This window comes from Mus musculus, chromosome 12 (genome assembly GCF_000001635.26).
Source record: "Mus musculus strain C57BL/6J chromosome 12, GRCm38.p6 C57BL/6J".
NCBI classification, from domain to species: domain Eukaryota; kingdom Metazoa; phylum Chordata; class Mammalia; order Rodentia; family Muridae; genus Mus; species Mus musculus.
Window position 1 is genome coordinate 68,614,281 of NC_000078.6, and position 72,089 is coordinate 68,686,369.

The 72,089-nt window shown below is 40.2% G+C and overlaps 1 long non-coding RNA gene and 1 pseudogene across 1 annotated transcript; one reads left to right on the forward strand and one right to left on the reverse strand.

The window, feature by feature from the left end:
* Window positions 1-9,081: 9,081 nt before the first annotated feature.
* Window positions 9,082-13,397, reverse strand: Gm51981 (annotated as a pseudogene).
* Window positions 13,398-36,553: 23,156 nt separating this feature from the next.
* Gm31307 lies at window positions 36,554-48,353 on the forward strand. The gene is made up of 3 exons (XR_381636.1): window positions 36,554-36,592; window positions 47,931-48,075; window positions 48,179-48,353. It is a non-coding gene; the product is annotated as a predicted gene, 31307 (long non-coding RNA).
* Window positions 48,354-72,089: the final 23,736 nt, after the last annotated feature.

The window sequence follows — 72,089 nt, forward strand, 5'->3', positions numbered from 1 at the left end:
AACCTATGATATTATAAACCCCATATTTTTTCATATAAAAGGGTTTAATTAGGCATTTTATGTAGGGGATTTTATTCCTCTCAGAAGCTACAGTTGACAAATAAAAATCCCAATATCAGCTATGAGAAACCTTTAACATTTGGTGAGAAGTGTTCTGGAGTCCCAAGAATACAGGCTATCAGCATTGCTTTTGATTACCACCAGAACATGGTAATAAGATTCTATTGCTGAAGAAACCACACACATTGGTCACAGAACACAGATAAAGAAAGTTGTAACTAGCCAGGAAGTATCCTGCTTGATGGTTAGCTTTCATAGTGCCAGAAAGTGCTAGGCAGATTGTTCATGTGGAAGGAAGGAAGGAAGGAAGGAAGGAAGGAAGGAAGGAAGGAAGGAGGGAGGGAGGGAGGGAGGGAGGGAGGGAGGGAGGGAGGGAGGGAGGGAGGAAGGAAGGAAGGAAGGCCATCAAGAGTTTTACCTATCTCTGAATCCCATGAACTGCAATAACAACTATAATCACAAGATATTCTCATGTATATAATAGTGGCACAATAGTCTTGAGAGTAACCAATTATTTTTGGATTGGACATAAGGAGGTAGTATGTTTGGTACTGTAAATCTGATGAACAATCTATGTTTAGGTAGCTTACAGGCTCCAGAAGTAAACCTACTACAATTATTCTGTTTAATAGGCATAGTATCAAACTGCCCTATAAATTCTTAGATAACACAGAAATGCACAACTTATCAAAAGGCAGAGAATGAATATCAGTAGAGGCTTCATCCACAAAATGGATATCTATATCACACCAACTCCACAAAGCCCAGGGACCACTGTGGAAGAAGGAGCAGAAAGATTGTAAGAGCCAGAGGTCAGGGAGGACCATAACAAGATGGAACCTTCTAGACATGATGAGACTCATGAACTCACAGTATCTATGGGTGCCTGCACATGATGAAGCCAGTCAAGATTCTAGCCTGTTGTGAGAAAGCATACATGAGCCTCTGCCACTTACCAAGGATTTGTGGATAGTTGATGGTTTCTGGAGGAGGAAGGGACAATTTTCTTTAAAAGTATGGTATCTAATAGAATGACCACACTCCAGTGAATGGCACCATATCCAGAAGTATATGAACATCATAAATTGGAGTCAATGAATTATAACAACTTTTAAAGGGACATAAAGAAGAGAGTAGTGGATATGAGAGGAGTCATGGGGAGAAATGGGAAGTAGATATAATAAAAATGCATTACACTTATACAATTGAATATAATTCACCTAAGAAAAATGAAATTATTAATTTGCAAGTAAATGGGTAGATGTAGAAACAATCGAATGAAATATCCCAGACACAAATAGACAAATATTGTATGTTTTTTTCTAATGTATAGATATTATTTTATTTTTTAAGCTTAAACTATATGTATTTCAATCCAAATAACCACAATTTTATAGCTAGAAAAGGAGATGGTCTTCCAAGGAAGAGAAGTAAAATACAGTGTTATAAAAAATAAAGGGAAAACTAGAATATGGGGATTAAATGGGGAGTGGAATGTGAATGCAGGGTAAAGGAGAGAATATAAGAGAGACACATAACACAAAAGGTCCTTCAGAAATCCATATGGAAACCTATTATTATAGAATCTTCCTAAAATATATACAAATAGATAGATAGATAGATAGATAGATAGATAGATAGATAGATAGATAGTAGATACATACATAAATACATACATACATACATAGTTGCATAGATACATAGAGGAAGAAAGAAAGAAAGAAAGAAAGAAAGAAAGAAAGAAAGAAAGAAAGAAAGAAAGAAAGAAAGAAAGCAAAGAAGAAGAGGGAGGGAGGGATGGATGGACAGAGGGAAAGAAATCTGATAGATATGTAGAAAGATAGATGATATATATAAATATAGATGGTAGGGAGATAGATAGATAGATAGATAGATAGATAGATAGATAGATAGATAGATAGATAGATACATAGATAGATACATAGATAGATACATAGATAGATACATAGATAGATACATAGATAGATAGATAGATAGATAGATAGATAGATAGATAGATAGATAGATAGATAGATGATAGACAGATTTAAAAGGAAAACAATTAAGAGAGGAAAGAACCAACAATAATTCAACCAACCACAAAACCTCACTTAATCCATAGGAATTAGTAAATTCCTCTTAATAATAAACACAATTTGCCTTGACTATTTAAGAGATGCACCGTGACTTACTGGATTGAAACCAAGATGTACATCTGTCTCAGTAGATCTTAATGGCAACACTATAGGAAGACCAACAATGTCAACTAACCTGATCTCCTGGGAGCTTCTAGAAACTTAGATACCAATCAAAGAGCATACCTGGGCTGATCCGAAGTCCCCGGCAAATATGTACCAGAGCCTGCCTTGTCTGGTCTCAGTAGGCAGGATGCGCCTAATTCTGTAGAGACTTGATGCCCCCAGGTTGGGGGATACCCTCGGTGGGAACCCTCTCTGAGGTGAAAGGGGGGGACCAGGATGTGGGGAAAACATTTGGGGTGTAAGTAAATAAATAGTTAGTACAAACAACTGGATAGGAATTTTAATTAGCAAGTGGTGTTAGTTATCTGTAGTTACTGCTTTATGATTTCCAGTATAATCTAGTTTTCCTTTGTGTATTACATTGACTTTTTCCTCTTTCTATTGCTCAGTTTGAATATCCTGGTCAATTTGAATATTCTTGTTCTGATTTTTAAGAAAGAAAAGGCAAGGAAAACTACGCTCTAAGTCATTGTTTTCTTTTTTTTTCCATTTTTTATTAGGTATGTAGCTCATTTACATTTCCAATGCTATACCAAAAGTCCCCCATAGCCACCCACCCCCACTCCCCTACCCACCCACTCCCCCTTTTTGGCCCTGGCGTTCCCCTGTACTGGGGCATATAAAGTTTTCGTGTCCAATGGGCCTCTCTTTCCATTGATGGCCGACTAGACCATCTTTTGATACATATGCAGCTAGAGTCAAGAGCTCCGGGGTACTGGTTAGTTCATAATGTTGTTCCACCTATAGGTTTGCAGATCCCTTTAGCTCCTTGGCTACTTTCTCTAGCTCCTCCATTGGGAGCCCTGTGATCTATCCATTAGCTGACTGTGAGCATCCACTTCTGTGTTTGCTAGGCCCCGGCATAGTCTCACAAGAGACAGCTACATCTGAGTCCTTTCGATAAAATCTTGCTAGTGTATGCAATGGTGTCAGCGTTTGGATGCTGATTATGGGGTGGATCTCCACGAAGCACACTTCACTAACAGAGGCGCCCACAGACTGAGAGTTGGCGGATGGACCCTGCATTGGCAGTCTTGACTTGTCAGTCCTAGCTGCTTTCGAGGTGGAGGCACAGCTGAGTGCAATCACTGAAGTTATGGACATTCCCCGCCCCCTTCACTTGTTTAGTCCCTCTGTTCCCTTCCACATCTAGGCTTTTTGGTGGCACACACAAGTCCCATGCGATGTACTTGAAAGTCTGTTCTCTTCGCTGCCTCACAGTCTAGCTCTAGATGCCTGCTCCACTAAAATATTCCACAGAAGCGCTTAATCCCACGCCTTCAGCTTTTTGGAGTTCGAGTATATGAGCTGAATGAAGTGACACGTTCACTTGTGACATTTTACACGTGCACATAACACACTTAGATCACACTCCATCTCTCTTTCCCTCTCTCATCTCCCTGCCTTGTCCACATGTGCATCCCCAGAAGTCTTTCTTTAACTATCTTCAGCATTTTCCTCTTTTTCTTCTAGGCATGCATGCATCCATCGAGTGTCAGTATGATAGACATGATTTTTACTGTCCCTGATGCACTCTAAACATAGGTCATTTTCTTCTAATTTTAAGAAAAGATATCCTTTTGTGTCATAGGACTTTGATACTGGTATATAGGATACTTCATAGGACTTGAGGATATGACAATTTTCAGAGACAATATTGCATTCTTGGCATTTTTGATGGGAGAAATCACTTTGATGTTTCAGTAGTTACAAAATGCAAAGCTACAGTGCTTGCAGGCCTAACTGACAAATGCTATCTAGATTTGACTTTGAACTCTGACCAAACAACATGAAGAAAATTTGAAAACAAGCACAGAGAATGTCTTTCCTTGGTGCTGCATCCGTATGATTTTGGCAGATCTCATACTCACTGCAAGAAACAGGGAATGACATCAGCTAGGTACACTGAAAGCCTTTCTCTCCAAAGATTCATGACTCAGCTTTTCACTGCTAGATTTGAGGTGATGAACACTTCCTTCGAAAACTGTGACTTTTCTCTACTGCTGTATTTAATTAAATTCCAAAATGCTGGAGTAGTGCAACCTTTAAGACTGCAAATTTAAACTCATAAAAGTCAGATAATGGAAAACTGAAGGTTGGGATAGCAATGTTAACTCATGCATTACATAAAGGTTGCATTTTGCATAACTAATTAGGCAATTTAAGCAAGGGTGATGCCAATGAGGTATTTTCCTTCCCTCACCCCAATCCTGTGACTATTTTTAACTAGCCTTTCTATATGCATCATTTAGTAAGAGCCAAAAATACTTTTAGCATAATTTAGTGTTCGTATTTCTTTCTATGACGCTGTATTAGCTCTGGGACTTTCTGTATTTCCTGGGTTGGCACTAAGGTAACCACTTTCTGTTTTCTCTGAAAAGAATGTTTTCTCTGAAAAGAATGATTTTGATAGAGGCAAGACTATTGTGTAGACCAAGTACAAGATTAAGTAGGCAAGACCTACTACAGTAAGACAATTGTGAAATTTCTATATTAACTTTATTGACAGGTTTTCCAAGAGAAAAGCTTTGGGAACTTCAGTAGTGAACTCTCAGTTGTGGTGAAATAGACGGGATGAGGGTGTTAGTGCCTGTCTTAGTTCCTTTTCTTGTTGCTGTGATAAAGTACTTTAAATAAGCAACTTAGTGGAGGAAAGATGTGTTTTAGCTCGTGGCTTGGGGGAACACAGGACATGGAGAAATCATGGTAATGATGTGGTTCTGCTTTGGTAATGAAACTTGATTACATCTGGATAAATCAGGAAAGCAAGAAGACCAGAAGCAGGATCAGGCTATAAATCTCAAGACTCATCCTGCAGAGACCTATTTCCTCCAGACAAGTTCCACTCTCATTACTTACAGGCATATTAACCTGTAACCTGTAGTCCACATGTATTCCTGGATAGCTATGCATGTTACCCGCCACATTGGTAGATGACAAGGTCATGTCACAATATCAAAAAGTTGGACACTCCTGAAGGTTTTACCACCCCCTTAAATATTAGCATCAACTGGAGACAAAATACCCAAGCACATGAGTCTATGTGGGATATTTTTTATCCAAACTACAATAGAGCCGGTTGACCCAGGTTGGGTCCTACTCTGTTGCTTAATAGTTATATTGATTGAAGTAACTTAACTAACTTACATGATTTTCTTGGATCATCTATAAAATTGAAATAATAAACTTTATCCTGTAAAATGATTATGAGGGTCAAAGACACTAAATGGTAGTAAACTGTTATTTTAATTATTTAGTAGGGAATAGAGTTATAATGATAATTCTGAATATATAAAATATTTCCATCTTTCTATCCAAGTACGATGTACTGCCAAATTAGTTTGACACGCTGTTTGATGTGGCATACATTTTGCAGCTTGTTGGCTGCATATTTTCTTCCTGGTTTTCTCTGTGCTATCAGTGACCTTTTAAAAGATTCACTTCTTTGCTTACAATGATTTTAGCATCTTTGTCATAAATCTTCAAATCCAGCTTGATTTTTTTTTGCTTGGATCCTAACCTACAAGTCTCTGCCTTGTATGTGCAGAGGCACATACTATTTCTGATTGATATGTTCTTACCCACATTGTCCTAATATTATATAATTCCATTTATTCCTAAATGATCAACTCCATTAATGGGTATTACTATTATTTGATGAACTACAAAGTAATAGTAAAGAAAATGTATACATGTGTGGTGTTATTCTGCCATGAGAAAACTCATAGTAGAAATTGGAATTTCTATTTTATAATTCTATGGTTATATTTTCTAATTTAACACCAAAGTGAAATTTTTCTCTTAGTTCTCGAAGAGAATGGACAAGGTCATTCCAATCAGTCGACAGCAATCTCACATGGGGCAGAATTATATATGCATGTGCATATGTTTGTATTCTTTGCTTTTTAGTAGCACATGTCTATAACTATGTGATGGCAGCTGTAATCTCTGCATCTGTCTTGAGGGCAGAGATAGCCATGTAAGAGTCACTTAACTACTAACAGGACTTGACATAGGCAGTGGATGTGCTTGCAGAGTACTCACAGATGTTAGTGTTCCCATGTAGATAGTGATTCTTCATTTATAGATTATAATACAGAAATGCTCTGGGCAAAGTTTTCTGCATTAGGTCACATGGTGGGCCAGGTCTCTATCTAGGGTCTATTCCCACTAAGGAGAGGGTTTTTTGGTGGGACTGTGAGCTGATAAAAAAAAATCAGTCAAAATGTCAATTTTCAAAAACTAATAGTACTAATTTAAATGAAGGACTATAAAATAATCCATGCCAATTCTTCATTTACTCGGGCATGGACCAGTCGGATAAGAAAATATCTCTTAATAAGCAGAGACTTTAGTGCTAAGATTGTGAAAGACTAAAAGTGGATGATTCTAAAAAAGGATGATGGGTGGAGATGAGGATGATGGCTTGTAGGAAATCTTCCCTTAAAACAAATCTTGCATGAGCCCATTATGTAATGTGGTTTTCAGGGTTCACTTCCGCTGAGTACTGCAATAACTCATTTGTACCATCACACTTCTTCTTGTTATAAGGAATGGAGTGAGTGCTGTCTTAAAGACAGAAAGTGAGTTTCCTTTATAACATATGGAAGGGTACTCATGATAAGTGGTTTTAATTTTTAAGAGAAGGCATTATAAATTTTAGATGAAGAGCTAGTGGTGATCCTGAAAAATTGGGAGTCTATTTTCTCAAGGGTAAAACGGGGCTTTGGACCTTAACGGTTTTTAGAACAAGTATAAAATACTTCAAGATGTGTAATTTCAATTACATTAACATTTGGCTTTTTAGAGTTTTTTCAATAGGATTTTATGTTTTGTTCTTTGTTTTTTTTTTTACAAAAAGTTTTGCGTTTTGGGAAGCTGAATGCTGAAAACACACTCATCCCTCAGCAGGGTGTGTGGTGAAGATGTGTGGGTGTTTTATGCTAACGTCCAACACAAGCTAACTGTGGGCAACAGGATTAGAGGTAGCTCCATGGTGGTTGAGAAACTGGAGCTGGATTGTAGTGAGTCAGGGACTCGCTGGTGACTGAATGATATCATGATACAAGCTACATTTGGAATACTCTGCACATTTGATGTGGCTGCGTGTTTGTTATTAGACGCGTTCTCACGACCGGCCAGGAAGAACACCACAGACCAGAATCTTCTGCGGCAAAGCTTTATTTCTTACATCTTCAGGAGCAAGAGTGTAAGAAGCAAGAGAGCAAGAAGCAAGAGAGCAAGAAGCAAGAGAGCAAGAAGCAAGAGAGCAAGAAGCAAGAGAGCAAGAAGCAAGAGAGCAAGAAGCAAGAGAGAGAGAAAACGAAACCCCGTCCCTCTTAAGGAGCATTCTCCTTCGCCTCGGACGTGTCACTCCCTGATTGGCTGCAGCCCATCGGCCGAGTTGACGTCACGGGGAAGGCAGAGCACAAGTAGTCATAAGATACCCTTGGCACATGCGCAGATTATTTGTTTACCACTTAGAACACAGCTGTCAGCGCCATCTTGTAACGGCGAATGTGGGCGCGGCTCCCAACATCTCCCCCTATCCTTTTAATAAGAGCAAATAGGCCACCCATATTAATGAGAGTGGAGATAGAGGTCAAATCCCCAGTGTGTAGGTAAAGGAGCCATGTACAGGATTAGCTCTTAGGCTCACAGGCTTTTACCCAGAGCAACCCTGACCTGCTCCCGTGTCGTTTTGCCTGGGGGAAGGGAACTAGGACACTGAACCTTCATGAAAGATGACATGTCTCCCTAGAATAGGCTCATATATGCCGCAGAGCCTTTCCATTGCAGTGCTTAGCCGTGCAACTCTCTCGGGCTGCTGAAGCACACTCACTCTATCCCGTGCAATGAGTCTAGCCTCATGGGATATAAGAGCTGAGTGGCCAGCGACCTATTGCCTAAGCATAGATATATCAGGGGAAGCTCCATGTTCTAGTCCTGCAAGCGCCTGGGCAATAACCACCTTGTCTCTCCTAGTTTGGGCCTTAAGCTTACAGACCAATCAAAGAAGCAACACTAATCCACAGCAAAGTGTATCTCCAAATAATATTAATCCCACCCATTTTTTAAAGAAAGAAAATGCTGAGGAGATCCAATTGGGTAATCCTTTGGTCAGGGACAGGTCCAAGCGCGTGGAGTTGACCTGAAGTCTCAATTCCCGAAGGATCTGTTCAAATTCAGCCATCCAATTCTGTAACATATACTGAAAAAGACTTTTTGACAATTTAGCTGCCCTAGTAAATTTAACATACTGAATGGAAATAACACACAATCCCGGAAACTTTTGTTCACATCCCTGCTGAGTTATTTGTCATAATACATCTAGTTGTATCTGGACAAGATCTATGAGTTGATTAACCAGCATGAGACCTCTCTGTATCTTGACATTAGCTGAGGCCTGTTCATCTATGACTGTAGTCACTGAGGCTGACAAAGTGTTAATGGTGTCAGTCATCTGGACCTGTCCAGACAGAGCCAAGGCTGTCTGAATCAAGGCCAAACCCAGTTCCCAGTTAGTGGTAAAAAAGCAGGAGAATACTTGAGCATTATACATCACCGTCATTGGGAGTGGAAATGTCGACATTATCCCCCAACGCTGCTCTCTTTTTATTATTGACGCCCTGGACATCACCAAGACGAGGGACATTAGTATTCCCTTGGTCAGTCTGGATTTTTCGGGTGAGTCTTTCTGGTATCCAAAATGGGTTGTCTTCATTCTGTGGGAAAACACAGATAGCTCCCCTGGATCTTATCAAGATAGGATCCGGGCCATACCATTTATTATCAAGGACATTTTTCCATTTAACCATCTCATTGGGCCTATCTGGCTCTGAACAATGACGTTCAGCCGCAGTATGGCCATGAACATCAATATTTAAAAAATTGAGTGTAAAGAGTGCCATAGACACCGACACTCTTGGTGCTCGGGGTACAGTCTCCTCAAAAGTTCCCCTCTTCTGTTTTATAAGATAGGCTTTGAGGGTGCGATGCGCACGCTCAACAATACCCTGTCCTTGAGGGTTGTATGGAAGTCCAGTCAGGTGGGTCACATCCATCTGACGGCAGAACTGTTGGAATTTTTGAGACGTATAAGCTGGTCCATTATCAGTCTTAAGGAGTCTGGGTTTCCCCCAAGCACTCCATGCCTCAAGACAATGTTGAATCACATGTGAGGCTTTTTCTCCGGTTAACGGAGAGGCAAACATGATGCCAGAACATGTGTCAATGGACACATGGAGATATTGAAGTTTTCCAAAGGAAGAAACATGTGTAACATCCATTTGCCAGACCTGTAGAGGTCGAATACCGCGTGGGTTAATTCCCACATGAGGAACTGGCAAGAACTCACAGCAGCTTTGACATTGAGTAACAATGTCACGGGCTTCTTTTCTTGTCAAGGAGAAAAGACTGCGTAATGTTTCAGCCGTCACATGAAAATTGTTATGAAAATTTCTTGCAGCCTCTACCGGGGATGATAGGGCAGCAGCCACCACTTTAGTGGCCTTATCTGCCAAATCATTTCCCAGAGCCATGGGGCCAGGTAGGCCTGAATGGGCTCTAACATGAGTAATATAAACAGGAGATCTTCTAGATAACAAAACTAATTGTATCTGCTGAAAAATATTGGCAACTCTACTGGAAGGCTTAATCACTCCAGCCACTTCTAAAAGATTTACTGCATTAACCACATAACAGGAATCTGACACAATATTAAGGGGTTCTAAAAAGGTTTTTAAAACTTCTAAGACCACTAAACATTCTACCACTTGAGGTGAATTTTCATTATATTGTTTGGATACCACTTTACCATTAGCCACATAGGCACCTATGCCAGTTTTTGATCCATCAGTATATACCACAATCCCATTTTTAAGTGGGTTTCTTACTGTTATTTGTGGAAACACAACAGATTGATTTTGGGCAAACTGTAAGATTGGATGTTTTGGATAATGGTTATCTATTTTTCCTGAAAAGGAGGTAACTAAAACTGCCCAATCATTAGATGCGGCTGCCAAGGTTTGAACCTGTGCAGCGGTATAAGGTACAATTAAAAGATATGGACTTTGCCCAAAGTGGGTGATTGCTGCTTTTAGACCTTTAAGGGCAAGCTGTGCAATTGCATCAGGATACCAATCTATTATTTTAGCTGGGGATACGTTTGGATGGATCCACAACAATGGCCCATTCTGCCACAAAACTGCAGTTGGCAATTGTGCTGTCTTAAAGACACACAAACTGAAAGGCTGCGAATCCTCAATACGTTGTAATTGTGCATTCTGTAAGGCATTTTCCACTTTTTGTAAGGCCTGGTTAGCAGCTAGAGTAAGAGTCCTAGGGGAGGAGATATGAGGATCTCCTTCTAAAATACTAAACAAAGGCCTTAACTCAGCAGAAGGAATCTTTAAAAAAGGTCTGAGCCAATTAATATCTCCCAACAGCTTTTGAAAATCATTTAAGGTATGGAGGTGATCTCTTCTTATCTCTACCTTTTGGGGCACAATCTTATCTGGGGACACCACAGAGCCCAAGAATTGTCCTGTATCAGAAATTTGGACCTTTTCTGTGGCTATCTGTAAACCCCACTGACTTAAAGTTTTAAGTAGAAAAGGATATGCCTTTTGTAGCATGGTAAGGTCTTTATGGCACAGGAGGATGTCATCCATGTAAAGGAGCAAAATTAAAGAGGGGAATTGTTTCCTCACTGGCAAAAGAGCTTCTTGCACATAAAGTTGGCACATAGTAGGACTATTGGACATTCCCTGTGGTAAGACCTTCCATTGATACCTCTTATCAGGTTCCATGTGATTAATAGAGGGGATGGTAAAGGCAAATCTGGGCCTATCCCTTGGACACAAAGGTATAGAAAAGAAACAATCTTTAATATCTATAATAATTAAATTCCAGCCACGTGGTAAGGCGGAAAGTACAGGGAGACCCCTCTGTACTGGGCCAAATAAGTTCATTTGCTCATTAATGGCTCTGAGGTCATGGAGCAGTCTCCACTTTCCTGACTTTTTCTTAATTACAAAAATTGGAGTATTCCAAGGTGAGGTAGAGGGTTCAATATGGCCTAGTTTTAATTGTTCCTCTACCAGTTGAATCACAGCTTCTAGTTTTTCAGAGGATAGGTGCCATTGAGGAACCCACACTGGGTCCCCTGTTTTCCATGGTATGGGTCGTGCTGCCCCAATGGCCGCTAAGGAAAACCCAGACCCTGTCTGTCTTGGTTTCCATTAGGTGAGATGGGCTCTATCCTTCCCTGTTCTTGATGTCCTAACCCTTTTCCTTCTTTATAACCCATCTTTGCCATGATATTTTTTGCTTTAGTTGAATACCCTCCCGATGGGGCGTTTTCATTGGACAAAATAAGGCCCAAATGCTGCATAATATCCCTTCCCCAGAGGTTAACCGGGAGTGGGAGCACATAAGGTATGAATTTCCCTTGCTGTCCTTCAGAGGATTCCCACGTCAAGGCAACGGAGCTTATAGTGGGACATGATTGATAACCTAGGCCCTGTAATGAATGAGATGACTCTGTGGTGGGCCATGCTTTGGGCCACCAATGTGTAGAGATTATACTTTTATCTGCTCCGGTATCAAGGATGCCTTCAAACTCTTTTCCATTAATCTTAAGGCGGAGCTTAGGTCTATCATTTAAAGATACAACCAAATAGGCAGAATCATTTCCTGAGGAGCCCATTTTCTTTATCTCAGGTCCTGCAGATTTCTCCCTGGTATTATCAGGGAGGAGCAGCAGCTGAGCTATCCTATCTCCTTTACTAATAGAAAAAACGCCTTTAGGGCTTGAGCACAGGACCTGTATTTCAGGGGAATGTTGACAATCCATAACTCCAGGGTGGACTACTAAGCCCTGCAAGGTGAGTGAACCCCGGCCGAGAATAAGGCCCATGGTTCCCGGGGGCAAGGATGGTATAGGCTCCACTGGCACCGGCTGAATACTCATTTGAGGCATTAATAGGAAGTCGGAGGCGGCACGCAGGTCCACCCTTGTGGGTCTTCCTGGGTCGCCTCTCTGACTGCTTCCTGGGTCCTGACAAACCGGTTCCCATATCTTTGAGGGCCCTGGGACCGAGGGCCCGATGACCCGTTTTTTGGCACATCAGTTGATTGACTATCAGGTGGGGGAAGGACTCTGCCCTTTATATCCCTCACAGAGCGACACTGGTCAGCTCTATGATAACCCTTGCCACACTTAGAGCAAAGAGTGAGAGTCCCTCCCTGTTTATCTGGAGCTCTGCAATCTTTCTTAAAATGCCCAGGCTTTCCGCAATTAAAACATGTCCTCTGATCATTTCTGCTCATGGAGCGGTTCTGAGATTGGAGGATGGCGGCCGCTAAGCCTGCATTGGTGAGAGGTCCCCCAAGCTCTCGACAGACCCTGAGCCAGTCTTGTAAGCCTTTGTTCTTTCTTGGGGCTATGGCCGCTCGGCACTCCTTTGTGGCTTGCTCATAGATTAGCTGTTCTATCAGAGGCGCAGCTTGCTCTGACTCTCCAAAAATACGCTCTGCTGCCTCTGTCATTCTGGCCACAAAATCTGAGAAGGATTCCTGAGGTCCCTGGATTATCTTTGTTAACTGACCAGTGGTTTCACCTGCTCGAGAGAGCGCCTTCCAGGCCCTAATAGCCGTGGAAGAAATCTGGGCATAAGCTCCCCAATGGTAGTTTGTCTGATCAGCAGAATAAGCTCCCTGACCTGTTAACAAGTCAAAAGTCCAATCTCTCTGCTCTGGAGTCAAAGCAGCTGCGTTTGCTCGGGCCTGCGCTTGTGCAGCTTCGTGCCAAAGCGCTCTCCATTCCATATATTTGCCCATACTAGGGAGAGCGGCTTTTACAACCGTTTGCCAGTCAGCAGGAGTTAGTGCCATGCTGGCGAGCCTGTCTAACTGCACCAAGGTAAAATTAGCATTGGTTCCGTATTTACGGACCGACTCGGCAATTTCTTTAATTTGTAAGTATTCTACCGGAGCGTGGACACGCCCACCCTCGGCTCCTTCAAAGACCGGAAATGCCTGTTGTATTTTCCTTTGTTCCTCTCTGGGAATGAATGAGTCTGCGCACTGCCTCTCTGCGCATTGCCTCTCTGCGCATCTCTCTGCGCATTGCTGACGCACTACGCAGGGCGGGGACTCCGCATAGGGCGGACCTTGAAGCCGACTGCCCTGAGGCCAATCAGCAAACTGGCCTTCGCCAGCCGCTTTTGGCTTTTTTCTTGACCAATTAGCTGGCTGGTAATGGGCTGCTTCTTCCTCCCAGTCTGTTTCCTCAGAGGAGAATTCTTCATCTGCTTCAGAACTACTAAGAGCTGGCTTCCTGAGCTCATCTAGTGACGAGTATCTCCTAGAGACCTCCGCTAATTGATCTTTCTTCTTTTCCCTTTTTCCTCTTTTTCTTCTAATCTCTCTCCAGGTATTCCTACCTAACCTTAACTTTTCCTCGGGTTCAAGACCCTTGGAAAGGCCTGTATACTTATTTTGTGTACCATATTTTCTCTTTGCTCCTACTCTCTCTCCCCGCTTTACTTCTGATAGCTTGTCCTGAATTTCCTCTAGAATTTTCAGCCCTATCTTAATCACTTGATAACATGTGAAAAGGAACAAAAGGGCTCCTAACACCAGAAAAAATTCAAGGCCAAACATATTCCACTTTACTTCTGATAGACTGTCTTGAATTTCCTTAGAAAGTTCAAGATCAGACTTACCTCGTAAAGCTGTACTCACTGGTACTCTCGTTCCCCAGCTGAAAAGTTCTGAATTCATACAGTTGAATCCTTCTTAACAGTCTGCTTTACGGGAACCTTTATTACCGCGACCCACAGTTCTGGTTCTGGAATGAGGGATCTTCCTTGCGCCAGTCCCGAGTTTTTTTTTTCGTCCCGGAATTCGGCACCAATTGTTATTAGACGCGTTCTCACGACCGGCCAGGAAGAACACCACAGACCAGAATCTTCTGCGGCAAAGCTTTATTTCTTACATCTTCAGGAGCAAGAGTGTAAGAAGCAAGAGAGCAAGAAGCAAGAGAGCAAGAAGCAAGAGAGCAAGAAGCAAGAGAGCAAGAAGCAAGAGAGCAAGAAGCAAGAGAGCAAGAAGCAAGAGAGAGAGAAAACGAAACCCCGTCCCTCTTAAGGAGCATTCTCCTTCGCCTCGGACGTGTCACTCCCTGATTGGCTGCAGCCCATCGGCCGAGTTGACGTCACGGGGAAGGCAGAGCACAAGTAGTCATAAGATACCCTTGGCACATGCGCAGATTATTTGTTTACCACTTAGAACACAGCTGTCAGCGCCATCTTGTAACGGCGAATGTGGGCGCGGCTCCCAACACGTGTTCAACCTGCTGAACAATGAGAAGTGCGGGTCCAGAATTGAATGACACTGCAGACCAGTTTTATCTTATAAGTCTACCTGAAAATCCTCCCTTCCTCTAACAGGCTCTCTGACTTGCCAAGAGTTCCAGAAATGTTGACAGGGAGAAGGAAAAGGTAAGACTGGTTTTGGATAAGTTCAGTACATACTTGTGATTCTTAAATGTTTCAAAATTCATAGAGAATATGCATCCATATTTAAGAAAACAGTCACATGGCTTCATAGACAAAATGGAATCTCCTATGCAATTCATTATCTATTATATTTCTGTCTAAGGGAAAGTCCTTGAATAGTGAAGATTCTATTACTGAATCAGTTTTACTCCCAGCACTACTGTTTGTTTTTAAATCAAGGTCCCCTGTTTGATTCTGCAGTGCAGGAACTGTAGGTATAGAAGGCCATTTCCCCTGGTTGAAAGGAAAGTAAGTAGTAGGATAGACACAGATAACTGACAAAGAAAAAGAGGTAATTCAACAGGGACAATGCCTATCTTAACATATTTTTCCTATGGAAGGATTAAAGTTTATATGTGGAGAACAGGATCACCAGGAGCTGTGTGGTTTTGAAGAAGGAGGTAAATGTTTGGAAAGGGTGATATAAGGAATAAAAGAGAAACTCAGTAAACACGGGGCTGAGGTTGCCAGCTACAATAGACTGTTAGTTTGGGAGTACACTCCTCAATTTCCAATTTTAACCAGCCTCACTTAGCATCTGAGATATGGGATAGGAGAAAGCAAATCCTATCCACACTATGGTTTGCATAAAGAATTCAATGGAAACAGACTGACATTAAGGATGTTAGTAACTAAACAGATAGCATTCTCTACTACAGGTCTTTTCTGCTCAAAAGAGATTCTTGTGGTTTCTCATGCTTTCTTAACCAAATTAAGTGAAATGCCCATGCTGTTCTTCTAGGGGGTAAGGATATACAAAATTTCCAAACATAGATGAATAGTAATATGGACCACCAAAGTGCTCATGGACTCTTTCCTTGGTCCTCATTTTTTTGTGATGAAATATACAAACTCTGGGACACAAGAATTAAAAGCACTTAGTGAATTCCAGATCTCTCCCCATGTATGGTCTCATGATTTGCCAGGCATATTATCATTTATCATACTGTCATTGAGAAAAGAATCTTCTCGTAAGGTGATAACAGGCAGAAGACAATGGCCTTCCATTGATTCCACAAGAAAGAGCTGCCCTAAACAGAACAGTAGATGGCCTCCTAAATGTAGACCACAGACATCACTTTTTCATGTTGAGTGACTGTAATTAAAGACACAATGACTATGAACAACTATCTCCCCAAAGGTTAGAATATATATATATATGTATATATCTTTATTCTATCTTTAAGATAGAACTGTCCAAATAAGGCATCCCTCACAGTCACCTACTTATAGCAAGTGTCCTCAGTGCTCCTGCAACTTTCATCTTTGTCATGTTGCTGGTAATGGTTCCCAAAACAAGAAACGGGAAATAAAAAAACTAAACAGAGGTTTTAAGCATTTTGTCACTTTGGCTCCTCAAGTCAGAGAGGAGAACAAAGGAGTCTCTGTACAAGCAAATATGATGATCTCTAATGACCAACATCACCTCGTGCTCTGGTGGGCACTAGGACACAGAACATCTAAAACTCAGGTTCATGACTCATGCTCTAACTCACAGCAATTATTGTAAATATTCATAAATATTTAAATATTCAGTTACAAAAAACAAAACAAAGCAAAACAAACCCTACTACTGTAAAAACAAAGCAACTAGGGAATCAGACTTTATGGAAATGAAGTCTCAATTATTCTCCCAGACAAGCAATTCATGATATGAAGTTTTTATAAAGAAATGCAAAGCACATGAAACTCAAGAAGAAAGAAGACAAAAGTGTGGATACTTCAATTCTTCTTAGAGGGGGGAACAAAATATCCATGGAAGAAGCTACAGAGACAAAGTTTGGAGCAGAGACTGAAGGAATAGCCTTCCAGAGACTACCCCACCTGAGGATCTATCCCATAAACAACCACCAAACCCAGACACTATGACAGATGCCAACAAAAGCTTGCTGATAGAACCCTGATATAGCTATATCTTGTGAGGCTCTGCCAGTGCCTGACAAATACAGAAGTGGATGCTCACAGTCACCCATTAGTCAGAGCACAGAGTCCCCAATAAAGGAGCTAGAGAAAGTACCCAAGGAGCTGAAGGGGTCTGCAGTCCTATAGAAGGAACAACGATATACCCCCAGAGCTCCTTGGGACTAAACCATCAATCAAAGAAAACTCATGGTGGAACTCGTGTCTCTAGCTGCATATGTAGCAGAGGATGGCCTAGTCGGCCATCAATGGGAGGAAAGGCCCTTGGTCTTTCGAAGATTCTATGTCCCAGTATAGGGGAATGCCAGGGCCAAGAATCAGGAGTGGGTGGGTTGGGGAGCAGGAGGGGGGAATAGGGGATTTTTGGAGAGGAAACGAGAAAAGGGGATAGCATTTGAAATGCAAATAAATATCTAATAAAAATAAAAATAAAACATACAGAATGTGGGGAAAAAAAGAAGACACAGCAGAAAAGAATATCTGAAAGGCAAGAGTAGGAGCTGTAACTGCACCTTGTTTTACTGTTCTTCTTGCCTCCATGCTGGTTACCATCTTGAAGGGTATCCATTCTCCATGCAATTCTGTCAGGGAAGAAGTGCGGTCATGCTGTCACAGCACAGGAGAACCCACATTGTGACAGGAGGCAGAGATTTGGTGCATGTGAGAGGTCTAAGAGGAAGATCACAACAGATTTCTCTTCTGTGTCACCCAGGTGATCATGGCTTCGTCTTCCTCTGTTTCCAGTTGTCACCACATTAATCCAACTCCAAATAAGTATCTACTGACTTCATACTGGCCGAGAAAGCATGTCACCTCATGCCTGACTAAAATCCCTTTCCTTTGTTCCCTTAGATATTTATTCAGGAACAAGCAAGGCAGGAGGCAGTAGATAAATTATTCCTCTTTGAAGTCAGAAATCAGAATGTGAGACAGAAATTCATTTTCAAGTGATTTATTGAAGAAGTATTCTCAAGAGGAAAAAAAAAACCTGAAGCAAGCAGGTTAGAATGAGAGAAGGAACAAGCAAGATTTACCTCAGTAGGAAACTAGCTTCAGCCAAACCCCATGGGATAGTCTGCAGCATGAAAGAGGAAAAGATGGTCTTTTGAAGCTGCTGTCAGGCACTTGCTGGTTGTAGATTTCCCATGTGCCTGGGGACTTGACTTTGTACTGTAGAGACTCCAGCAATTCTCCAGAGAAGGCTGTGATACCTTACTATGGGCAACCAAGGCAGATGGGAACAGACTTGCCTACCCAGAAACAAAATCTACTGGGCCTCCAAGAATATCCTATATCTGCTCTGATAAAGGAACTTGACAGAGACCCCCCCACTCCCACTGTTAGGAGTCCCACAGAACATCAAGCTACACAACCATACGGTATACGCAGAGGGCCTAGCCATACCCATACCAGGTCTGCGTTTGTCACTCCAGTTTCTGTAAGCTCCTATGAACCCTGCTTAGTTGATTTCTGTAAGCCATGTACTTGGGTTGTCCTCAGCCCCTCTGGCTCCTGCAATCCTTCCTTCCTCTTTTCTGCTGGGTTTCACCTGATTCTGGGGATTTCCTCCCCTGGTTCCACCTGGTGTCTGGCTGTGGGTCACTAGGTTAGCACATCCAGATGTGAGATGAGGACTTGTGCCTCATGGTATCTTCTTAGGCCATGTCCTGTGGATACCTCTGGGAAACCTAGGTAGGTTGGTTGGTTGGTTGGTTGGTTGGTTGCTTTGTTTGTTTGTTTGTTTGTTTAAGGGAAGCAGGAGGAGGATCTTACAGGGATCTTTAGGAGCAGGGAAGTCAGGATGTAAGAGAGAAGAAAAGTTAAAAAGAAAAAAAAAAAGAAAGAAACTCGGCAGGCTGTGAGTAGGAATGTTTTCGGGACAGCCAGCTCCAAAGCAACCTTTCTACCAGCTGTTCTTCCTCTACCATGCCTCCCCTACCCTTTACTCTTGATTCTTAGGAGTGCAGCCCTTTAATACGTAAGAGGAAATTCACCCACTCTCCTGTGTTCTGTGTTCTGTGGGACTGAAATCAAGAATAGCCTATAAGGAAGAGTGAAGAGGTAGATGACCTGAGGGAACGTGTACCAGCTTGTGGTGCTGTGGGATCACCAAAGAGTGTGTGTTCCACGGGGTGCTTAGTGAAGGTGGCCTTGCACAATACTTACAAAGTATTTTGCTAAAAATTGTGTTACCACGGGGAATAGGCAGCTTACGTCACAGTCTTGTCTGTCACATGGCTGCTGTGTGTTTGCTGGATGCTGCACAGCCCTTTGGAATGTTCTTAATTATTGCCATGTGAACAACATTCATGTTAGCAGAGAGAAATGAAACCTTTCTTAAGCCCTGTTAGACTTGCTTCTAAAACAGAATGTCACATTGGTTGTTACATGTTCCTTCACATCTAGGGCACATTCAATAAACAGCCAGTTATCAAAGTGCCTTAATCCCAATCAATATAAAAAGAAGTCACTTACCCAGGGCAGGAAGTGGGGTTGTTGTGTCTGTCAATACTATAACCATTAATTATATTTGTATTAACAAATTATTTTATGTCCTCAGGCTCAAAACAATTCCCACAGAAGCAGCCCAGATACAACTGTGGCTTCACCGCACTGCTCTAAGAACAGGCCAGAGGTAGCTGCCAGTATGGTACCTTTCAGACACAGGTGCAGTAAGAACCATCAGCCAAAGAGAGCCAAGCTGCAGAGATGCTTCTAGGAGTTGGATCCACTCTGGTGGGAGAGTGGGTCACAGCAGCCCTGGCTGGAGAGAGACATGGGTACAAATGCCTCAGAGGACATGGAAGCTGAGAATTCCTAAGAGCATTTTGGAGGGACCGCAGTGAGAGTGTACTCAAGACACTGCCCCAGTGAGGCAAAACACAGAACATGAAACATATGCTGATCCTGGCATGGTCTCATGAACAGGGAAACTATTGTCAGGCAAATACTGAAAGACATCCCCAGCTGAGTGTGGGGCTTAGGGGAGCAACAGCTGAGATCCAGCCTATGGAAAAGAACTCTACACAACCCAGCAGACCTCCCGTAGCTCCTCTGAGCCTCAAGAACAATATGTCCTGCGGGGCATGGTGGCACACACCTTTAATCCCAGCACTTGGGAGACAGAGGCAGGTGGATTTCAAAACCAGCCTGGTCTACAAAGTGAGTTCCAGGACAGCCAGGGTTATACAGAGAAACCCTGTCTCGAAAAACAAAAACAAAACAAAAAAAGAACAGCATGTCCTATGTGGAAAGTTGGATTGCGCAGAACACTGGTAAGGGATGCAGATACTGGCTCAGGGATTCCTGAAGAAAGTTTATAGGGCATATAAACTGCTCTTAGCAAGGAGGACATAAGCATTAACTTGCATGAATTGCTTACACTAGCAGCCTTCTTCTCACCTGCATTGTCTGCTACAAAACACCAAGAGGCATGGAAGGATCTGCATTATATTAGCTAGGAAGAGCTATTGACTGATGTACCACCTTACAATCCCACCAGCCATGAAGCAGTGTTCCCTCTTTCTCCACATCCTCACCAGCATCTGTTGTCACTTCAGTTTTTTTATCTTTGTCATTCTGATTGGAGTAAGATGGAATCTCAGGGTTATTTTGACTTGCATTTCTCTAATGACTAAGGATGTTGAATATTTCTTGAAGCACTTCTTGGACATTCAAGATTTCTCTCTTGAGAATTCTCAGTATAAACATCATCAAACAGTTCAAGGAATTTAAAGAAAGAAACAAACAAGTCATTGAATTCCAAGAGGATAATAAGAATGCTTGAATGAAGAATTGAGTTGGAATTTTGATGGGGATTGCATTAAAACCATTCTCAACAATAAAAGAAGAATGCGAATTGATCCATTCTTGTATTCTTGTACAAAGCTCAAGTCTAAGTGGATTAAGGAACGACACAACCAGAGACACTGCCCCATCTGGGGATCCATCCCGTAAACAACCACCGAACCAGACACTATTGCAGATGCCAACAAGAGCTTGCTGACAGGAGACTGGAATAGCTGTCTCCTGAGAGGCTCTACCATTGCCTGACTAATACAGAAGTGGAATCTCACAGCCATCCATTAGAGAGGGAGCACAAGGTCTCCAATGAAGGAGCTAGAGAAAATACCCAAAGAGCTGAAGGGGTTTGCAGCCTACTAGAAGGAACAACAATATGAACTAACCAGTAACCCCAGAGCTCCCTGGGACTAAACCACCAATTAAAGAAAGTACACGGAGTACTTTCATGGCTCTAGGTGCATATGTAGCTGAGGATGGCCTAGTTGGTCATCATTGGGGGGAGAGGCACTTGATCCTGTGAAGGTTCTATGCCCAAGTATAGGGGAATGCCTGGGCCAGGAAGTGGGGTTGGTTGGTTTGGGGAGCAGGTGCAGAAGGAGAAGATAGGGGATTTTTGGAGGGGAAATTAGGAAAGGGGATAACATTTAAAATGTAAATAAAGAAAATATCTAATAAAAAAGAAAATAAGCAAAAAATTCTATTGAATTTAATAAGGAGATAGAAATGTTGAAGTGAACACAAACTGAAATGAAGATGGAATAGAAAAAAACTCAGTATCCCAAGAGAAAAACTTAGGGGAAAGTCTTACAAGTAGAATGAATGAATTTAACAGAAGGTAGACTTCTAGGTCTTAAAGAGAAAGTAGAGGATCTAGATAAAAACAAGCAACACAATGTGAATTTTAAATTTTTAAGTGCAGGAAAATAACATACAGGAAATGTGGCACATCATCAAAAGGTCAAATCTACAAATAATAGGCAAAATATGAGAGAGAAGAATCTAGGTAAATGGCATACCCCAAATCTTTAACAAGATCATACAAGAAAACTTCCCTAAACTAAGAAAAGATATACCCATACAAATAAAAACTCACACAGAACCCCAATAAGACAAGACCAAGAAAGAAACAACTCATGGCATCTCATAGTTAAAACACAAAATATACAGAACAAAGAAAAATACTGAAATCTACAACAGAAAAACCACAAGTTAGATTAAAACAATAAAAATAAAACCTCATCAGAATAACAACTGACTTCTCAAGAGAAGCTCTGAAAGCTGGAAAGGCCTAGAACAATGTACTCCAAGTCCTAAAAGATCACAGCTGCCAACCTGGACAGCTATTCCCAGCAAAATTATCTGCCATGTTTGAAGGAGAAAGAAAAGCTTTCAATACTACAAACATCCAAAGATAAATTTTATATAAAACAACAACAACCCCTAAACAGATTACTGGAAGCAATGCTTCAAGTAGAAGAAAGAAATATGCCCAGCCAAGGGATTATAGAAAGAGAATAAATAAACCTATAATCTAACAATGTACAAAGCACAACTAAGAACACAAATTAGCCAAAAAAATTATTGCAATGTGCAACACACTTTACAATAATAACTCTAAATGTTAATGGCCTCAACTCTCTAATAAAATCCTCAGGATAGCTGGATGAACTAAGAAACAAATACATATACCATAGTCTACAAGAAACTCATCTTAGTTTTAAAGATTACTACCACATATAGAAAGGATGGAAAAAAGTATTTCAAGCAAATGGGATCAGGAAGCAATCAGGCATTACCATCCTAATATCTGACAAAATAAACAAAACTCTTCAGAACAAAGATGGAAACTTCTTTTAATAAAGAAATCAATTGAGCAAGAAGATATTATAATGCTAGCATAAATATTCAATACTTTGGTGTACCTAATTTTATAAGATGTACAATGTAGTGAAATTTTTGGTTTCTCAAAAAAAAAAAAAAAAAAAAAACACACACACACACAAATGTTAGGCAAATGTGTTGTTGTTTTATTCCCAAGTGTGGGGTATGGGGCTTCTTCAGATTGTCCACAGTAGCTAACTGTGATTTGTCTCATGCCCTAGTAGAGGCATGATTTTCCAGCTGAAGATGGTTTATGTTTGAACTTCTAGGGACTCTTGAGAGGGTATAAAAATGCCAGAGCCCCAAGAGAGACAGTGGCTGCTTCTGCCCCTTCTGCGGTTGCTGCTGGCTGAATTGCTGGCTACTGATTGGAGATCTCCTAATGACAAAGATTAGACTTTCCCTAAGGAACTCAATGCCCCTAACCAGCAGTGTGTAGTCTAATGATACTGATGTCCCCTTTCCCTCTAACCTTTTTCTCTTTTACTAAGTGTTGAGGGGGGGGGGTGACTAAAAGAGATAAGGGTAGAGAAGAGTGGTAAGGAAAAGAACTCAATAAAGTAGCTAAAAGTACAATTACAGGGCATTAATGGAATTAAAGTCATAAATTAATCCAAACCCCAAAATAGTAGATAATTTTTATACCCTGTTTTCTCCAATAGAGAGGTTATCTGGACAAACTGTCACGAAAACAAATGATCTAATTTTTTTAACGAGCTTATGGCCCTGGGGTCATGGAAATATGAAAGCGATCTCTGCCCATTATCTGCTTCAGCACTCAAGGGGGGCAGGCCCTGTACTTTGCCTGGGCTGCACAATAAAGCTTGTCCTGGATAATGGGTGTTGCAGGTGAGCTTCCCTGACCCCGGGACAAGGGATAGATGCCCTTCTCCTCTCCCTAGTCCCTCAGTACCTATGGTAGGTGGAAGAGCTGGCCCAGGATCAGGACAGTGGGAGAACTGGCCCTATCCCTCACCAGCTGCAAAACTCAGAAGACTGGGCCCTGCACCTTACCTAAGCAGGCAGAGTATAGCTGGTCTTGGTTTCCAGGGGGTTTCTGGTGAGCCAGCCTGAGGTCATGAGAGCATGAGAGCCTGCTGAATGTCTAGCTCAAATAACTCTCAGGCCCAGATCCAGGGCTTTGAAGTAGCCCACCCCAACATCTACTCTATCAATGCACTGCTAAAGTGAAGGGGCCAGTCCTACAGTCTGTACTATTGACTAAAGACCCTTCTATGCCAAGCACTGAGGAAATGAAAAATGCTTTATAATATCATATATTGTGGTTCTAAGGATTATAAGACTGAAAGATCTTTAAGGAAAAAATGCAATCAATACAGGTCCTATGAATATTAGCAGAGTGCTGAAGAGAGACCCAGCATTCATATTTTATAGCTCCTTTTAGATAGTAATAGTGATTACTAACATATTAAAAACTTGTTTCTGTACTCTAAAGTATACCATTTAGTAGCACAAAAATAGAGAGGAACTCTTTAGTTAGTGAAAGCTCAGGGGTTGAGAGCACTGCTTCTCTTCCAGAGACCCTAAGTTTATTTCCCAGCACCCACATGGTAGCTCACAGCCATCTATAACTGTAGTCCCATAAGATCTGATGAAGTCCTCTGGTGTGTAGCTATCCATGCAGACAAAATACTCATATACCTGAAATACATAAATAAATCAATCTTTGTGGAGAAGAGAGAAAAGATTACATGTCAATGGACAGCTTTGCTTCTCAGGTGCAGGAGACAATTCTCTATCAGTGTATTACCTAAACTGTTTACCACCACTGCTTGCCTGACCCATGGATCTAGAAAGTCCCACAATGCCCTGCAAAGAAATTCTATACACATCTCTTACACTTGAATTTATCACAGTTAAATTTTTAGTCTTCTTAAACTAGCCTCTCTGTGGGTAGGTATCAGACTGCATTTTGTCATTCAACTTACTATTTATATCTCAGCTATTTCCCAAAAGGATTTAGAATGGCTTAAAATATTAAAATATGATAGACCACTGGAAATCTAAATGGACCTCACAAACCAGACCAGAGTAATGAATAAACATGAATAAACAATCTTTATTGAAAATGAGTTTCGGTAAGAGGTCACTAAATTTAGCTTCAAAGGAGTTTATATGTTTTAATTATTTCAGAAATTCAAAGACCATATAAATATCTGTTGCATAAACTAGTAGGTACGTATCTACCAATACCTGTTACATTTCTTCTGTGGGAAAGGAATACTAACTGAGCTACAAACATGGAGTGTGTTCTTTAAAGACTTATTTTATGTTTAATTATGTGCATGTGTATCTATCTGTTGGGAGGTTTGTGCACAATAGTGTAAGAACAAAAGAGAAGCCTAGAGCTGGAATTGCAGACATTTGTGAGCTACCAAGTGTGGATGATGGGAACCAAACTTGGGCCCTCTGTAAGAACAGTAAACACTCTTTACTGATGAGCCATCTCCCCAGCCCAGGGACTGACTTTTATTTACTCCCTTTCAATGCAGACAGTTAACTATCCTCCTACCAAGCATATGTGAGTAGTAGTGTGTAGCTTTCCAGCTTCATACATTTAAGAGGAATTTTATGGTCCTATTTTAAGTTTTGCTCCTCACTGCAAACTAATATGGTAAGGACAAGAGTGGTATAGAGTCATATGTTAACATAGAGGAACTTCCCTTGACCCAGATTCTTGTTGGACCACAAAGAAAATGTCACCTTTCTCTTCCAAGATCCAGAACACCCAATTTGATACTTTTAAAAAATTTTTTAAAGTTCAGCCAAAACAGGTACCTTTGAGGAAAGTCAATTATCTACCTCTTAAACAAATGTAAATGAATATCAGGAAAAATGAAATATGAGGTCACAGATGGGGTTAAAGATAAGTCCACTTTAAAATTGGGAACATTCTATAAAAAGTGGACTTTGTCTGACACCTATCACCTGGGATAGCATAACTGGGCATCATGGAAGCGTCCCTATTGGGCTGGTACCACTTCCTGGATACCACTTATAAGATTCCTATGGGTCAGAGAGAGTGCCCAGTGATTGCCATTTCAGATCAAATTGATCCTGGATAAATGAAAAATTGCTCAAAATTCATATGTTCTTCTCTTTTCTATTTTATATACCCACACATGTGTTCTTGATTTCTGGACTGAATCCTGCTGCAGCACACAGACTACCTCTCACATCAGAGCCATCACATTACCATATATTTAGACCCTTACTATGGGATAATTTCTGGTTAGATGATAATCCAACATCAAATAATGTTGCTATAACTCTTATTAATGTGTCTTCCTAACCAATATTCTATTTAAACTGTAAATTGATCCAAATTTCACATAATACACATACACACAGATTCAAAAACAGTGCAGCTAGCCCTGGGAAATTAGAGCATGTTGGCCAGTGTAATGAAAGTTTAGATTCAAGGGGAAGAGGGGAGCCTAGTAAAACCAGACCATTATTATTATTGGTTTCAAGATCCCATTATGGCATTTTAAAGTATATGGCAACTTTAGATAAGCCTTGTTCATTTATGGGAATCTTGGGAGATTTTATTGAAGCTCTGAATGGCCCTTAATGCTATATAACTGTCATGGCTAGCTTCTGACAGTCTAAAAAAAATGCAAGTAAAAAATAATAATATTTCATTTCTCTACTTCCATTGCTATGCAATATAGACTTAATCTTTTTTAAAATAAAATCTTTATTAATAAATATTTCACATTGCATATCAATTTCCCCATTCACACAATTCAGTGATTTTAGTGCAGCTATTCATAGGATTATGATGCCTTTGCCACTTTGCACACTCTTTGACAATTTCATATATGTATACAAAGTATTGTGATCATATTTGCCCCAACATCCTTTTACCCCCTCCTTCTCCCACTGATACCAATATTCTTAGGATTAGTGCCTCTCTTACTTTCATATAGGATGGAGGGGGGGAGGGATACATTGCCACATCCTTCCACAGCTTGGGTCCCAGAATCCCTGACCTTGGGTTACCAGGAAATGAAGAAAGGGCACACATATAAATACAGGGCAATTAGGATTGGGTGATCTGTGCTCTCTAATGGAGAACACATTTCTACCTTTCTACCTTCTTCATCCCATACTCTACAGCCCCATATCACCCCTGAAAGCAGAGCATATTTATTATTTGCAGCTGAACAAGAAGGAAGAGTTATTAAATACAGATAAGCAAGAAGGCAACGTTACTATATGCAGTTAAATGAAGGAGGGGGGCAATCTTAGCTAATCTCTGTAGGGGCAGAGTCTTCACAATGTAAATATCCAGACAGAGGAAGCTACTGTGGACATTGTCTGTACACTGTCAATATTCAGATTCAAGAAAGGCTTTTTTTAAATCCTCTAAGACTCATTCAAGAACTTTGCCTCTTCTTGAGGCATTGAGGTCCTTGATAGGATTGTACCAATGTTCACATTCACTGAGGACTTTTATTACAAGAGGTATTTTGCAGGTAGCCATAGCTGCTGTCTATGTGTTCATAGTTGCAGCAACTATATCCAGAAGACAGAATTTCAAAGTACTCCTTGCCATCTTTGGGGTCGTACAATCTTTCTACACCCTCTCCTAAAGCATTCCCTGGACTGTGGAAAAAATAATATAGATGTTATATTTAGAGATAAGAACTCAATAGTCATTTATTCTCAACAGTTTGACCAGTTAAGAGTCTGCATTAGCTGCCACATAAAATAAAAAAAAAAATGATTCTATCATGAAGACTGAGAGTAGAACTAGCCTATAAGTAGAAACAAAAAAATTGTAGACAGCAATTTGACACATATCCATTTAATAAAACATCAGTAATACACTAGAGCCTGTGACCTCCCAAGCCACGGCCTTTGTATCATGTTTACAGTACTGAGCATGGATTCTCTTTCACTGAGCCAGGCTGCAAATTGAATCTGAAAGCAGTTGGTTACCCCACCGACACCAAACACTCATGGCCACTATTGCACCAGTGGGCATATTCTTCTTTGTAGGTCAGATATAGCACACAAAATCCACATCTGGATACAGCCATTGGTTAATTGTTCTCCCACAGACGCCTTCATAGCATCTTCCAGCAGTAAGTACATAAGCTGCAGAGAGAGAAGTTGACAACTTGATTACAGCTTGTTTTCTCTGCATCCTACAATCTAACTATGTGATGTCTTCATCAACTGAGTCTTACCATCTAGTTCTGTGGGGAAACCAAGAGCAATAGAGATAGCCTATATTGTTTGGTGGATCTCTAGGACCTCTCTAAACAATAACTAAAAAGGAAGTGTCTCACACATGGAAGGGGAATTTTCAGTTAGTAACCTTTGACTCTAGGGACAGCATTGTCTACTCATGTAAAATACTCCATCCAAATGCTGTTTGCTACATCTATACAGAGATAGTCTCCTTCTAAAATATCAGTTCTCAACCTGTGTGTCGAGACCCCCAAACACCATCAGAAGATACAGATACTTACATTACAATTCATAATTGTAACAAAATTACGATATAAAGTAACAACAAAAATCATTTTATGGTTTGGGTCATCACACCATGAGGAAGAATTGGCACATTAGGAAGGTCAATAACCGCTAAAGGCTTCGAAAGACAAAAACAGATTCAGAGCAACAAAACCAAGAGATGTACACTATATCACATTTAACCTCCCAACATATTGCAATCCCTTTACATAAATTATTTCTCTTGATATGTGAAGGTATTCATATACAACCAATACCAGATACATCCTGCCTTAGAGACACAATCCAAACTCTCAAAATTTATGAAGAGCTTTCATCAGGTTTGGATATGGTTCTTTAAAACCCTGAAAATGATGCCCAATTGTGTAATTTCAGCTTCATTTGCAAGTATAGAAAGAAAATAGGCCCCTTTGTGAATGAGGAAAAGAGAAAATATTTAATGGCTAGCCTTCCAGTGCATTGCCAATTCTGCTAGGCAGAGGTGTCCAGGTAAAATGATACCTTCAGCAATGAGCCAGTCAACTATAGTTAACTACAGGGGTTCTGCTGTTCATGAACCTCCAGAGAAACAACTGAGACCATAATGGAAGACCTCTGTCTTTCACATAGAAAAATTTTGGGCCTTATTTGTTGCAATGGTTCCAAGGATTTAGATAATCGCATGCCACACGCTAGGGCTAGCTTCTTTCTGTCCATTCTCCTTAACAGTTCTAGAGCATGCTGTGATACATGGGACTACCCATGCATGTCTACTTGAGTCCTCATCTGAGCCCCTATCAATAACACGATCACATTTTTTTTGCATCTTCCCCAGGAGAACTAAACTATAGAATCTCAGAATCAAAGAACAGCACCCCAGTATCAACTTCTTTTCTTCCTTCTCCCTTGTTCTTCTTCCTTTCTTCCTCATCACTATTCTTCAATAGTTTTCATGCTGGTGAAAAAATCGTAAGGAGATGCTAAGATCTAAAATCTTCCTCGTACTTTAGACAATGCTCTTTAAAATCAACTGGATTTTTTTTTCCATTTTTTTATTAGGTATTTAGCTCATTTACATTTCCAATGCTATACCAAAAGTCCCCCATACCCACCCACCCCCACTCCCCTACCCACCCACTCCCCCTTTTTGGCCCTGGCGTTCCCCTGTACTGGGGCATATAAAGTTTGTGTGTCCAATGGGCCTCTCTTTCCAGTGATGGCTGACTAGGCCATCTTTTGATACATATGCAGCTAGAGTCAAGAGCTCCGGGGTACTGGTTAGTTCATATCTTGCTTCTAGTAAAAGGAGCCTAGATTTTAGTTTGAAAGCCAAGTCTCCACAACAGCCAAGGCAATAGAAACTCAACAATTTCCAAAAGCAGAAGCCAATATGACTTCAGGCAGGGTTTGTCTATAAATAACACCCCTTTCCAAATAACCTGACTTCTATTTCTGTAAAATAGAGACAATTTTGCTTGTGTTTGTTTTCTTTTCTAAGCTAAGCTGTCTGGAATGATCTCCAGCATTTGGCTTGTAAAACACTGTTTTGCCAGTGAGTTAATCGTGCCTCTATTCATTCCAGTGAACAGTGTCTGCTACACAAACCCAGCAAACACGCTCCACCTTGCTTCCGACTGTGGAAGCAGAGTATTTATACCTCCAGCTCACTTCCACTCTGACTTGTTGAGTTGCTTCATTTAAGAGAACTGCTTGGCAAAGTTGCAATTTTCCTTTTGCACGATAACTGAAAACTTTTATTATATATTGCTACATTGGGAGCTACTAAAAAAATGCTATCTCAGGAAAGAGGAAGCTATCTAAGCATCCAGAAAATCTTTAACTATGTGCCCTGTGGTCACATTAACTATGTGCCCTGCAATCACATTCTTCCCTTAGAGACAACCATCAACTTTCCATGCAGAGAATGTGTATGGACCTACATTACTTACATTATATTTACCACATCCCAAGTGTGAAAAGGCATGCTTAAAATAATCTGTCTCTTCTTGTAGGTTGGTTATCAATAAAATAAAGGAACCATTATTTCAGTGTTTCAGAGAAGACTAGAAAGAAAGGCAAACTTGACTTGAAGGAAAATTGAGGTAAACTCAGAAGAAAAGATATTGTTGGGTATGGAGAAGAGTGGGGTTAAGCACGGGGTCCAATTCTGACCTTAATCTTTTATGAAGTTCCATTCTACTGTGATTGATTTGGGGTTAGTATGTGACACTAGCTTCTCAGAAATTTCTGGTTGGAAATTGTTCGGTAAGTGGTTCATTTGTCAGGCCCCGATTTGTTCAGACCCTATACATCCTACTAATTCTGTTTGGGAAGACTGGCTCTTGATTCATGCCAGGAACAAACCTCTTGGAATATCTTGCCTTATAGCATGGTCTGCATTCCTGAGGTCTTATGCCACTTTATTTAACCAGATAGTTTGCACAGCATGTGGGACTTACAGTAAATACTGATTTTTCAATACTGTCTGCATTGCTTTGACCCAGGTAGAAAGGAAACTCGGGTAATGTTAGATGTTTCAAGTAGCTAAATCAATTACATAGGCACCTCATAACTATATGGTTTTCTCTAGCAAGAATCCTGGCTATCTAGGCTCTAGTGAACTTCACTGTTTGCCATACTTTATACAAATCATTTCTCGGAAATGAGAGGACACTTAAGCAATTTCTGTGCACCTCTATTGAGAAGGCCATTTGCAAGCCCACCCTGGCTTATTCTTTGACATGGACATTTTTCCTTTATTGATATTGACCTAAGTCCTTTTGTTAAAACAGAAAAGAGCCATAGCTTGCTATGAAAGATCTCTCAACCCTTCTAGAGACTAAGTCTAAGATTCAAGTCTAAGGATAGCTTTACAACTTCTGAATATAGATGTGATTGAAAGGGATTCCTTAGAAAAACATGTCCCTGAATATTTACCACAGAAATATTTTGGGCAATCCAACAGGAAATGTAAATGTTGAAAGGTCCACTTCTGAATGTCCCCTTAGAGCCACTCTACTATTACAATGGCCTGTTGGAAAACAAAAGAAAGATCCACTGACCAACATGTCAGCTTTGATCTAGAAAAACATAGGCACTTTTCCTCTGCTAACTGTAGAATCAACGCACTCCAGTACTCTCAAAATGCAATAGAGTTCACCAGCTTGCAGCGCAGAGAGGGGATGCTCTACTATCACTCCAATTATTTTGCTAAGTAATTTACACACAACTAGTATACAAAATAATCATTTCCTAAAGTTGATAACAAAGAATTACTATAGAAGAAAAGTTAAGAAAGAGAGAATAAACTTCCTGTATATTAGAAATTCTAATATCTGAAGTTTCCAGGTTCTGTTTTGTTGTTGTTTTGTGTTTGTTGCTATTGTTGTTGATTGATTGATTGATTGCTTGCTTGCTTGCTTGCTTGCTTGCTTTGGTTAGTTGGTTGGTTGGTTGGTTGGGTGGGTGGGTGGGTGGGTGGGTTTTTTGGCAAAATAGGTACAGTAGGAACTACTGCATTTGAGGTTGTTAAAATATCTAACACTTCTATTGTTTCTAAAAAAAATCTTAGAGATTACAAATGCCACTTAGCTTTTATACTAAAGCTTCCTATTCCTGCCGGTCTCTGATTTCCATCTGTTTCTTAGTCCTAAAATTCCTTAAGATGTTTTTTGTATAATGCACATTTTAAAAATCCCTAAATCACCTCATACAGAATCCACCATCATCTCCCAATTGGGACAAAGTATAAAAACCCCATCTGGTCTAGCACATCTCACAAACCCTATTACTTTAGCTCAAGCAGCCCAGTTCCACAGGTGGGAGCACAGGCTGGCCAACCCCAGGGCCAGAGCAGTCTGTTAACACTGGTCTCATGCCAGCCACAACCAGGACAAGGGTTTCACACAGAAAAATTACAATTCCTTCCCAAATGGAAAGGTGTGTTTGAATTTACTATGAGTAAAGGACACAATAAAGAGCCATCAAAACTTCACAAACTTTCTTCTAAATCTGTCTATGAAAGTTTAATATTAGCTAATCATTTCTGATCCTTGAAATTCTGGCAGCATTAACAATCGCCCCAACCAAGCCATGCATAGAAGTAACAAACACCATGTGGGCTTGGGAAGCCTGTGAGCTTGTTTTATGAACCCAATAAGAATCAGCAGCTAAGCCAATCTATAGGCCCATTACCACTTAATAAACTTACATTTAAAAAGCAATAAACCTGATGCTAAGAAAGAAACTGCCTCTTTCTGTGGAGCAGTTTCTGAAGATGCACAGGTGTAGAACCCCATCAGCTAATTTGCCTATAATCAGTTGAAGCAAGACTTCCCTTGAATAAAAATGGCAAAGTTAAGGTGCCTTCAAGATACAACCCTCAGTTCTTTTAGATGACGGTAAAGAAAAACAGTTTGGATTTTTTTTTTTAATGATGCTTGGTTTTGTTCTTGTTGGTTTTTTTTTTTAACTTTTTTGTAATTTCAATACCATTACAGCATTTCTTCCTTTCCTTCCTCCCCTTCAGGCCTTCCCATACACTGCTCCCTGCTCTCTTTAAAATCCACATCCTCCTTTTTCATTAATTGCTATCGCAAGCATATATGTATGTGGATATATATGTATGCACATGAAGTATATGTGTGTATATGGTGTGTGTGTGTGTGTGTGTGTGTGTGTGTGTGTGTGTGTGTGTGTGTTCAGGTGTGTGTGTTCAGTCTGTACAATCATATGTATGCTTCCAGGACTGATCATTAGGTTTTGGTTAACCAAGTAGTGTGTGTTTCCCTAGGGAAGATTATTTCCCCCACTCTCAGTATTTCTTAGTTCATTGCCTATGGTTGAGATTTTCTCACATCCACTTTGGTGTTGTCTGTGCCCAGCTCATGTTTGGGCTGATAATATTCTATAGGAAAAACTTCTACATTACTAGGTCATGCTAGTGATAGTTTATAGGTAAAGTTTCTGACATTACTAGGGGACACAGTACCTCTGGCTCTTATAATTCTTTCACTCTTTCTTCTATAATGTTTATTAAGCCTTAAGTGTAGGAGTTTTTATAGATGTATCCGTTGGAATAGGACTCCACAGTCCTATATTTGATTGACTGTGGTTTTCTATAGTGGTTTGCATCTGTTTCAAAGAGATGTTTCATTGATGAGGAGTAAGGATTACACTTATTTATGGGTATATGAACAAATGTTTAAATTGTTAGGGATTATACTGTTGTTTAGTAAAGTAGTGACTGTAGGTTTCCAGGCATGCCCCCTCTTGTTGAGCAGGTCTTAAATCCAATTAGAGATCCCTGGGTTACAGCCAGTTGTGCATGCCTCTATTATACTCATAAGGTTATCATGTCATGTAGTAGTTGATATGGGTTTACAGGCATCATAGCCCACTAAGACTGTTGGTTGTCTCCTTCCTTTGGAAGCTTACATGGTGCTTTCTGGTACATGAAAACTAGTTCTCATGGAATGAAATTTCAAGTCAGTTTCAGCTCAGGGATCTCTGGGCCCTGTTTCATGGTGCTTTCAGAAGCAGGAGGAAATTACTTCACACATCTGAGGGACAACCAAGGACAACAGAAACAAGCTGGGTGTTTTGAGAGTCAATTGGGCAGCCTGGCCAACAACTCAAGAAAAGACTTTCTCATGTCTGGTATCAGAGTTTTCCTAGATGGTCTCTTGGGGGAACATTGTTAGGCCAGATGATAAAATTTCATTAAAACTATATATGTATATAATATTCAGAATTACTTGTATTATAGGCTTTTAAAAGTAAATAGTTAACTGTATCCTTATGTATTCCTTATGGCTTTTTCAGACATCCTTACTGTTATTTTATGCCACTCTTTCCTTATTCTGTATCTAGCCCCTGTCTCCTTCATCCCTAAAGAATCCTCTTTTCTTTTAGATTTTAGGGATATAAAAAAGCCAGGGCAACTGATAATTAATGTTTAGAGTGGCAATAGCCAGAGCTATCGCAGAGTCATTGTTGAGAAGGGAGGGTGTTGCTACAAAGCCTTTGAAATCATAGTACAGCTCAACATTCAGACAAGAAAGTGTGTAATAAATGCCAGGATAATTTTCAGTTTGTTCACTCAGATTCCTAATGACTTGACTTCATGTCCTGGTGTGAGATAGCTCTCAACATTCATGTATTTGAGTTGTCTAATCAGTGTTGATAGAAATCCTTAGAACATTGAAGGAGAAGAAAGAATTTTTATCTGCATGAGATAAAAAATTCAGCCTATGTTTGTTGCCAGGGGTATGAGAAAGCAACTGAACAGAGTGAGGAAGCATAAATTTGAAGCTTAAAACAATATGGTGGCCGGGCGTGGTACTCGGGAGGCAGAGGCAGGTGGATTTCTAAGTTCGAGGCCAGCCTGGTCTACAAAGTGAGTTCCAGGACAGTCAGGGCTATACAGAGAAACCCTGTCTCAAAAAACCAAAAGAAAAAGAAAAGAAAAAAAATATATAGTGATCTCAGGAATGGGAGAACTAACCATGCGCGTGGAATAGGAATTGCAAATTTGCCAGGACACATATTCAACCTTAAACTACCTGTAGAATAAATGTTAAAATCCTGTAGGCTATTTTGAAAATAAAGATCAGATAATCCTAAAACTTATGGGAAAATTCAAAAGATCTAGCATCGATAAGATCCTATATTATTGGGTTCTCCAAAGAAAAATAGGAATGTGTGCTCATGTAAGTGCATTTGTATATGTATGTGCATGTGTTTGTGTGCATCAGTGTATGTGTATGTATATGCATGTATACATCTGTATATGTACACATGTGCATATGTGTGATATGTATCAAATTTCAACAAGTTTATTAGAGCTTATTCACATAATTATAGAAACCAAGAAGTTCTACCATTTCCCATCTAAGTCTTTACTCAATTCAAATGCTTAATATATAGTAGTGAAAAATAAAATGTTTAGATAAATGTCCACTATCTCAAGAGCACTATGGCAGGTCACAATATATACAATTTATTAAATGCTACACAACAAATATTATGAATGTAACTATGGTTGTAATTATAGAAATTTAAATAGAAAAAAATCTATGCATGTTGCCCAAATAGTATTTAATATATATGTAACATATTCACATGCAAATGCACATAGTTATTGTTGTACCCAATCCAAAAACTGTGTAAGGCAATTTAATAAGTTTTTCTAGTATATTTGTTTGTATATATTCATTTTATCAGTTATATACCACTGAGAGCCTTGACTATCTTGGGCAGTGGCATTTTGCTTGTCTTAGCTTTTTAGTTATGGTTTTATTGCTGTGAATAAACAACATGACCACAGCAACTGTTATAAAGGTAACATTTAATAGGGGCTGGTTTACAGTTCAGTGATCTAGTCCATTATCATCATGGTGGGAAACATAGTGGCATGCAGGCAAACATGGTGCTGGAGAGGTAGCCAAGAGTTCTACATCTGGATCCATAGGCAACAGGAAGAGAGAGAGAGAGAGAGAGAGAGAGAGAGAGAGAGAGAGAGAGAGAGAGAGACTGGGCCTGGCTTGAACTTGTAAAACCCTAAAACCCATCCCAGTGACACACTTCCTATAACAAAATCATACCTATTCCAACAGAGCCACAGCCCCCAATAATGCCAGTCCCTATGGGTCTATGGGTCTCATTTTTATTCAAACTACCACAGCATTCTAATCCGAATAATATTAGAAATAAGTCTAAATTTTAATATGTATTCCATTCCACTTTGTATTTTTTTTGTCATTCTATGGCTAAAATTTTGAGACAGAGTGCCTGTAGTAGATGCTGCTGACATTGCAGTTAGGTGACAATAAGATGACCAATAAGAGTTTGTGAGGTCACTGTCCTGGAGTTCTCTTTGGGGTACCTAGTCTCATTAGTAAGATAATTTAGAAACATACTTGTACAGAAATTTAGGAACCGTTTTCTTAGCATTTAAACAAAAAACAACAGGGTCAGCAAGCTGTACACTTCAGCAGATGCCTAGGTCAGGGAAATTGAGAAGAGCAGAGAAAACCATGCTTTTAAAAATAAATTAGAGATAATTTTTCAGAGAAAGAATGAGAAAGCTGAAATTCTCAAGGGGAGCAGGTTTAGCTTTGGTCAGTATCCACAAGAAGGGAAAGTGTGATCAGGAGAGCTTTTCTGATAAAGCAAGCAGGTTCCACAGTACCACATAATGGAATCTCTGTAAGCCACTGCATCAAAGGAGGGGCTTTGGCGAAGGGTAACTGCACTATGTCTTTTAGGAGATAATTATGTCTCCTCTCTCCTTAGCCCGTCTTTAGATATCAGACTTCCTAGAGGGTGGACTCCCACCCATGTGACTCACAGGCCCAGGTAGATTAACTCTTAAGGGAGGAGACAATAATATGTGATGTTCTAACCTGTAGAGAACATCACAATGTCATGCCACCACCAAGGGCCAAAGGTAATCGTTCTTCTGATTGGAGGCTTAAAGAGTAGTGAAGCTGATGATCATCTTTCTAGTGTTCCCAGGGAATGGAGAGGTGGAGTCCAAAGACATGAGAGAGAAATCTACGCTCTCCAAGGCTACTAATCTCTGTAATGCTGGTTGGTATGCGAGAGCATCTTCAGGTACGAAAATAAACAACGGAGGTATGAGAAATAGCACCCAAGTGGGACTGGGTACAACCCAGGGACTCCTTGTGAAGCGGTAGGAGATAAAAATAATAAGACTATTATTTTTAATAATAATAATAATAATAAGCTATGGAAGTGCTGGCCGCCGACGCCGCCTCCTCTCCCCCCACCTCCTCTTCCTTCTCCTCCTCCTCTCTCTCCTCCCCCTCCTCCTCTCCCTCCTCCTCCTCTCCCTCTTGTTTCTGTTCTTATTCTGTAGCCCAGGCTTGCTTTAAGTTCATGGCTACCTTCTCACCTCAGCTTCCTGGGAGATAACATTGCAAGCAGGAGCTGCCATTCCTCCTGACATTTCTAATTAGAGTTCTTAATTATGCCTGCATGCAAAAATCACCTGAGAAGATTCTTAGAAATTTAGACCCAGGCTCTGCCCAGACCATCAGCATCCGAATCCTCACAGATGGGACTGGATGGCTCTCAAGCACTTCTGCGTTGAAAATCTCTGTTCTGAAAAGTGGCCACAGCAAGGTCAAGCATTGCCTTCCACCCCAACCCTGCAGTGGAGGCTTCCATCGCCTCTGGAACAGCCCCTCTAGTCCTCATTCTGTCACTGACAAGGTACCTCTGGTAATAGCCTATCTCTAAGGACCCTTCATGCCAATCTTATGAGACTACCTGTGAGAGTATGTGCAGCTATACAGTAGGTTAATGTCTATATGCTATAAATCTCTCCTGTCTGACAGTTTTCTGAACACATAAAACAAACTGAAACCATCTTCCACATAGCAACTCTGAAATATCTGCAAACAGCCAAAAGATAGCCCTGTGACTATTTGGCAGTTTAAGCCAAAGTTAGAACGTATTGGGAAGTAGAGATCCAAAGGAAATAAACACAAGCAGTTTGGCCTGGTGGACATCAGTGGGAGATAATATGGACATTGTCATTCATTAATTTCATAAACACTGTCCTAGTCAATTTTATGTTGTTATAACTGAATGCCACCAATGGGCTATTTGTAAGAGACAGGGAGTTATTTGCCTTGATATTCTGGTGGCTACATGCCAATATTAAGGTGCATCATGTGATAAAATAAGAAGCTTATACTGCTGCATCATAACACTGCAGACAGTAACACACGGTAAGCAGACGTGTGTCGGCTGAGTCTTTTCATCCCAGACAGTCACTAGCATGATCACGAGGGCCTCATTCTTGTGGCTTCATATAATCTTAATCCCACTTTGTGTGATTTGACCAAAGCCATAAAAACCATGTATATTTGGGTGTTAGGTTTCTAACACATGATGTTCTGGGGTCATAGTCAAACCATCACTGTTACTAATTATCTGTGACATGCCAAACACTTCTAGATTCCAGGGACATAGCATCAAAAGGGGACAGTGAACACACCCATTTTCCTGTTCTCAAATGTCTACAAGGTTTCACTGCACTACCTTTGTGCTGTCATGCAAGCCATAGTCTCTGCTCATGACTCCTTGGTTGCATATCTTTGTCAAGGTCCATGGAGTCTTACAATTAAAGCATCAATTCTCTCAAACCTATGCCAATTTTTTTCTTATTTTATACCTTTCACTACTATGAGTCTTCTGAGGTTGCCAGGAGCTCCAATTCAAAATGTTTGGGCGTAGTCTAAGATCTTCTTTCTCTATTTTAACACTAGTTGTACTTTATATAGGTATTTGTTATAAAGTGTGTTATTGGTACAAAGATACACTCAGGTAAACAAGCTACATAAGACAAATCGAAAGCAATTCCCAGCCCCGTAGGTGTTGATAGTCCCATTTATCAGCCTGATTCTTTACTCCAGGGAGCCAACTCAAAGTCCTCTTATCTACACTGGCACCTCCCAGTGGTCCAAGTTCTGGTCAACAAGAGGAATACTTTTGAAAAAGATGCACAAGCATATAAAGGTACTTTGCAAAACACAATGGAAGGAAATAAGATTAGGTGGACAGAAAAATTCTCTGTCCATCTCAATTATGAAGGTGTGCCTAGTGCCAGATGAGCTATACAATAGTGCTATGCAATAGAAAGAATTCGTGGGGTCAATATATGGATGCACATCGTGGGAAGCAGTGGTCAACCACAATAAGGAAGACAGGGTGACAGATGATGGTGTAACTACTTGGCTATATATAAAGGCTAAATTGTAACTGGAATCTAATAGTAAAATGTTACAATTTTATATTAATCACAAGTTGAAGTAAGAAATTGTATTGTTGCATGCATTTTGCCCAATTTTCCATCTTCATGACAAAGAGAAAAAAAAATACCAGTGTGCAATTCTGTCCATGCTTGACCCAATGTTCCCAGCAGAGTGAGGGCATTTACAAGCATCCCTTGAAAGACTGTGAATTATGCAGTCTTAACCACAGCCGTGATCAAAGAGTGGCCCTCTGGTAAGACTGGACCAGCCACAAAAGTCTAAACTGAACCCTCCCATGGTAAATCTTCCCCGGAGTGATAGCTTGCCTCGAGCGCTTCCTTCAGCCATCCCCCAAGTTCAGATGATGAGTCTTAGGCTGTCAGATAGCTTCTGATAATTTGGGGAAGAATAATAGAAATTGAAGTGCACAGACGTCCTATTTCTCCATCTTTCAAAAGAAAACATGGCATGCTGTCAATTTCAGGAGGGACAGAAGTCCTGCCAGTAATCCAGTATTCTCCCTGTATTCAAACCAGCTCATTTCCGCATGTTGGAATCTATTTCTATTCCTGTCCCCTCACATCATCATACCTAAGCTTTCAATGTGGCACAATTGCATAGCCGCCACCCTAGAACTCTGCAGAGCAGGTCCTCGAACACACTTCTGTTGCTCTCAGACACAGGCTGTCTGCTGTGTCGTGAGCCTGTGGCACTAGTCTTGTCTTTATTTGACTGAGATTATGAGGTTTTGAAGAACAAGGAGTGTGTTAATGAGCACGTTAAATCTACAGTAAATGAAACTTTAACTCCAAGTACGAGTAGTGGCATTTGCTGAACCATAGACATTAGCTTCCTGTAACCACACTCAGAGTTATTAACATCGTATTGCCCGACTGTGGTTTTAGGATTACCACTGCAATGTAATTTCACTGTGTGTGATGATGTAATTGCTGCAAATCCATGTGGTTGGCAATTACACAGTGCAATGTATGGGACTGAGCTAATGGCCTGAAATCGATTTTTTGATTATTTTTTCCTTTTTATTAATTCTATTGCCTTATTTCAACTTTTAGTTTAAATACAACATGCAGTATCATATGTAGCCTGTTGGTAAGCAAGCCTCAGTTAAGTGGAAGACTGTGAGAGCATATAAAGATGCAGCTGACTTTATTATTCTGAGTTATAGCAGAAAACACAGTAAAGGTCTATCACACTGAATTCTGGCCATTATTCATGCATGCTGCTGGTGAATCAGTAGTAATACTACATTCAACTCCCAGTGAGCAGTGCTGAATGTGTGTACATAATAGATGGTAGATAAATGATAGGTAGGTAGGTAGGTAGGTAGGTAGGTAGGTAGATAGATAGATAGATAGATAGATAGATAGATAGATAGACAGAGGAGAGGTATATAGATAGGTTATACAGTCTATCAGATTCTACATATACTGTCACAATTCATGTAAAAGTCAACTAGAAATGTTTTTTTAATATAATTGAGGAAAAGCTGTAATGGAAAATCATTAATTGCTCTGTTATTCTTTTACTTCATATGCAAATTAAGATATATTTCCACACACTAAAAGAATCCTAGTTGTAAAAATCACAGCAATACTTTGATTTCTCTTGGCACCAGACCCTGATACCTGCCAAGCAGTAACTTACATCTCTGAGTCAATCATCTATTGTTTGCATGTCAGAGGTTGAATAGACAGAGGGAAAGTCTGGACTGGCAGCCAGTCTGCCTGGGCCTATAACTTGGTCCAGTCACTTGCCATAAGATTTGGTAAACATCACATAGGATTATGAATTAGACATATATAATCCCAGTATTCAGGCAGCTGAAACAGGAGAATCTTGAGTATAAAACTAGCCTGGTCTATACAATGAAAACAACAAAATGACAGTGTAGTAATTTTCTCACAGCATACTAAATGAGTTTTTGTCTATACCATGCTTAGGACATTGTAGAGAGATTGCAGAAGCCCCTTCAACACTTGTTTGAAACTCAATATAAGCAATAAGATAGTCTCTGGCTCACTTAGAAAATTAATATACTGAAAGTAAATCGCAAAGCCTATATAATTGAAAACTGAAGTACATAAAACAGGCAGAGGAGATACAAACACACACACACATAAGTCAAATACAAACAGATGTACACACACACACTCACAGAGGCATTCATTTTAGCTGGTCCAGTCTCTACTACATGTCATGCTCTCGTAACCCAGTATTGCAAGATATCTCCCACAGCATTCAGTTCCTAAAAGGGCTCTGTCCTCACAGCAAGATTCATGACGACGGTGAGCTTCCAAATCAGAAAGAGCCTTCGGACAGAGAGTAGAAAAATGCAAAGCCAAGCCAAGCAGAAGTCTACTGTGTTGACTTGCCTAGAAGAGAGTTTTCTGGGTTGGAGAAGACACCAAGGGAAAAACCAAGAATGAGTGAGGTCAAGAAGGCAAAGTCAGCTGCATCATCCTGGGAGCTCACTGGGCCTGGAGCACAGAAGAGTCAGAGAGGCTTTAGAAGCTAGCACTTACCTTAGCGCCAACAGAGCTGCAAGTAGACAGCCAACCTGGAAAGCAGCAGAAGATTGCCCAGGATCAAAGGCAGGGAGCCCCATCTCTAGGCCTCAGATATTGTGGTCAGAAAGCTTTTATATCCTCACAAAGCACTGAATATTTCTAATGTCTTTTATTTAGGTGGATTATATCTATGGATTCTTACCATATTGGAAATTTAATTATAATAATTTATTTCTAAAAAAAATCCCATTACATACTAAGGTGAAGGGCAGATTTTTAAATTTTGTGTATGGGTGCTGTGTCGTGGGTATATGATGTTGTGTGTATTCATGTGTATTTGTATGCATGAGTGAAAGCACACATATGTCATAGCACACATATAAAGGCCAGAAGACAACATCACATGTCCTTTCTCACCTTCTACCTTATTGAAGACAAATTCTTTCTTGCTTACCACTAGTTTAAGACACCTTAGCTAGCCAATGAACTCCCATGGATTTTTCTGTCCCTGCCTACTGTCTTCATGCAGGAGCCATAGGAAATGCAGACACATGTGCTACTGCATCTGTATTTTGTGTATCTTCTGGAAATCGGAACTCAGACTATTAGCCTTGTGCAGCAAAGAGTTTATCCTCTGAGTCAGCTCCTCAACTCAGTGGCAGATTTTCATTTTATCTTTGTCTTTCCCCAAAGATATAACAGGAGACAGGCTTTAATGGAAACTTGCATATCTGAGTTGTGGGAAACTTCACATTTGCCTCTGTATGCAGTGTGTTGTAATAACACAATCCATGTAGCTTAAAGAAAACTCCAAATGTTAGAGAACAAGTGACATGAAAAACAACACATAAGTATCATCATAAAAAGAATTTTGACCTTGAAGGCCCTCAGAAATCTAATTGTGGTACTAATAGCATAGACCAAGGATATTACCCTTTAAAGTTAAAAACAAATACAGACTTCATGAAGAACTCCAAATGACAATGTATGATTATAATTATAACAATATACTCTCATCCTACATTTTTGAATGGCATATATGTGTGTATGTATATGCATACACACACATACATAGATGAGTATATGAATACACATATATACATGTATATATACATATATACACACATATACATACACATGCACACACACACACACACACACACACATATATAAAACCACAGGCCTATGAGGCATTTTTTCTATTTTTATAAACAAGAACTCCAAAGTTCAGAGAGATCCCTTAACATACTTAGTGCCGCACAGTTTTTAAATAGAGAGCTTAGTACATTCCTTTCACTGCCCCATATTGAAAATTAGCTTTTTCATCAGGAAATATAGAAACTGCCTTAACATTCTCTATTTGCTATTTGCAAGGTCCAGAGTTTGCCAAATGATTTGCCTTGGATCTGTACACAGAATCAAGATAGGTCTGGATCCAGACTGGTTGGCTGTAGATTGGTACCAGCAACTAAAGAAGTCTAGGTTAGAGTCAGAAACATCCATGTCATTCTTTAGATAAAGACCAAGATTCTGAAACCATATAGCAGGTAAGTGGCTGCCTGGTGGATACAGGTAGAAGATTCACTTATTCATCATCCCTTAGTCATTTTAACACATTAAGAGTTTTTACGGGCATCATCAACTGAATTAAAAGGAAACTATGAGTAAGGGCTCCCAACTAGCTTCTGGGAGGCAGACTGCTGTAATCTAGTCCCAGGGACATTTGTTGGTAAAGCCACACCCTTGGTGGTTGTGGGAGTGGAAGGAGTAAGAAAAGGAAGGGTGGGGATGACTGAATAAAATTAAGATATACAGCCATCTTCTTATCTCAGGTGTTAAGGTATACTGAGGGGGACATCTCCAGGAAAGGCTGACCCAGAAGGTGACAACACAGATGTAGCTTCCTGTCCTCTTGTCAGTCTGTGATATCCAGAATGAGAATTCTCCTGGTGGCCTTAAAATGGTTATTGAGTTTCAGGTGTCACATATAGACATCCCTTTAAAGACTGCTTCCTCGGTTGCCTCTTTATAACATAGGTCAAACCTAAACACATTGACACTTTTTTTTAAATTAGGTACTTATTTCATTTACATTCCAATGCTATCCCAAAAGTCCCCCACACGCTCCCCCCCCCCAAACTCCCCCACCCTCCCATTCCCACTTCTTCGCCCTGGCATTCCCCTGTACTGAGGCATATAAAGTTTGCACGACCAATGGACCTCTCTTTCCACTGATGGCCAACTAGGCCATCTTCTGATACATATGCAGCTAGAGACACGAGCCCGGGGGGTACTGGTTAGTTCATATTGTTGTTCCACCTATAGGTTTACAGATCCCTTTAGCTCCTTAGTTACTTTCTCCAGCTCCTCCATTGGGGGCCCTGTGATCCATCCAATAGCTGACTGTGAGCATCCACTTCTGTGTTTGCTAGGCCCAGCATAATATCATAAGAGACAGTTGTATCTGGGTCCTTTCAGCAAAGTCTTGCTAGTGTATGCAATGGTGTCAGTGTTTGGAAGCTGATTATGGGATGGATCCCTGGATATGGCAGTTTCTAGATGGTCCATCCTTTCGTCTCGCTCCAAACTTTCTCTCTGTAATTCCTTCCATGGGTGTTTTGTTCCAAATTCTAAGAAGGGGCAAAGTGTCCACGCTTTGGTCTTCATTCTTCTTGAGTTTCATGTGTTTTGCAAATTGTATCTTATATCTTGGGTATTCTAAGTTTCTGGGGTAATACCCACTTATCAGTATAATAGAATTGTAACATTTCTCCCCTTTCTTTCCCCCTCCCTTTTTCCTTGTATCCCTCCCCACTCTCCTTCAAACTCATGGCTTTTTTCATTAATTATTATCACATGCATCTATAATCTATATAAATATATATTCATAAATATAACCTGCAGAGTTTGTATAGTGTCATGTGTAAATATACAGATTTCATTTTATTTTTCTGAAATCCACCTGTAGACTTGATGCTTCCCTCTATTCTCTCCTACGCATGACCGGTAATGAAAGATGACTGACTCAAAGATGAACAGACGTCTAAGATCTCCCTCTGGAAGTATTGACAGATCAGCTGTTACTGAGACTGCTAAGAAGCAGTCATTACATTTCTTAATTTTAATATTTATTCTACATATTGTAATTTTATTTGGGAGAAAATGTGAGAGTGATTGTAAACAGTACCACACAGAAAGGAAGAGTACCAAAACCTATATGAAAGCCATGCTTTGTGGATATAGTTCTAATAAATGTACATGACTGGTTTGATATAACGGAGCTAAGTAATTGTTAATTTACTAAATGTAACATGTTAATTTTTTCAGTGTCTTCCATATAAAAGTTGTCACTGAACAACACTCCAGAGCCCCATTAAAATCACTGAATGTAAGCAAATTCAATTAGTGCTCACTTTCAAGGCTGAGCATGCTATTCATATTAGGTCTGTAGTTGTGGTAATGCAAGCATTAAGGAGTGCCCAAAAGCAATTTGGAGAATAAATGACCAGACATGGGGCAACTAAGAATGGAGAGAGAAATTAGATGAATTATTATGAAAGGAAAACCATCAAAACAAAGCTAATGGTGGTATTCTAGAGCCAGCCCCTCAGAGGGCCATAAGCCACTTAGATCCTTAAGTAGAGAAATAGCCATCATCTCGACTATAAATCATAAACAGCTATAAACAGCTTTCAGTAAAAGCCTCCTTATTCCTGAGGTCAGTGAATTTAGTGTCTTTGATTGAAACTAATTACCTCTACTTTTAATACGTATGTATATTTGGTTTTTCAAGAGCTGTTAGCCCATGCATCAATGGATACATCTGAAGAGATCTTTGTAGATCACTGCTTATCAGTAACTGAGTAAGAACTGTACCACATGCTGGCACACCAAAGTCACTTTGATATAATTCAAAAGAACACCTATTATCCTTCCATTGAGAAAATCTCAAATTGATGGAAGCAATCCAGGGCAGATTTTAGTTCATTATGGTTTTCTCGCCCAACAAATCTCTGATGATAAACACAGCAATTGACACCAAAAAAAGTCAGATATAACAACAAAATGTCTGAAGGATGTGACCTCTTTTCCTGCCTAGCAGACTGCACAGAGAAACACACATCTGGAGACACTCTCTTACCCACGATGGAGCTGATTTCCATTACCTCACATGACTCAAAAGTCCTGACCAAACGACCAAACGTGGAAAGAATAGATGGTTTCCTTGCTTTTTAAGAGTCCCTGCCCTTGAGTAGGGACAGAACCTGAACCTTGTGTCTTAGTCATAGACGATGGCAAGGTCATGGAATGTCATTCCTGAAATGATGTTACGTTAAGTTCTCGCTTGCTAACAGTTTTGCAACATTCTCTGATTTGCCTCTCCTTCACAGATGTCAATGGCCATAGGCTAACAGGCCCTATAATGAGGACCATGGTAAGAAAGAATATAATGCAGCCTCCAGAGTCTTTGATGGGACCTGCAAGATTTGAGAACCTTCGGTTTATTGGCTACAAAAGCAAGAAATTTCTCAGTAGCCCAAGTAGACTTGAAGCTGGCCCACTGCCTTGACCAACACCTTAATTTTAATATATATGAGCCGGGTTTGTCTGTTTGCCTTCCTACTCCACAGAAGGTGTGAGGCAGTAAACAGCCTCTGCTTGTGGTAATTTATTAAATAGCAATGCAAGAGTAAAACACTATTTACAATTGAAGAAAGCAAGACTTTGAGTTACAAAGAATGCCAAATGCACACAGTCAGAACCACATAGAAACCCAGTCTTCTACTGCATTTCCTCTTTCTCTGAGTCTCCCTCCCTCTCACTTGCTAGTCTAAGCAGCCCCTCTGTGGCTTCCTTCTGCACTGCCTTCCTCCTCTCACAAGCCACCACTCCTCTTTTGGCTAATGGGAAACCATTTCATGCAATGAGACAAAATTTATTAAACTGTGTCCAAATAGCTTGATAGAATTTATGCAGCACCAAAGTGAACCAATTTATTTCTCCTTCAGACACATCATTTTCATTGTCCTTACATCCATTAATACGGCATCCATCACTGATGTTTCAATCCGCTCTAAGCTGTACCATCCCTCTGTGATATTTTATGATGTACAAATGCTGAGAGAAGAACACCACAGATAACTTCCAATAAATTTTTCTGTCTTTTTGTTTTAAATATATAACTATAGAACCATTAACAAAAGCTCCATTACAGATGTGGCAAAATGACACCGTGCTGGCTCTTATACTATGTGTGCTTTTTATTCAAAACACCTTTTGTAAGTGATAAATGAGGTTGACTTTTAGGTTCAAAACATAGAATTGGATGTGGGGATTTTAAAAATATATATGAATATCTTGTGTCTTACTTTGCAAATAAAATAGTATGTGAATGAATTTAGGTTAGAAAGACAAACAGAGAGCCACAAAAAGGAATGAGGGAGATAAATATTTATGGAAAGCAGAGAATCATGTTTAAATAACCTACAAATTGTGAATCTACCCAATTTGTTAAGTAAAAAGACTAAAGCAAAGTTTACAACAAATCAATGCACCATCTTAATTGATCTGTGATGGACCACAGTGCAGTTCATTCCGTTAATATAACTCTATTGCAAGAACTCACAGGGCAGGGACAAAACTAAAAAGACCCAAGGACACTCTCACAAACAGCAATGTTGCAGAGCTGCAAACTCATCAATCCCTACCAGCCCAGACTAACCAGAAGAGGGAAAACTTAGTTTGCAAAACACAAGAAACACTAAGAAAATGCTTTATAAGGCAAAACTACTCCATGTCATCAAAATGTGATTTTTTTTCTCTATAAACTTTGAATCTCATTCATAGGTTATCAGTTCAACCAACATGCACATAAAAATCCAAATATGCATTAAAAAGTAATTGCACACAGTTGTTAATGCTTGAGCTCTCTTCTCTGACGTCTGGGATGCCCAGTCCAGACATCACTTCCCTTTCCTGTAATCCTCACTATGTTTAGAATGAGTTTCCCATCCCTGTAAGAAACCTGTTTTCAAGACCAAGAATTATAAAAATAAAGAGGAAAAGAAAATACCATAAAAGCTCAAATGATTGCATCTTACACAATAGAGACCCAGGCTAGATCCCTTCAGAAGTCACTTTCCTCCTCCAGTTTTCTAACTATGAAAAGCAGGGGTGGCTGAATAACTTCCTACAGTGGGACAAGAGGTGGACCAATGGCTGGCAGGGAAGAAGGTTAGGGGCTTATCTTCTGTTGTGTCTGCCTACACCTTACCATTCACAAAAATACTAAGAAGCATCTACTTGAATGTAGAGAGAATGGCAATGGCTAAACCCAACTGATAATAAAAAGAAAGAAAATGTGCCTCTGATGCCCAAATTTTAGCTGTGTGGCAGGATGAGAGGAAGCACTGTCAAAGGGGTTTCTGTCAAAGTGGTAAGGTAGCCTGTCAAAGTCAACTAATACACCATGAAAAAATACTTCAGTTGAGAATGAACAAAGAACAGGATTGCAATCCAAAATTCATATTTAAAAGCCCTTGGTATGTCCAAGGAACAAAGGAAAAGTTTGGTTTTTATTGGAAAAAAATCTATATGCAGTGAATTTTGTTTGTTGGTTTTGTTTTTGTTTTAAACTGGCAGCCACAGCATTACCCAAGAACTAGGGAGCTCTGATTTGAAGGCACTACAGTTACCAGATGAAACCTGTCCAACATGGCTGCTTTGTGGAATTCGAGTGGGCAGATCGGTACCAGTCAACGTCCTATGTGAGCAGATATCTGTCTGGGTGAGTCAGATAGTAAATGAATTGCAGCCTAGGAAACTTTCTTAAGATAATTCCTGTGATCAGAAAATTATTCCTGAGAGCCTCCCTTTGTGTCCTTCCCCAGCTCCATCTTCCACAGTTTGACATAGATGACTCCATTTTGAACCTGCCAACTTTCACAAGACTTCTACATATCAGATAGTATCTATCAAATATCCCCAACACATAGCCTCACTTCCCTCAGATTACCTGAAGAGAAGCCATGAGGCCGGGGTCATTTTAGCACCTGCTTGGAAGACACCATCATCTTTAGAAGGTGAATGAATGACTCTCCTCTTTTCTCACTGGCCATGGGAGCTCATTATAACTTAACTTTTACTCAGTGGTGTGCAAACCTCCTCATCAATCTCTTTATCAAACAGAAGCTGACAGAAGAAGGACATCTATTCTCTCAACGCTTCTCTGGAATTCTGCCATAGAAGGACAAGGTTTTAAATAATGCATTGCTGTCATAAGATGGACCTGTAAAAAGTAAAGTCAGAGATGAGCAGCGTGGCACGTGTCCATAATACCCATGCTCAGAAGTGTCCTGAGTTTGAGGCCAGCCTGGATTACATCATAGAGCCATATCTGAAAAAAAAAAATATGTGAAAATAAAAGACTAAAATAAGAAAGATGCATAGCCATCTTTCTCTCCAAAACGATGCATTGTTCAGCAGTAAAAATTCTAACTTTTACCTGGGGGAGCTCACACAAACACGTTCGAAATACAATAATAACAAAACCTTGGGCCCAGCCCTGAACAAATCCTATGATGGATAATAAAAATCTTGAGAACAAAAGCTGCCACTAAAGTCACACAGAAAGTTCTTAAGGTAATAAGCACCAAATATGAGGTAAAGGGAAAACATGGGATTCGGTAACACCATGTGCTCGCTGAATGACATCACTGCTTCTGGGGAAATGTGGCATTTTGGATGTAGGAGCATCCCAGTTAAAGCTGTGGCTTTACCACTTCTGACCTATGGATCTGAGCATGTCCCCTAAGCTTCATCCGTGAGATGTACCCACATATGTTTCTAAGGATCAGCAGTAGAATATACAAAGCAATGTTAAATGACAAACACTTGAACTGTGCTTTATATAGAGTACAATTTGTTTTAAATCCATCTTTCTGTCTCACCATATAGAGAATATTATTATTCTTCCTTCACAGTAAGTAAACTGAGGCTCGGAGACATTCACTTGCTCCTCATAAAAATCCAAGCTTTATCCCAGGCATTCCAGGTCAGAGCTAGTGCCTGTCACATGTGCTAACCCGGGCTACCTCAAAAAGCATCCATGACAGAATCATGGAAAACTGACCTGAACGAGCGAGCCCTTGGAGCCAGGCACTGTGCTAAGCATCTGACTTTCATTATCGCATTTCATCCCAACAGCAAACCCTTGAAGTGGGTACAGCTTCATCACCTCTAAACTCCTCATGTGGTGCCTGGCACCGTACTGCAGCTCTGTAGAGGGCAGTTACCATTACACCTCAATGAACGATCCTGGGCCATCCAGTCGATGCTGGATACAAACTTACTTTGTGGAATAATGTTTTCTCAGCATGTTAGAACACACGCAAACCCAGGCCAGCATCTTCCAGGCCTCCCACTGTGACAGCCATCTCTGTAACAAGGCAGCCTTTTTCCCTTCTATTCCTTGAAATAAGTATGGCTGTTTGGTCAGAGCTGTTTGCTGCCACTGTTTAGAAAATGAAATCTCTCGCTTCTGTTCAATGTATTGAACTTTGTAACCATAGCATCCACACCTCACACACCTCTCAATCTCCATTTATTTTGTTTAAAAAAAATACAAAGAGATTGAGAGACACTGCAGCAGGAGAGGTAAATGATGAATAAAATAAAATTTTTCTCTACTTGGCTAAAAAAAAAATCCATTTTTAATGTTTAGCCCTGTGCTACTGCACTCACCAAAACCTAGTGGTTCACATTCTGGTTTCCTGTCCCCGAAACACACCTGAAACAATATGAAGCAGGTGTCAGGAGACGCAAGAGGTCAGGGAGATCACAGCAGTGACCGCTGCCAGGTCCCTGAACCTACCTCTGTATAGCCAGACTGTCAGTGCAGGCACAGAGCAGGCATCTTCTAGCCCTCCATGGTGCTCAAGGAGACAGAGACACTGAGAAGCAGGGCTCACATCTCCTGGTGGGCAAAAGACATTGCACAGGAACACTGATTCCTGGCAGAAGAATGGATTCACACACAGTTGTTGACAGCACAGTCACTTAATTCTCTTGGGCTGACTTCAGAATTCATTCACAAGTCTCTCATGTGTGTGTGTGTGTTTCTTGTTTGAGGAATGAATATCCATGTAGAGACCACAGGTCATTCGGTCTGGGTGTCTGTGGTGGCAACATCCACATTGGAGATTTTTTTGTTTTGTTTTGGGGTTTTGTTCTTTATTTTTGGGGTTTGTTTGTTTGTTTGAGAAAAGGTCTCTCACTGGCCTGGGTTTCACCAGGTATGTTTGTTAGGCTGCCCAGTGAACCTCAGGGATCTGTCTTTCCCTGAACCCCCACAACAGTGGGGTTGCAAGCATGTACCATGTGCCACTGCATCTAGATCGCTTTTTAACATAGGTTCTTCTGATGGAACTCAGCCTCCTACTTCCAAAGCAAGCACTTTACAGACTGAAGACTTTCCATGGCCAATCATTCACATTGTTTGTTGTTGTTCTGTTTGGTTTGTTTTTGGTGGTGGTGGTGGTGGTTTAGTTTGGTTTGGTTTTTATTTCAAATACAAATGTCTACTAGCAGAAAAAAACCCGATATGTTTAACAGAAACATAGTGAGATTGGCATCTAGCCATGGACTTCGGGGTCACCTTAGTAGCTTTCCTTTAAAAAAAAATTTCAAAGTATGGACAGGTGAAATGTGTAGGAGAATCACTTAGGCAGATTTTCATAGGATGAAAAAATTCTAAGTCCCGCTGGTGATAATTCTGATTCCATTGGCCCGACAGCTTCTCCCAGACAATGCAGAAGAATTGCATCTGTGGCCAGTGACTGAGATGCTCTAAGGTTGCCAAGCTCTGGGTACAGTGAATGATGAGTATGTGGGTAGAAGTGACTGGGGAGAGAGCCTCTACCATGCACTTCTTGGAGGTCCGGGACCTGGAACTTACTACAAACACCACAGAGGGAAGCACAGGGTCCCTCGAGACTTCCAAACTCCATTCTACTTACTGACGTTTCCTTAAAAACTAAACACCCTTGGAAGGAGTTACAGAGACAAAGTTTGGAGCTGAGATGAAAGATGTAGAGACTTCCATATCCAGGAATCCACCCCATAATCAGCATCCAAACGCTGACACCATTGCATACACTAGCAAGATTTTATCGAAAGGACCCAGATGTAGCTGTCTCTTGTGAGACTATGCCGGGGCCTAGCAAACACAGAAGTGGATGCTCACAGTCAGCTAATGGATGGATCACAGGGCTCCCAATGGAGGAGCTAGAGAAAGTAGCCAAGGAGCTAAAGGGATCTGCAACCCTATAGGCGGAACAACATTATGAACTAACCAGTACCCCGGAGCTCTTGACTCTAGCTGCATATGTATCAAAAGATGGCCTAGTCGGCCATCACTGGAAAGAGAGGCCCATTGGACACGAAAACTTTATATGCCCCAGTACAGGGGAACGCCAGGGCCAAAAAGGGGAGTGGGTGGGTAGGGGAGTGGGGGTGGGTGGGTATGGGGGACTTTTGGTATAGCATTGGAAATGTAAATGAGCTAAATACCTAATAAAAAATGGAAAAAAACTGTTCTAGGCTATTAATACTAGCCCCTATGTTATCAAAGCAAAATGTGGTAGACTTGGCTAGAGTCATAGATATTTGCCATGCTTACATAAAGTATACCGTAATAGGAATGGAATCCATGGTCAGTACCTGCCTTCTGGTCCTTACAGCAGGGTACAGACCTCCATTGCTTGGCCTAGGATGTCTAATAACTGCTCATTTATTTAGCCTCTTCCTATATAGTACACCAAATACACTCTACAGTCTTGTATTCAGTTTCAGCAAATATTAATGAAAATTGGGAGCCTATATATTACTAGGAAAAAATTAGAAAAACTTTCTTAATGACCTTAATATTATAACAACCATTTAGAGTGCATCTTACATGGTTCCACAAAGCAGCATTAAAACTTGGCATCGCTGCCTCCTTTTCCTGTCTACCCCATCTACACGTAGTCAGACACTGGCCTGACTCTATATATACATATTAGTTGCCCAAGAATGTTCTGTCTATATAATCCGTATCATCCACCTTCAAGACTGACAGGACAAACTGTCAAGATCAAAACCTTCAGGGGCTTCGGGTAAAGGCTAAAAGGGCAGACCCTCACCTCTCAAAGGGAAATAATTACTTATGGGGCAAAGCTGTACCCTGGAGCAGATTGTCTTGTAGGAATCAGATTATCCCCTTGACATAAATTACAATACTTAGGTTATGTCACATAACATACCATACTCATAACAACTACAACTTCTTATCTAATTGTGGAGGTCATAGCTGAGATAATGGCCAATGGGATCACACTGACCAGGACTGTCACTATGTGTATCTCTTGTCCTTTGATCCATAGGTCCTTTGTGTAAACCTAAGTGCATATCAGCACCCTAAAGGGGATCTTGTGGTCAATGGGTTCCTTTATCTGTTCCTCTTTCTCACTGTGATTTAAATCTGCTTTCAGCTTTTCACCATTATGTATTATTCAGCTGCTGAATAGGAACCTATGGCTGAGCCTAGCTTGTTGGCAAGCCTAGAACAAAAAACTATTTCCTCTAAAACTGGAGGGCTGCTGAAGCCAGCCTAGCACTTTAAAATGGAAGGAGAAGAAAGGAGGAAGAGGAGGAGGAGGAGGAGGAGGAGGAGAAAAGGAAAGAAGAAGAAGAAGAAGAAGAAGAAGAAGAAGAAGAAGAAGAAGAAGAAGAAGAAGAAGAAGAAGAAGAAGAAGAAAAGAGAAGACAGAAGAGAAGGAGGGGGAAGGAAGGAGGGAAGCGGAGGAAGAGGAAGAAGAGGAATTTTTATGCATGCTTATTCTCACCAAACGTTTGCAATGCAAGGCCAATAGGAACCTCTCCCAGGCATCTTGAGATTTATTTATAACACACATTAAATTGCATAAGGTAGTGGTATAGGCACACAGCTTCTGCTCCCACCTCTATGATGTCCTTCTAGGCCATTCTCCCCCAAGATAAATAAAGAAGGGAGGGGAGAAGGAGAAATTCAAGACAAGCATTAAGGCTTCAAGGCAACTGGCAGAAGAAAGAGTCAAAAGCTCACCCAACCAAAGAATACTCAGAAGTAAAAGTCAGGGATTTACACTTGCTATACATGATATTTTCAATTTATAAATTGAGTATTTTTTTTATTTAAACACCTAACTGCATTTTTAACTTACAAAACAAAACAAAACCTTAAGCTGAGCTGTGACAGGTTTCCTCAGAAAAGGAAAATGCAATAATATATTAAAGTCTGTAAAGTGTCCCCTGCACAGGTTGTGTTCTTGTTTATTGTGACAGAGAGTTCTCATAACACCTATGCTGCTTGTGTTAATGTCACTGATCACCATTGGCAACTGCCATAAAAGAAGGCTGTTTTTCTCTTTGTTAGGAGTTTCAGTTTGGTTGGTTGGTTTTTATTGAAACAGAGTCTCATGTAGTCCAGGCTGACCTCAAACTCACTGTGTAGCCAAAGCTGGCCTTGAACTCCTGATCTTATAGGCACTATCTCTTAAGTGCTGGGATTATAGTCACAAACAGTCATTTTCTGCTCAAAAAAATTATTATTATTAATAATAATAATAATAATAAAGGTTTTAAAGGAGTGACTTTCAAAATAAAACCTCCTGCCTACCCAGAAACCTTCCTCACAAAGGTAAAGAAAAAGAAGCAAAGTTTCATTACTGAATAGGCGTTGACCCAGAATGTGTCATGCTTCACAGACAGCCTGCCTGGAGAGTCCAGAGACAGAATGAAAACTTCCCTGAACACAGACAAGCAGACACAGCCTGTTCCATAATCTTCTCAGGGTGTCCAATACCAGTCAGGGAGTAAGAAGCCTTGACAGCACCATTTGTCACACAAGTTCATCCCAAGCCCACTTGATAATTGAGGTGACCATTTGTGTAGCACAGTTGGCTTTACCCAAAGGAAAAATAAATTTCCTTCATCTATATGACAAGAAGTAGCTTTGGAGCCTGTCACCATCTGAAGTTAAATTTCTATCATCTACAGACACTAGGGGGACTGTCCTTCTTGGTAATTATTGTTCAAAGAAATGATTCCAAGGTCCTTGAAAAAGACATTACTGAATCATAAAAGTACTAACATGTCTGCTAAAGTCAATTGTCTTTAAGGGGGAAGGGTCTCTTCCCTTTATTTTTGTCAGGGAAATTTTAAGCTTCTTAGTTCTAATTTGCATTTGCCCTTAGGAGGGGAGAAATTCCAAAATCACTCTGGTATCCTTCCCTATCAATTATTTCCTCATTCACTCTCTCTCTCTCTCTCTCTCTCTCTCTCTCTCTCTCTCTCTCTCACACACACACACACACACACACACACACACACACACACACCACAGAATTTTATTATAAATGATATTTATACTAAACATTTAAGTACTGGAGGTGAAATATACATCTATTCTTTACCTCAATCAAATTATAACAATTAACTCAGAAAATAAAAATACTAAGTTGGTCTGATTTTAAAAGATAGTAGTAATGCTTATTAAGAGCCATTTAAAAGTCAGGTCCTGATTTCCTGATAGTCACAAACTTTTTGAAAATTTTCTAAAGGATGTTAATATGGGTATGCTAGTCAAGTTGGCTAAGTGTTTGCTATTGCTTCAAAATTCAGGCCTGGCCAATTATTGTTACTAACCTGTCCTTAGTGGCTACCAAACTACTATGACCTTATGGATACTAGTGTCACTCTCCCAAGAAATGCTCGCATCACGAAAAACAGCCATTCCTGGAAGCATGTGCTTAGGGCATTCTGGGATCCTTCAGGATGAAAGTACCTTGTAAATGTGAGCTATTGCCACCATTATGAATGAGATCTAACCCCAGACGACATCATAAACTTAATAGTGGGAGTTAAACCACCATCATCTCAAAGAATTCCAGCCAGTGTACATTTCCCTCATAGCTCAAAAGGCTTGGGCTGTCATTATCAGAATATCTGCCTGCAGACTCCAAACTATATTTTTCTGATCATAAAAACCCAGAGCACTGTACAAGCTTATCCCTATCAAGTAGTAGATTTAATATATTAACCTTTAGGGGGGAAACATGTATATCAAAATGATTTTACAATGCCACTTAAAATGGGCAAATAAGTAGTACTGACGCAGTAACATTTTTAATATCGTACTTTGGTTTTTATTAATGCCATGTGTAGGAAAGGAGAAATCACTTTCCCTTATTAAACAACTAAATTTCTTTTATTTATCTACTTACTTCAGAGAATATACATTTTAAGGTGAGTGAGATGCTGTGCCCAAAATAATACAGTTCCTAAAATAAAAAGATTATATGTTGTAAGATCATCTTTCCGCACCTTCAGGGGTTGTTGCAACAAGGTGAAAAATGAGACCTCAGTAATCAGAAAACAAAATCTCCACATGTAATCTAATAAAGGTGCAACATTGGCAGAACTACTACCATAGCTAATAGAATCAACTTAACAGGCTCTAGAATCACCATGGAAACAAGCCTCTAGACTTGTCTATAAAAGCTAATCTAGATTAGATTAAGGTTAGATGATTCCCTAAAAGTGGGCACTGACATTCCATGGGCTGGGACCCTAGGCTGCTTTAAAAGAACATAGCTAGCTAACACCAGCTTTCATCTCTCCTTGCTTCCTGAATGTGGCTGCAATACAGCCAGCTGCCTCTTCAAGTTACTGCAGCTATGACTTTCCTGCCATGGTGGACTGTACCCTCAGTGTCTCTTTCTCCTTCTATTGCCTCTCAGCTACTCCTCCAACACCATGTCTAACTGTGTGCCACCATACTTCCTGCCATGGTGACAATGGACTAAACCTCTGAACTGTAAGAGAATACCAATTAAATGTTTGCCTTTATAAGAGTTGTCTTAGTTATGGTGTCTCTCACAGCAATAGAAATCCAAACTAAGACACCCTTCATTCCTTAATTTGTTTTTATCCTGAATTTTGGCACACCGATGATAAGAGTACTTAAAATTGCCAAGCTACTTGGTGACCTTTGATACTACTAACACATCACTGACTTCCCACATCCCTGTCTCAATCCTACCAAGAGTTAATGTTTCAAATGTTGTTTAAAGGTTCTCAGAACTTCTTTTTTGGGGGGGGGTAATTTATTTCATTTACATTTACAATGCTATCCCAAAAATCCCCCACATGCTCCCCCACCCACTCCCACTTCTTGGCCCTGGCATTCCTCTGTACTGAGGCATATAAAGTTTGCACGACCAATGGGCCTCTCTTTCCACTGATGGCCGACTAGGCCATCTTCTGGTTCATATCCTATGGAGTCCCAGTGAACAAGGGAATTCTTTGTTTCCTTCTGACTGACAGAATGTGTGAGTCAAGTCGGGGTAACTGAACAGACGTCTCATGAGGAGGGTGTGCTTACAGAAACACAAGCTCATGCTTCCGAGGCAGGAGCTCTTCTCTGGGCACCTTTGCCGGCTCTTTTCAGCCACAACACCTAACTAGTTTCTCACATCCTGCTCTCACACCTGTACCTGTTATTTACTTATGCGTGAACCTCCCACTCCAGGCCAATTGGCAACCCTACCTATAACTGAAGCCCATGTATTTAAAGGAATCCTCAGCTCTTACCCCAAATTAACACTGAAGATGGTTTTCTGCTTCCATGTGCATGTTTTTTGTTAAACAAAACAACATATCTCAGGGATCGACTAAGTTACATTCAAGTTACAGTCAAAGTCTACCTATAGTATAGAAAATAATCCTCTAACCAACCACTCAAACTCAGATTTCCACTCCACAAAACCCCAACCTCTCTTAAAATAGAGTAACATTCAGAATTAAATGGTTATTCTGGGGATGTGACAAGGTGGGCCTGAAACACAACAACTACCATGGGAAAACCACTGCCCTCCAGCCTCCAGCCTCTCGTCTCAAAAGATGAGAATAATAAGCTACATCTGCTTCACAGAGTGCAGAGGTTCAGGGAAAGCACTTAGCATGGGGCCCTGCATGGTCGCTAGTGCTTTCTAAATGTTAGCAGCTAGTACTAACATTGCAACCAAGAGCTCAGTCAGTGACAAGGAGACAAATGATCTCTCTTGTGAAATTTAACTTATAAAATCTTAAAAGCCAGAAGGCCTCAAGGAATATCTATCCCTGATAGAAATACACAGATGAGTGAATTATCGTCCCCCAGCTTGTATCTCATTATCTTCAGCGGGCAGCTGTAATGACAGCCCCAGCTTCTCCCTCAGTGTTATTGCTGAATCCCCATTGTCAGACCTAAAGAAACCTTCCCCGTTAAAGGCCCTCTGTACATGCGTTTCTGCAAGGCACATTCATCAGACAAAGCCAGGCATATACAGTTCTGTTAGGCCAGGTTACTCTGGCCCAGGTAGAGAGGTACGTCTATGATCCTCTTCTAGGTTTTTGTATGATGTAGGTTAACTTCAGATACACTCCAATGGGCCATCTCTTTGATTATAGGGATCTTGAGACTTTGTTTTGGGCCATGGGCTCATTATTAAGCTCAGATCAAGAGGCACCTAGTCACCAAAAGGCAGTGTTTTAGAACAGAAAAACCCTGCCTTGGCCACTAGCCAATCAAAATGTAACCGTCAGAGGTAAGGAATCTCTACAAGCAGCCTCATACCAGACAGAGTCAGAGAAACAAGCAGTGCCATCCAAGTGACTGTCCTTCTCCAAATGCCTAACGAGATGAGGAATTTTGAAGACTAAAGGCAAGTGTATTAGTCTCTCTCACACATACTATTACAAAACACCTGAGAAAAACAAAGGAGAACTTATGACACATGGCGTCAGAGGTCTCCATCTCCTGTCAGCTGATCCTGTTGCAAGGTAGTCTATCGTGGAGGAAAGATGCAAAGCTGTACAATTCATGGTGTCCAGGAACCAAATGGACTAACAGGAAGAAGCCAGTGACAAAATACAGCCTTCAAAGGCACAAAACCCACTAACTTACTTCTTCCAAACAGTTACCACCCCCTAAAATATCATAGAACTATGAGATCATCAATCATTTAACTCACTGACTGAATTAGAGCCTTAATGATCCAATCATCTTTAAATAGCACTCTCTGCTAGGAAGCCTGTCTTCAATACATAAGCCCTTCGCAGGAGGCTTCAGAGCTAAACCATGACAATAAGATATTCCCACTAATTTGATTCTATCCACTGAGCCTTTACCAAACTGACCACACATTAACTACTGTTGTCTGCACTACACCCTATAGACCACCCCTACTGAATTAATGAGGTACCCCCTATTCCTTTATAACTCTGTCTACCTGATAAACCTTTCCCTATTTAAATTCACCAAATTCATACTTCCCATTTAAAACGCAACTGAAGAAGCATCTCTAGCCTACATGTTGCCTCTATCAAAATGCTTAATATACCATATTATGATTGTATGATATATTATGATTGTAGGTCTGCATTTTTACCACTCATTCACTAAGGTTTAAGCAGCTGGGGACAGGGTCCCCAACTGTTTAATGAAGGTACACTAGTGGACCCTCAAGTAAATAAATAATATAAAATGATGTTTCTCTTCATAGTGGTAGCCTTAGTGTAATTGGAAAATACTTATTTATATATGTGTATGAATGTATGTATGTATGTATGTATGTATGGTGTGTGTGAATGTGTGTGTTATGTGCATTTGTGTTGTTGTTTATTCACTGACTTTACATCCCAATATCACCCCCTCCTCTCCTCCCAGCCTTTGTATGTGAAGGCATGCTTTGGTACACTTGTGTGAATCACTGAACAACTCTTTAACTTTGTTTTTAAGGTAAGCTATCTCTCTCTTGTTGTTGGTCACTGTATCACATATTCCAGGCCAGCTGACCCAAGAGCTACAAGCATCCTACAGACATTCCACAACATACAGCTTTTTCATGGGTTCAGGAGATCCAAACTCAAGGTTATCAAATTTGTGTGACAAGCATGGATCCCCCGAGCCATCCTCCAAAGCCCTATTACTGTGTACTTTACCAGTTTCATTTAAATTAGTTAATTACAAGAAACTTATTGCCTATCTTATTTTATAATAGTTTCAACTACTTATCTTAAAATTTCTAGACATGTTTATCACCTAGATAGGATATTTTAATTGGATTTTTAAAATTGATTTGTTACTTCATAGCTGTGTCTCAAAATTCACTGTATTATCCATAAATTCAAGAATAAGATCAACTAGTGATGGTTATCTCAAGCTTCTATTGTATTTGTGACTTAACAACAGCCACTCAGATTTTCTTTGATATGGTGAGGCTAATTGTGGGAAAGGGTACAGCAGGAGCGGCTAGGGCAGGGGAAGCTAGGCTAGATGAGTCTTGCATTGTATTACACACACACACACACACACACACACACACTCACACACACCTTTCCTCTTGCCTTAACCTCAGTGTATCTCACACTCAAGGAAAAGGGAGATGGAAGGAAACTGACTACACCTACAATTGTTCCCAATGTGGATTCAGTGTTTAATATGAATCCCCTCCTACTGTAAGTTCCCACCTATTTGATTCATTTCTTAACTATTTTGAGTGTACCTTTTAGAAACTTTACTAAGAAAGATATCCAGGTGGTAAATGTGTGTGTTCATATTTATGATATTTAGACACATATACATGAAATAAGATGAAATATTTATATAGGAATGGTGGAAGTGATATAGCTCTAAATACATTGTATAGACACGTTAACCTGTGTGAAAGTTCATGGATGTCCAAGAAACCAAAATAGCAATGAATTTGAAAACTAAAATATTATTTCTCTGTCTTGCAGGCCTGTGCTAGTTCATCTATTTTATAATTTCAAGTGTAATTTCTATGCATGCATGTTCATGGTTTGATCTGGAGTTTCTTTTAAAAAAATTAAAAATAAACTGTTATGTAACCCATCTAGCTCACTTCTGGACATTCATCCAACAAAATGAAATGAGCATAAGAAAGAAAGGCCTGCCACGTCTGGGTTTACTGAAGCACTATGGACATCAACTACTGGGTAGAATCAGCCTCAGTACTCCACAGGAGAATGGGAAAAATGTGATTAGATAAATAGATAGATAGATAGATAGATAGATAGATAGATGTTCATAAATATATAGTCACATAAACATAATCAGATTTAAATGAATTAATTATAACTAATTGAAAATAGTTGTATATTATGGACTGTTTCTTGGCCATAAAAAAGAAGGAAATCTTGTTGCCTAAAGCAAAATATACAACTGGTGAATATTGTGTTAAAGAAAATAGGAGGCACAGAGAAAGAAAATTCCCTGCGTTCTGTCCATATCTGGAAACCAAAATTTAAAAGTCAAGTTAAAGCAGAGAAGTGATTGATTACCAGGTGCTAGCAAGTGGCATGGGAGATCCAGGGTCGGGGAAGGGTGGCTGGACATAGCCTATGTGTGTTGGATGCATGTGTGGAAATAATACAGCAAATTCCATGAGCTCATGCAATTAATATGTATTAGTCAAAATGTACAGACCATGAATTAAATTCTAATTTAATTCTCAGACAGGACTGAGACCCCTAACATTAATATGAAAATGAAAATTAATTACATTCATAACACAAGTATATTTTGCACAGGATGAAGAGAAAGAAGTTTAGCCTTTCAACAATCACAATAGTTTATATTCAGTTGCTGAAAAGGACTCGTAAAGAATGAAGAAAAGAAAAAAGAGATAGTTCCTGAATGTCAGTGCTTGTTTTCCAAATCAGAGCTAAGGGCAGAAAGTGTGATTTGTCAAATGTAAAACAAAGGCACCGCAGACAGAATACACGAAGGAACATCAGCCCCTAGTCCTCTGCACAATGCAGACTTAGCATGGCCGCCAGTGACCACATTTAGTCACACTTGTCTCTGTCCCCAATTTGTGAAAAAGGGTCAATAATTTAAGCCTTCTCCTCTCAGAGAGTAGGTAGCTTAACTATAATAACAATAAACTAATGTTAAACCCAAATCATGAGACTATTTTAGCAGAAGCTGTAAATTTTCATAGCAAGAAACGTGAATTTCTTCTTCCCTAAGACTGTTCGGAAGCCTGAGCAGGTAACTTAGGAGGGAGACACACCACAGCCTCCCCTTTCGGGTTCTGCCGATATTCTCTCTAAACTGTCTTCTAAAAAAAAATAAAAAAATAAAAACTTTGCTATTTGGGATATAAAAAATGACTTTGATCCTATCTCAGCCAGTGACTCAATGGACGCCAAGTCAGCTAGAAAGATTTAAGAGCTCTGTCCCCAGTTTACAAGACGACACTGAAAAAATACTCATTTAGCAGTTTGAGAGTTACCTTGACCTAGAATTTATGCTAGAAACAACAAGGGCATGAAGATAAAAGGCACGTTATCCCACTAATCAAATGAAGTTTTCCTAGACAAATCTGTTGAATAAAAGGGGCAGGCCAAGTCGATTGTCGCCGCCACAGTCCCAAGAGCATGAATACCGCATTCTTAAAGGCTGGCGCTAAAATAATTGTTTTGTTTCTCCAGGGATTGGAACATTGAGAAGTCATTGAGGTTCATTGTCAAGCACTCATCACAACAGTTAAGTGATCCCGCATTGGGGTTTTCTAGATACGTGCACCTCCCTAGAGTGCCCACGATGCTCAAATTCTAGAGCAGAGAGCAAGCGGGCCAAGCACTCATTAAGAGAATGTAAAACCGTACAATACATAATGGTGCTAAACCCTGCCAGACTACAATTTATTAACGCCTCCAAACACATTACTTCTGTTGAAGTCAAACAGCCTGGCAGAGAAATGGATTTTCTATAATCTAGCTACCCAGTTTCCTTTCAATTTTCTAAAGATTACAACTTCTATTTTATGACATGACGACATTTTTTTCCACCAGAGGGTAAAAAGATAAATCATGCAGTGGATGACGGGGCGGGATCTCAACACTGGGGACTCATAAATCCTTACTTCCGGACTGTCGTAAACTTAGCCTCCAGCCTCAGAATGGAAGCAGATTGGAGGAGCGAGCCTTCTGCTTACCTAGCTGGCCACACAGCATATGCAAAGAACAGAACGTCCAACTAAAGCAACGGTTAGATGGTGTTTCCAAAGTTATGAAATAACACTGTTTTTTACTGGTCTTTCTTCCAACTCAGGGAAAAAGAACTCTCCAGTTAGGATAATGGAGTGCTTTCTTCTGGGGGCATTCCAACCTATTTTGGTGAAATATTTCCCAATGAGAAGTTAAATTTCGAGGGGGAGATTAAAAAAGAGCTAAATGACACACAGAGTAAACGGCTGAACTGTTTTTATTTCACATTCTTTTAAAAAAAGAAAGACAGCATTTATTATGTTTAAAATTTTTACCCTTAAATATGTAAAATAAGACCCTTTGGTTATATTACAAAAAAAAAGAAAAAAAAGAAAAAAAGAAAACCCTGAGGGATTATTCACCTGGGTCTTCTTCTCTCCACTTCTAGAATAACTGGAGTTGAATTGAGGAAGCTCTTTTAAATTAAAGCAGCATTAATCATGAAATAAAATTATATTCTTGCTATTTCAAGTAGATATTTGAGAATAATGAAAATCTGAAAAGAAGAAGAAATGTTTGGATTAGTTTCTCATAAAAGTGAAGGACATAGAGATAAGTCTTTTTAATAAAAGTAGAGCAGCCTTGCTGCTGGTTCTCAAACAGAGGCAGATGGTGTGACATTGGTATGAACCCATCTGCTTCCTGCAGTTCAAAGAGGAACGTTACATTCACTGGGAAATTTACATAGTAGGAAAAGATGCAGGTAATCCAAGCAGGAAGGAGATCAGGAAAAGGAATGGGAAAGTTAACATAGAATTAGCATAATGTTAGGCCGCCTCTGTGCATCAGACTCCCTGTTCTGTCCCCAGCCTAGCTGAACAGTATCCCACATGAGGTCCCTTCTACAAGATTCATCAGGAAACTGCATTCTGAATGAAGACCCCATACTTTCCCCAGGGTCTGTTTGACTATAATTTTCCACTGTGTAAATGTGAAAGTGTGTTAGCAAATATGACAAAAATCACCAATTAGAACATTATGGCAATTTCTTCAGAGTAAAGTGAATATGAAAATAACAGTTACAGGCTCTAGAACTCTGCAAGTTCATAAATCAGGTGTTGCACATTTGGAGACGTGTGAGCTACGTCATTTCCTATACTTAAAGCTGGGCTAAGTGCATCGCCAATCTAAATACGTCAATCAGCAATGCATAACCAAGGCCATTCCAGCCTCTGAGCAGGGAGTTGTCGTGATAAAACAATTTTAATTTCTACATTTAGTTCTGATAAATACTGGGGTTCGAGGAATGCATGAAAAGTAGTGCCTCCCTCTGTTCTACCAGTGGCAAGAGATTAAAATTAAAAGTTACTTTGCCAGAGTAGAAACAGACAAGTCTCAACATCTAAACTGTCTCAGCATGAAGACTTCATAGATCCATAAAAATTAGCCTTCAGATCTGAACTCCGATTAGCATGTGCAAGACCCTATATCTGAGCTGCAGCACCACAAAGCAAATAAGAGTTTTTATTTTAACTTGGCTTTCACAAGAAAGCAAAATCTTTTTAGACCAAGGATAGATTTGTTATAAATAATAGTTTCTGTTTGTTATAGATACTGCTCCTTGAACAATTTCAACTAAAGGAATTCATAATAGATAAAGGTTTAAAGGTATTAATTTTAAGCATTGTCATTGGCTTGCCTTTGCTGCAATGTCACTGCTACAGAAATTATAACCTTGACTTCAGAATTTGCTCAAACCCTTCAATAATCCATTATTTGTGGATATGGTAAATATAAGTATTATTCGGGTCAATGAAAACCAGAGAGACCACATTTTCTTCTCCCTTACGTCTTCCTTTGAATAAGTCCACACCCTTCTATAGCACAAAATTGAGCAATGGAACCTACAAAATATATTTTAAATATCAATTAAGTTCTTTAAAATGCTTATGGAAGTTAATATGCTGTTTCTATCATGTAGTCCATATTAATAGAATAAATTTCTACCTGTCGCGAACTTTTATAACCTTATCGTTATACTGCAAACCTCTATAAATACGTGTTGATTACCGGCTTCATGGAAGGAAGGAAATCTAAACAAGTGGCTCATTATTACAGTCCTGTGCACAAACAACTGATCCTTTCCTTGTGCATTCATTTCACCATTCACCTCTCACACCCTGCAAAGCTGACAGGAAAGACAGCCCTTCCCATTTCTAGACTTAGGTATGTCTTCATAAACCAGAGAACCCTAGCAACAGCTTCAATAGCTTGAGCACTATAAAACCATGCTTCTCAGCCTTCCTAATGCTGCAATCCTTTTTCAAATGTGGTGACCCCCAACCATGAAATTATTCCCATTGCTATTTCATACCTATCACTTTGCTACTGTTATGAATTGTGATGTAAATATCTGTGTTTTCCAGTGGTCTAAGGCAGGCCCTATGAAAGGGTCATTTGATCCCCAAAGAGGTCATGACTCACAGGTTAATAACTGCTGCTACTTTATATTATCGCACTACCTTCTGCTAGACTGGACCTTATGAGACTGAACTGTGTCAAGTCAAGTTCTGAGATCCCAGGGTTTTGGCCCATGGAGTCCTCAAGAGACACGGGGAAAGCTTAAGGGAGGTAATCACCTCAAATCTGCATTCAGGAAGAAGACAGCTGCATGGTCATGAATGCTATGCTCAATTTCTTCTTCTTCTATCTGGTACCCTTCTACCCCCATGGAATATCACTACCCACCTGTAAGTGACCTCAATTCACTTAACTTAGTTAGTCACTCCCAGAAATATCCAGAGGTTCTGCTCCTTAGTAATTCCAGATCCTGTCAAGTTGACAATTGATATTAGCCATACTAACTCTACCTGTGGTTAACTTGACACCTAAACTTCACTTTAAAGGCAAAACCTTCTTTCAACCCCTTGACCCCATAGGCACATGGTCATCAAAATGCACTCAGTCCAACTAAAAAGATGCCATACTCTTTAATAATCACAACACTGTTCAAAAATATAAGTGTAGAGACTCTTCAGAGACTTAGAGAACTGCTTAACTGTGAGTCCTATAACATCAAAAAACTAATTGCATATTTCCAAAATACAATTGCACAAGTCCTCCGAAAGGTGGGAGTGCCATCTCAAAGAAAGATTGGACCAGGTCAAGAGTGAAACTCAGTACAGCAAACATTCAGTCCTGCAACTCTGTGTCCAGCATCAGGAGCTTGTGATGCAATCAACTGTCTCTACAAACTTAACTAACCCCTTGTCTCTAGCTCTACTGCCTGAAGCACATAGATGCGCAGCAGATATCCCATGGTCCTGATGTTCTCAGCACTCTGAGATCTCTGCTGCAACCTAATGTAAACAAAACCTCTTGAAAAGCAGCTGTGTATGCAGAGAGCGGTTGAGTGAGCAGTGAGAATATCAGTGCTGTGGAGAGAGTGGAATATTGTAGGTCAAAGGCTAATTCCCTTAGGTTAGTTCTAGATTTCCAGAACAGCCATTTCATGCTCATTTCTGTGTCTGAAGTAACATCTTGTGACTAATAGATAGAAACCTTTTGGAATCTATTTACTTAGCAGCCTACTAGTTTCTAGTAAACCAAAAACAAAGTATCACCAGATAGCATCTTGTGCTTATTGAAAAGTTTCTTCCATCTTGCCGTACATGTCTCTCTGGTGTACCTACCACTGCACTTCAAATTTACCTTAGTTAATTTTACTTTGTTCTGTAAAACTATACAACTTAGTGAAACCTTTTCTACATCAGAACATAGAATTTGGGGTAACCTAAATCTGTGTTCCAGGGCTGAGGTCATGGATTCAGAATAAACCATTACCCCCTTTAAGATGAGAGCTGTGGTTTTCACATCTACTCTAGGCTTCACCTTCACAATCTCACACAGTTGAAGAGTATTGTTGCATACAAATAAATTAAGGGGACTGGGTTTATAGCATACAAGTGAATCAAGGAAGCAGATTAGCTAATCTTGGTAGGAGCAGTCTCTAGGAAAGCAAACTTCAGGCTATAAATATCTGGAGGAAGAAAGCTACAGTGGCTATTCTCTAAACATATTATCAACCTTGGCACTCAGACCAGAAGGGAAGGCTTTGCTATTTCTCTGAGGCCATGGAAAGTGTTGCTATTTCCCATGAGTCTAAGGCACTGAGCCCTTGGACACGGTCATGGCTATGTCAATACTCACTCAGAGCTTTCTCCATTCCACACATCCCTAACCTGGAATGTGAGTGATCCTGGCCTTAGAAGGCAAGCCCTTTAAGATAAGGGACTGGTGTCAGGATGAAGAAAGTCAGAGGCGTTTGAAGCTGCACAGTTCTACCTTGAAACTAAAAGGCACACTGGAAAAGGCAGCAACGCAGGCAGTGCTGAAGTTTGTGTGGTCCCAACTCATAACAGGCACTATAACCATGGCTCAAGGAAATTTGGAGTAGGTTCCCCATTTTACCACATGGTCAAAGCTCTGAGCAACATCCTGAGTTCAGTTTTGTGAGACTCAAGCAAAAGACTAACTCATGCCTACACTTCTGTCCTTTGGAAATTGTAAGATCATAAATGTCTACCCCCTTATTACACAGCTATTTGTAGTAATTCATTTTACAGGAAAAGAAAACAAATGCAGCATCTAATAAGAATTCTGTTCTGTCTTAAGCTCTGGATGACCCAGCATTCAACTTGTATCCACGGTAATCAGCTATATCTTTCTAATCTCGGGAGACTGCTGTTGCATGCTTCACTGTACAGACATAGAAAGGAAGCAGCAATGGTCTAAGTCTTACAGAAAGACAAGAACACGGGCTGACTGGAGTCGGTACTTTCCCAAAGCCAGGTCTATGTTCTCCATCCTCCTCATATGCTGCTTCCGTCTAGAAGCAAAAAGCCCCCAAGTGTGTGTGTGTGTGTGTGTGTGTGTGTGTGTGTGTGTGTGTGTGTGTGTGTACACGTGCGCACACGCATGGCATGTGCCTGTGTGTGTGCCTGTGTGTATGCTTGTGCATGTGTTGTGCACGAAGGGAGATTCGCCTGTTTCATCCTGATCTATTTTAAGTTTCTGTGCCATGTGCCGCATGGATTGGGAAAAACAAACTACCCTAGAGAAAAATATGAAGGTCAGCATGGCATTTAAGCGTTTTCACCCAATTGGAATTCTCCATGTAAAAGAAGCAAGACATCCAATGGAAATTCCTTGAATAAAAGATGCAAAATAATAAAAGGCAAAGAAACAGTGTCAGGAACAGCTGGAACAGATGGGAGCTCTCCGCTGTTCCTGTCGCCCTGCCTTTGCTTCTCCATCATGGACTCTAACCCTTTAAAACCATAAGCCCAATTAAACATTTTCTCTTATAAATTGCCTTATCTTATTGTATCTTATCAAAGTGGTAGGAAATTAACTAAGACAGTCTCTAATTTTAAAATTGTTGTCACATACATATAGATGCAACCTGCATCATCCATATAAAGTTATATGTGTATATACGGTTTCAGGTTTCACTTGATATAGGATTGCCAATATGGGAGTTCATTCTTTAAGAATATTTTCAAGTTAATAGTTTTTGGAGTTTAGTTAGCAGAGTTACACTAAATAATGTATTCTAGAACTATGCACAAGAAAATTTCAGAGAGGGCAAAGGGCCAATTGTCAGCAGATCATCCAAGATAGTTTATTTTATGAGTGTAGAACATGTTAACCAATCATGTGTATCTCAGGCAGTCTAGCTCCAGATCTACATAATTCATCTCAAACCTATCAGAACTTTTGCTTTCAGAAAGCTATCAATATTGATCTATCAAGATGTTGTTTATCAATATTAACCACAGGTACACACTGCACATTCAACTGCCATATTGAAAATGTTGAAAATGCCTCTTTTAAATTCTTTGAATATAAATAATAAAACATACTGCATTTATAATTGCATGGCACAAAATTGTACAAATGTATGGACTTTATGGGGATAACATCTCGTTCTTTCAAATATGAAGGTCAAGAACAGAATTGAGTGTTCTCATGCTCTGGGATACGATACATGTGTTCTTAAATCAATGCTTATTTTCTTCTGGCTACAGTGCTTCGTTCTAAGGTAAAATCTACTTTTATACTATTACTTCTAAAGTTTATTATGTGAATTGATCATGGCATAAAACATACATTAAATAGACTTGAAAAAAACCCAAATGTGTAAGGGATCACGAATTTCATAATTATTTTCTTCCATGCAAATAACAGCTGGATTCCAGCTTACTAAATGGAGGTGCTAAGGCTTCTCTTTAATGGAGTGATTTTGTGTGCTTAAAAGAAACCCATCCTTTTTAACTATTTGAAACAGCTAGCCTGGCTTCCCTGGCATTCTGTATTCCAAACTTCTTAAAAGCTTTCCAGCCTTTAAACGATATCTGCATTAGTAAGTTTGTATTGTCTTGAAAACTGATTTCTTAACTTCATTTGAATGAATTATGGCTGAGAATATTAAAAAATCTTTGTCTTCCTTAGGCATCTTGATAACTGGCAAGTTGTAGAGTTCTGGTTCAATATCCTTTTTCTTTCCTCCAATTCCTGTCACTGTTTCAAAATTAGGTGAACGGCTGGCTAACTCCTTTCATAAATCAAATAACATTCTTCCTGTGGTTTCAATGGAGTAAGTCAAGCTTCGGAAACCAGCACGGATACTTAGAATAACACTGTCCCAGGGACCCTGAGGAATGAAAGACTATGAAATTGGTCTCCCTAAGTCACAGCCCACTCAGCATAATCGCAAGCTCTGCTGCAGTTGCAAACAATGAAAGGCTTGAATCCTAAATCAGTCCTTCAATTATCAGAGCTGTCTCTCTTCTCCTTGGCAGCTTTCTTTCTGCCCCAGCAAAATCCCAGTTGCTTTTGCTGCAGGGTTCTCAAATTCTCACCCCCAATTTTCCTAGAGAACAGAAAGTTTTTGTGAAACAGGCAAAACTGTAGGCAAAAACTGAGGCAAGAGAAGGTCTCCCTACAAAAGTATTCAACTTTTCCTTCCTTCCACAGACTTTCTCTATAGAATTTCAAACATTCAAAATTGCTACAATGTCAAAAAAGAAAAGAAAAGAAAAGAAAAGGGAAGGGAAGGGAAGGGAAGGGAAGGGAAGGGAAGGGAAGGGAAGGGAAGGGAAGGGAAGGGAAGGGAAGGGAAGGGAAGGGAAGGGAAGAGAAGAGAAGAGAAGAGAAGAGAAGAGAAGAGAAGAGAAGAGAAGAGAAGAGAAGAGAAGAGAAGAGAAAAGGCACATAAATAGATCTTTGTCTTAGCATAGATTTTTTTTAATTATCTTTAATCTTTTTTTACAATCCAGTCATTATCCCCCTCCCAGTCTGCCCTCCAACAGTTCCTCATCCCGTTCCTCCTCCCCCTTGATCCCTGTGTCTCCAAGAGTATATCCCACCCTACCAGCCCCACCTTACCAGGCCTCTCACTCCCTGGGGCCTCAAGTCTCTCAAGGGTTAGGTGTGTCCTCCCTCACTATGGCCAGACCAGTCAGTCCATAGTATATACTTTTTTTAATTAGATATTTTCTTCATTTACATTTCAAATGCTATCCCCTTTCCTAATTTCCTCTCCAAAAATCCCCTATACCCTCCCCTCTCCCCCTGCACACCAACCCTCCCACTCCTACTTCTTGGCCCTGGCATTCCCCTATACTGGGGCATAGAATCTTTGCAAGACCAAGAGTCTCTCCTCCCATTGATGGCCAACTAGACCATCCTCTGCTACATATGCATCTAGAGACATGAGTTCCACCATGTGTTTTCTCTAATTGGTGGTTTAGTTCCCAGGAGCTCTGAGGGTACTGGTTAGTTCATATTGTTGTTCTTCCTATAGGCCTGCAGACCCCTTCAGCTCCTTGAGTATTTTCTCTAGCTCCTTCATTGGGTACCCTGTGTTCCATCCAAGAGATGACTGTGAGCATCCACTTTTGTATTTGCCAGGCACTGGCACACCCTCACAGGAGAGAGCTATAACAGCCTACTGTCAGCAAAATCTTGTTGGCATATGCAATAGTGTCTGGGTTTGGTGGTTGTTTATGGGATGGATCCCCAGGTGGGGCAGTCTCTGGATGGTCCTTCTTTCAGTCTCAGTTCTGAACTTTGTCTCTGTAACTCCTTCCATGGGTATTTTGTTCTCCCTCTAAGAAGGAACAAAGTATCCACACTTTGGTCTTTCTTCTTCTTGAGTTTCATGTGTTTTGCAAATTGTATCTTGGGTATTCTAAGTTTCTGGGCTTATATCCACTTATGTGTGTTCTTTTGTGGTTGGGTTACCTCACTCAGGATGATATCCTCCAGATCCATCTATTTGCCTAAGAATTTTATGAATTCATTGTTTTTAATAACTGAGTAGTACTCCATTGTATAAATGTACCACATTTTCTGTATCCATTCCTCTGTTGAGGGACATCTGGGTTCTTTTCAGGTTCTGGCTATTATAAATAAGGCTGCTATGAACATAGTGGAGCATGTATTACAAGTTGGAACATAGTATTATCTGAGGATCCAGCAATACCACTCCTGGGCATATAACCAGAAGATGCTCCAACATATAACAAGGACACATGCTCTACTATGTTCATAGAAGCCTTAGTCAGCTTACTGGCACCAAAGTCAGGTCAAGATCCCTGTGCATAATTTTCAATGTCACTATGTCTTAAGTGTGCCAGTAAGTAGTGCCATACCCAGTACCAGTCAGTCACCTTGGGTGTTTATCCTGGGTCCCTGTGCAGAAGATTCTATGCCAACCAACTCTCACCCATAAGATAGAAAGGGCATGAAACTTAGAGGATGAGCCCCACAGAATGTGTCCTCCCATCCAGACATTAACCCTCTTGTCCAAAGTTTCCCAAGGTATGAGTAGGCGCCTCTTCCTGGATCGATGCTGATGACAGATGGTAACACTGATCCTGTACATAACTCTAGCTCATGACCATAGTACATCTGTTTTGGGGTAATGTACAGATGGCTATCAGAATTTGGGTTTACATTAGGGGCACCCACAGGCATATTTCAGAGTGTCTCTCTACAAAAGAGGAGTGAAACCAGGGTAGATACAGTGGGGTCAGGAGCCTCCCTGTGTATTAACTGAGAGTGAGATAATAAAGTTAAAGCTGTGCCAGTGTCAGGCAGGGTCATTAATTAGTTATTTATTTCTGTAATAAAACTGATTTCTGCCTCTTTCCATCTGCTCCAACATCAGGCTAGAATATTATTCATGCCACACTCCCTTCCTCAACATTCATAATGTGACTCTGACACTTTCTCTCTCCCTCTCCCTCTCCCTCTCCCTCTCCCTCTCCCTCTCCCTCTCCCTCTCCCTCTCCCTCTCCCTCTCCCTCTCCCTCTCCCTCTCCCTCTCCCCAATACAAGCTGTCTAGTAAGACTCAATGTCCTTCACAGTCTCTGCATTTGCTGGAAACGTTTTCCCTTTCTACAAAGCAATTTACAAATGTGTGTGCATCAACTCACACATGGTTCCAATGCCATGCTTTTCCTCTACTGTTCTGTCCCCAGCTACAGCCATCTCCTCTCAGTTCACTCTGAAGAGACTCTAAATTGGGAGGCCTTACTGACATTTGTCTATCTCATTAAATATCTGAGACTGCTCAAAGAATATTTAGCCGCTCTTTTCCCCGAATTTCAATAGCAGAAATGTCAAGCAATTTCATTTATGGGCCACACAGTCAGAAA